Source organism: Ziziphus jujuba, chromosome 1 (assembly GCF_031755915.1).
Source record: "Ziziphus jujuba cultivar Dongzao chromosome 1, ASM3175591v1".
NCBI lineage: Eukaryota > Viridiplantae > Streptophyta > Magnoliopsida > Rosales > Rhamnaceae > Ziziphus > Ziziphus jujuba.
Genome location: NC_083379.1, coordinates 32,548,174 through 32,620,262, shown reverse-complemented (window position 1 = coordinate 32,620,262; position 72,089 = coordinate 32,548,174). Strand labels below are relative to the sequence as shown.

The following is a 72,089-nucleotide window of genomic DNA, read 5'->3' as shown; positions in this document are numbered from 1 at the left end:
AATTGAAACATTGATATATAAAACAAGAACATTAAATGAAGAACAAAGAAAAAAATTAATTGGATCCAGTGAAACTGTTCTTTTAAAAATAGCTCTCGTGGAACCGATTGCTGAATTTATTTGTACGTACAATAGATAGTTTGTTTTTGCTGACATGGTGGGAAAATAATTATTCCAATTTAAAATTTGGAAACCTGTTATAGGTCTCTGCAACTATGCAAGTGGAACATCCGTGCATGTTTGGAAAATTAATGACCAAGTAAAATGCTAATGGAGATCATTAATTATTCATTACTACATGTATTTCTCCTATTTGTAGCATCTCAATTCTCAATTATGATAAAACATTAAACAAGGTATTAGTGTCCTTTGGCAACACATTTTTTTTTTTTTTGTTCCTTTTTTTCTTACATATAAGTTAGTATGATTTATGATTTGTTTTGAATCTCAGTTAATTGCATATCTAAAATACAAAAATAAAAATACATGCCAAATCAAATAAAATTTAAAATTTTGTTTTTTTTTTTTTCAAAATTATAGATATCTGAGATGTTTAACAAATTTTGACAATCATTAATTAATCCTAATAGTTGTCTAAAAAACAATTAACACTATTAAACGTTTAGAATAAATAAATTACATACAGTTAAATAAAAAATTAAAAAAAACCAATTGATCGTCAAACAACACCTATAAATCATTTTCAATTTTTGAGATGATTTGAAAGCTGATCGTGATTTGTACTGAGAGAATATATGGAATCTTACATCATTACAATTTACCTGCAACATTTTCTTATTTATTTTTTTATATTTTGGTAAATATCTACTTAATTTATTGTGTTAACTATTAAACATATGTATCATACATTTCCCTAATAATGCACCGTAGCAAGCTTTCTATAACTATTCTATCCATCACTTCTTTTGAAACAATTGGGGGTGTGGATGACTCAGAATGTCATGATAAGAAAGCAAAAACAAAATAAAAAGCATTGAGGACAAAAACAAAAAAACAAAAATAGGCAGGTTTCCGAAAGTTGTGGTAAGAAATAAAATGATTTCTGTCATTTGCTTTCTTCTTCTTTTTTTTTTTTTTTTTTTTTCTTAGATGAGATAAATTAGAAATAAAAACATGAGTGCCTCTTAAATCATTTTACATCACCTGTAGTTTTGCTTAATTATTGTTAAATTTAATTATTTTTGGTGTAATTATTATTATAAGAGGTTAAAAAAAAAAAAGCACAAAACGCCTGGGCTACAAAAAGGAGGCCCAACATGATGTGGGGTCAATTTTTGGGCCAATAGGATCGCACTCAGATTAAGATTGGTGGCCCATGGAAAATGTACACAAATACATTGCATTGGCAATTGCATGGAATAGAAGATTTGGCTTATGACGTGAAAGATGTGACCTGAAGAAATTGTCAAGAAGTGGTTTTCGGCTTGTGGCCACTGAAATAATATATGCAATGCTTGAAAATTTTCCTTTTCAATGGGGGTAAACTGGTGCTTTTGGAATTTGGATCATGGCTTCCTCACGTGCACTTTTGGAGTTATTATTATTATTATATTTTTGCTACAACAAAATAATTTCTCCTTTTTAATTCTTTAAAAAAATGAATGGTAATTTGTAGCCTAAAAATATATGATATAAATTTCTATTATTAACAATCATATTTCCTTTCAAAAAGAACAATTAAAAAAAAAAAACTATTTGAATATGTAGACATTACCAAAGTCATATGTAATTGAATACAAATAGACATTGCCAAACTCATATGTAATTTATATATATTTTTTAATTTTTTATTTATTTTTACATCTATTTATGCTAGAATCAAACTCATCTGAGACTTAAAATCCATGAACATAAATAGTCATTGCCAAATTCACTCCTATTTGTGCAATAATCTATATCCCCACATGATAACACAAAATAAAATAAATATATAATTTTTTGAAGAAAAAATAAGTAACTAATTACAACTACTTTCTTTTTTATTTGAATCTTAAAAGCGTGAGTAATATCTAATTAAAACCTAAACCATAACAATAAAATACATATATTGTACATTCAATTGTATAGCTTCATAATATTCCCTTTTTAAATTATCATAATTGCATTAATCTAACGATACTATACATTTTTGTTTAGTAACATTAAGCGTTTGACTCTCATTGCATTCCAAAAGTTTTTTTTTTTTTTTTTTCCAAAAAAAGTTTTACGATTTGGTTTATCCTATGTAAATTTGTAATGTAAGGAGAGCCATGACTCATGAAACGCTAAATGGTCTGATATTATAACTACGCGTTTTACCAAAGTTTAATAACGAAGACAACAAACAAAAAAATATTTAGAAAATTAAAAAAGGGTGGAAGTTAATCGGTTTATATATCTTTTTGAAAATGCGAATGAGTTTAAAATAATAAAATAAGAAAAATGTGCATTTAGATGATCAGTTAAATTCCATGGTTTGAGCTAGATTAAAATTAAATTGACTAAATGATGACAATTCAATTGCAAAGGATTATCAAAATTAACTAATTGACTAATTGATGACAATCCAATTGCAAAGGATTATCGTATCTCTGGGGCTTCCATCTTATAAATTTCTTGGGGAGAATTCTGTGCCACATGATATGGTAAAAAAAAAAAAAAAAAAAAAACATGTGGGCAAAATGGGCTTGAAACATATGATCAAACGGTAGAAATTAAGTAGTGAGAAGTAGCAGATCATGAGCTGCCATTGACTTGTAGAGGTGCACACAAAGTGAAAAACCCTCCAATTAATTTATACGACATGCCCACTTGCGCCGTACACAACCAAAAGAAAACAAACTGCATATCAAACAGATAGAACAGGTGAGTGATGATGTAGACCTGCCAATAAAGTGTCTAATGAATTTTTTATATAATTGGCATTAATATGTATATGTATTATTCATACTATACATATATATATATATATATATATATGTGTTACCTTAAGGAGGAAAGGGCTCCATGACATATTACAATGCGTCGTGACCTCCTAACATCTATCACCGTTACTATTTCACCATTATATTAGAATCTACCTATTATCCTTCATAACTATCATTTTTTTATTATTATATGGATACTTTGATATTATTGCATATCATGTGATAATAATATTAAATGTTATCTGAACTACTTATGTTGTATTTTATGGTGAACCTTATCTCATCAATAAAGTTTTGAATTTGACATCTCTTGTCCCACAAAACATAAAAAAATAATGAACTAATACATGTAAGAAAGGATTTTATTAATTTATCTGGTCTCTTTTATGTATGTGTATTGCTTTATCTTGAATATCAATAATTTTCCTAGTAAGAGTTATTATGGTTTTACATCAAATATCGTTTTTTTTTTCTTTTTAGCTTTTATTCAAAAATATATTGATAGGTTGCATAATTTAGTGTTTTTGGAATCCTAGAAGGACCAACTAAAGTGAATCTTTTTATGGATTAATATAAATCTCTAATACATCTTCAATATCTATTTTTAAAATAATTTAAAGACTAATAAAGAAAATAATAATAATTTTCTAGTGTCCTCAATTGAAAATTAATATATTATTGTTAAAAAAAAAAGTCATGAGAAAAAAATAGCTCTATCTCATGCCTGAATTAGAAATTGATAAATTTCTTCTTGTACAAAATCTATACGGTAACTGCCTACATATTGATTGGCAAGAGTTCCGTAGTTATTACATGCATATTCCAACTTTCTAAAAACTTTTTGGTGCATATGAGCACTTTCTGTTGGTATTTTATTATAGAAATTAAGAAAATAAAATGTTATGAAAACCAATATTGGAGACATTTTTGTTTTTTTTAAGTATGTGTATGCAAGGTTTAAAATATCCAAATTTTTTAGAAATTTTCATTTTTTTAAAGGGTCGAAATAAAATTTAGATTTCAGATGGAAACTGATAGAATTTCCATAATTTCCATTGAAATTTCACCAAAATTTTCATAAAAATTTCCGTCAAAAAATCTAACAATTTGGTTAAAAAATCTATAAAAATTTATTGAACTTTTTGAAATTTCCATATAAATTTTTGAAAATTTTCATGGAAAGTTTGTAAATATTTATGAAAATTTTTAAATATTTAATAAAAAATTCAAAAATATTATTGATGTTTAGTAAATTATTTTACTAAATTAACTTTAGTAATATTTTTTTAACTTTTTAATTGTTCATTAAATATTTAATGATATAAACAAAATGAAATGAATTGAATTCAATAACCTTAATAAGTTCTATTCATTGATAAAATATATATATATACTTGCTATATAATTTGCATAAGATGAATTTATTATAATCCTATAATTATAAGTTAATAATTGATTATATAAGAATAAAAAATAATAACATGACAATACAATGTTATGTAGAATTGATATTGATAGCTTTAAATTAATAACATTAAGTAAATAAAAATAAATAGATGATAAAATATATTATACTAAATATTAAGGACAACAGTATTTAATATTAGATCTTTATAATTGACATTTTAATAATTACATGAAAAATTATTAAGGAGATACATTTTTTAATAATTACTTTTTACATTTTTCACCTTAAAATGAGAACGAGAAAATACTAATAATTTTCAATTATATAAGAATTTTATGAGTATTGAGATGATATTTAGGAAATATAATGTAATTGTAATGATTGTTTTATCTTAATTAATAAACAATTTATTAAATATATATTCTCTTTTTTCTTTTTGCATATTTTTATCGATAATAATCTATTTATGATTGTTACCGCTTACTATAAATTAAATTAATTAAGAAAAATATAATATCTATTCAATATTTTACAATTTTTATAATCAATTTGATAATTGATTGTTTAAATAAGTTAATGCTAAAGTTTTAATACAAAATTTTATTTTTTAAAATAAATTTTCATCATTTTTTGTAAATTTTTATTAATATTTGATACGTTCCACTATTTCTATTAAAATTTTCGTATTTTGAATCTGCGATATTTCCACCAATATCAAAATTTTAAACTTTCCATTTACGTACCTCCTAAACGAATATATATTTAACATATGTATGTATGCATATGATGGAATACTCTTTCTTAGATACTTTTACAACCGTAAAATATAATGAAATTCATATATAGAAATACATACATATTAGTTGGTGAAACAAAACCCACAGTGAAAGACACATACATATATGCATATATAATTTGTACACAATGGAAATTAAAGAAGTGTAAAGGACTGCAGGTTTGAAACACGGGTCTGCAGAGTAACAACACCTTAGAAGCTCCAAAATATACTAGTCTCAGTACGCATAAAATCAGCAGTCAATTTTTTAAAATTTCAAGTTTTTATTTTTACATATATAATATTATATTATTTTATTAAATATATAACTCATTGATTGATGCCGTGGTAAAAAAAATAATAATAATATAAAATGACACAAATAATTTAAAGCCAATCCACACATCTTATCAATATATATATATATATATTTTGCCAAAAAAAAAAATATATATATATATATATATATCTATTTTTAAAAAGTTAATATATATCTTTTACCAATGCTACCTTTTTCCCTTTTTAAAATTTATTTCAATTTTTTTTCCCTTTTATTATCTTTTTAGGTTGGAGGAGGAAACATACCCCATTTAAAGTGTTCCCAATTGGCAATTTCAAATGGGCTCACAAGAAACATCTACATTAATTGTTATATGTATGAATATATATGATATGGCTCTAGAATGACCTCAACAGCATATATATTAAAAAATATCTACAAAGCAGCTGGACAATTTACATTATCATGATTGATGATATAAATATATATATATATATATACTCACACACATACATACCTACATATATATAAGTTTTTGATGTAGAGAAGAAAACATAACGATTGGGGGACCATAAACAACCCATACCTTTAAATCCCAATATAATAAAAAGAGATCTTGATCACATGGTGGCATGTGATGGGGATGGGAATGGTTTTTTTTTTTTTTTTTTTTTTTTTTTAAATTTTCAATCAAAAAAATTAAAAATCAAAATTTCTTCTTTTTATTATCTGTCCCTTTTAAACTAATTAATAATATTTCATTACCTTTAAATAATTCTCATAAAAAGAAAAATAAATAAATAATTTTTATTTAAAAAAAAAAAAAGAAGAAGTTTCCCATCTGACGTAGTGTATGTACCCCACAGCGCACTGAGTAGAGAGGGAGAGGGAAAGTAAGGCGTTTTTGTGGGTAAAATGCAGGAGATGAGTGAACCCTACTCACCCCCACCCTCTCTCCCTCTCTATAAAGCTGGTACACAGATTATATATGGTAGAGTGGTCCATCACACTCGCTCTTTGTATGGGCATGCTATACCCCTCTCTCTCTCTCTCTCTCTCTCTCTCTCTCTCTCTCTCTTAAAAAAAAAAAAGTAAAGAAAAAAAAAAAAAAAACTTACTACTACTACTAGTAGTATATCTTCTAATTTGCTGGAAAAGGCACACCAAAGAGAAAGAAATTAAACCAAGGAAGGGAGGAAGGAAGGAAGGAAGTGAGATCTGATGAGAGAAAAAGAGAATGTTTTTGCAAGTCCTGGTCATGCTTTTCCACAGCTTTCTTGAACTTTCTTTCTTTCTGTTTAGTCTCTTTTTTAAGATTGAACACCATTGAAAGCTCAAGAAAGCTGTGGGAGAATATGGCAAATTTGGGATTTTAATTTTTTTATTTTTGTTTTTATTTTTTATTTTTCCTTCAACTACTCTTCAGCTGATGATGATGTTGCACACAGAAAGAAAGAAAGAAAGAAAGAAAGAGAGATCTCAGAAGCTAAATTCCCCCAATCCAAAATGGAGAATCACGGTAATAATTCTCTGAATTCTGTAAGAAATTCAGATCCATTTTCATACCCACTTCTTCTTCTTCTTATTATTATTATTGCTTTTGTTAATTTTTGTAACTTTTAATTATGTGGGCAAATATCTTAATTTTTTTCCCTTCAATTTCCAGCTACATTTCAATGTTAATTATGGAGTATTTAATCTCACAAACTTTTTGTTGCATTTTGTTTTGTATTTGGGAAATCTAGGCTGTGTGATATTGCTGAATACAATGTGGGTATTTTGGCTTTGTATGTGGGTAAGAATACTGGTCGTCTCTGAAGAATATATCAGAAAGGTAAAGCTTATGAAATAGAGAAGATATGGAAATTGAGGAATTTCATGATATAAATATCACATTTTTGTTTAAGATATATATTTTTTTCTTCTTTGTTTAAATCTACTGGTACACGTTTGAACCATGCATGAAGAGGGACCGCACAATAGTAATTTTGAAAGGCATATTTTTCTTCTTGTCTGTACATTTAGGTGAAATTCTGTTTATCTTATTTTATTTTTGAATTTAATTTTATTCTTCATAAATATATTATATATTCTGATTTCATTCAATCAATATGGTGAAAAAAACTAAAGAGTTACTCTGCAGAGAAGATTCCCTGCCTTTCCTTTTTATCATCAATCATGACGGTTCTTCCTGTTAGGGCCTTTCGATTTTGCTTCCACATCTTCTCCTACATTTCTGTGAAAAAGGTTAAACTTTGTCACTATCTGACATCATTTTTTTTTAACCACTCCCCCCCAATTCTTGCATCAGTTTTCCTTATTTATTTATTTATTTATTTTTACTATATTTATGTTTGTCTTTATTAATCCCTCCTTAACCCCACTCCCATACCCCTCTCTCTATCTTTTAATTTAGAAATGAAAATTATATAAGATTTGAATAGTTTATTACGCGACACAAAATTGTATATATTTATAAATTTATATATGCTTAGGTGTGATCTAAGATCTTTATGATATATAAAAAAAAAAAATTAAAATAATGAAGAATCTGAACATTTCCTAATTGAATTTTGCATGAGTACTAGTAGTGCTATAAATGTTTTATCCAAATCCCATTTCTAGATCTTTTCATTGATGCTATGAGAGACAAAAAAATCTTGTTTAATCAACTATTTCAGCTTGGAATGGTTGTTGAGTCAGCAACAAATTTTTATAAAATTTTCAAGTATTTTGAAAAAAACGAAGTTGGTACTCTATTAACCATAATTAATTAATCATTTTCATGATCCCCAAAGAAAATCCATATGACCAGATTCATAATATACAATATTTACAAATTTTAATTTTCTTTTTTGATTCCTTTTAAATATATGATTAATTCTTTTATAGTTTCCTCAAATGATTTTTTTTTCTAATTAATTTTCTATTTAATTCATTGGATATGTATATATGATATGTACCTTTTATATATGTTGCCCAAGTTGCATATATACTGTTTTGTTGGTGCCCCTTGAATTATTACTCTTACAGGTGAAAGGTGACAATTCTGCTACTATGATAATATATGGCAAACAATGAGATCAGATTGGATGCAAGTCTGAGGGCATATATATTGGGCAAAGTCCACAACATCCAAAATAACTTTAAAGTTTAGCTGCCTGTTCACAAGCACTCCATGTTTTTCCAACAACATTGGTTGCTTTTTGTTTTATTTTATTTTTTATTTTTTGAATGCTAGCTAATCCACCTTTTTCTTCTTATAAAGCTGCTTTTATCTTGTAGGGCATAGAATAATTAATATGGCTAATTAGTAGCTGATAGAAACTAGACAATATAATCACCGAAACTATAGCAATGTTCATTTAGACTTTTTAAAGGAAAATAAAGAAAAAAGTGAAAATCATTTTAAGTAAGGATTTTTCACAGAGGGAATACAAGAGGAGTTTAATGAAGAAGAGTAGGGCCTCCATAATCAGTTTAAAATATACCAGACAAAGGGATATGGCTGCTCTGTGCTGCATCTAATAGAAATAATCTTATTTTACCAAAGCGTATACATAGGCCAATACTAGGCCCCTACTTTACTTTACCTAGTTATCAGGGATTGGGGGTTGGGCGGGACTTGTTAAGTTCTTATACTGATGCCTATATATAACCCATTAATATCCTATGAAGTCAGTGACACAGAATGTATAGGGCATGAGGTGCTTCTGAAGCTCCTTTTTTTCAAAAAAAAATAAAAAATAATAATAATAATAATAATAATAATAATAAAACAAAATATGCACACAAAAAACAAAAAAAAAAAAAAAAGGTTCAAGTTTTTTGATGAATAAATAAATTTTATTTTAATTATTTTGGAGATTGGGGGTGTATTCCTATCTTTTGAGACTAAAAGTTAGGGCTTGCTCTTGATTCCAAAAACAAGAAACTTATTTCTGAACTTGCTGACTCAAACAATGGTTAATTTGTCATATTGTTACAGTAAGATAGCTTGCAGCAACCTCTGAGCTGCCAAGCAGTGCAAATTGCCATTGTTTTCTCAGTTTAGGTTATCTTGTCCACTTCTTCTTGTAGAGATCAGACCTCAATTTTCAATATCTCCTTTAGGCCAAAATTCAACTTTATTATGATATCTAAGTTCAATATTTCTGAAATTTAAAAAAACAATAATAGTAATAAAAAAGAAGAAGAAGAAAAGAGAAAATAACATGTATGCAAGTTTTTCATCTGTCTATGCTGTTTAATATCTATTATACAAACAGCTTTATTCATATTGTGAAGGGAAGAAAAAAATAGAAAACAAAAGCGAATTTATATTTACCCACACTATTGTGTACTCTTTAATTCTCTTGTAGGATTGATCATATGCAATCAATATCCTTCTAATTTTCAATTTTGTTATATTAATTGTTGGGCTTAAATTCCACGTCTGCTTGGTATTATTGAACATAAGTTCTTCTAAGATAAGGTTATGGCTTTGGAGCATAAACAATCTTAAGCGGCCACATATATTTACATAGAAAATTACAGAAGTACTAATCACGAAATGAAAGTTATGTGTGTGTGTGTGTGTGTGTGTGAGAGAGAGAGAGAGAGAGAGAGAGAGAGAGAGAGAGAGATCGAATATAACATGGCATTCTTGAGGTGCAAATGTGTATATATATCATTCTTTAGCACCGATGTTTTACACAAAGGGGGGAAAAAAAAAAGAGAGAAACAAGAATAAACAAGACTATATCAATGAAGTTACATAGGATAAATCATTATAAACTAGATATTCCATAGGGAGGTTGAAATATTCTTCGTCACCTCGATTCATAATAAGGAAGCTGTCTTCCAAAATATCGCCATAGTTAAATTACTTTCAAAACTCCGAATTCTAAGGATTCAAGGTAGCAAATTGAGCTTTCTTCCAAATCTTAACATCCAACTAATGCTTACATACGAATATATATATATATATATATATGGATTATTCAAGATAATCCTTTTCAGTTATTTTGAACCATCTATATATACTCAGCACTTTCAAATGGAAAAATAACATATAATGTAATTGTAATTCTCTGAAGCCTTTGTAAGCACATCTATTTCATCATTGATTTGCTTCTTTTCTTAACCTTCACAATATGCACACACACACACACACACACACACACACACACAAAACACATATGATCATCATCATATATATATATATATATATATATACACACATATACACAGAAAGAAGGATGCAACTTCTTTTTCTTCCGGCCGGCATGAATATGTATTACTTTGAAGAATTCAGACATCTTAACAGCCACTTAAAATTTATAAGTTTACATATTTAAATGCCTAATATTTGAGAATAAAAAAAAATAACAATATTAATCCTAATTAACCATAATATTTCTTAACATATTAGAATATCCTCAATATAGGTTGTTCTTTATGTAACTTCTGTCTCCAACATTTACCCAAAAAAAAAAAAAAACCTATGTCTCCAACATCCTCCACCATGCACATGTAAAACTAATCCTTATTCCTCCCGACAGGTTCCAACCCTCTTCCACCAATTCTTTACAGTTTTGTATTTTCACGCCAGCGCATATATTTCAATACCCTAATCATCAAAACATTGGAGTATAAAAAAAATAATTAAAAAGAAAAAAAAAGAGAGACAGAGAGACAGAGAGAGAGGGAGAGAACATAGTTCATGGTTTGAAGCCAGCTAGGCTGCTAAATGAGTTCCAAATAAAAACTGTACCCACATTGGTGCCAATTTCTGGAAAAAGAATTAGTACTTTCTGTGAGATTGAAAAATGTAAAAATAAAAACAAATAAAAAAAACTTAAAAATTAAACTTGTACATTGCAAACCATGGCCAACTGAAAAAGAAATGGCATTGAGAAGCAATAATTCTGCCCCCATGTGTTGTAGGAAACAATACAACAGTCACGTCACTATTGGCATGTATATATATATATATATATACAGAAATATATATAGCTCTAGCTAGCTCAACCATTCAAGCAAAGTAGCATCTTCTAAAACTGAAACATCTTCACCTTTTCATTTTGCTGTATGTTAAAATTGAGGTACAATTATGAATAGTAATTCCATATAGATATATCCTGACAGGAAATTATTAGGATTTGTTTTTAACAAAAAATAATTGAGCATTCTATTCATGAAAATCAGTGATGGTTTCTACTAATATTTGGGTTTATATTGCAATTTCTATTTTAGTAAAAGCACTAATATGGCTTAAAAAAACCCATGTATCCATTTGATTGTATGAAAGTATATGAATCACTTTGATGTGAAAAAATAAATGAAATATCCAACAAAGAAACAATTGTGATATTGATGTTGCTTTGATGTGCATATATATATATATATATATATATATATTCCATTAGCAACAACAATCATGCCTATATGCATAAAGGAAGGCAAATATTAACCCCCCATTTGCCTATTTATGATGTGGGTTATTTTTTTCTATGTGCTTGTGTTTTGCATGCGCACAAATTGTGATTGAAACTAAAGAGGATAGGGAAAATGCAAAGCTGCATCTGTTACTTATCAGAAAATATTCTTCTTCCAGAATATCGAATCATTTTGGAATATATGCAAATTACCACACACCAACTAATATTGTCTCCTCACCAAGCCAAAGAAATTAGAAGAACAAGCTGGCTGCTCATCATGTTTCCTAGAAACAGATCTTAAGCCCTGATTCGGACGTTCTGAAGAAATTTTTAGATGGAAAATTAACCTTTTTAAACCCATATTTTTCATCGAGAAATTAAGATAAAAACCCAGCAAAAAATTAAATCAGACAAACAATCAACACCTTTTCTGACTTTTGATAAGCAGTAAAGCATTAAAAATGAGCTGATAAACGCTTATGTTATTATTCTTTTGATGGAAATGAGATGACTGACTTTAACTGAAATATTTTATCCCACTAGTGTTTTCCTTTAAGTATACAGTATCTATGAAAATCTTGAGCAAATGCTGAAACCTTTACACTAAAAAAAAATTAAACTTTCTTAATGGCAATAATTCAAGAGTATATATACGTATATTTATATAATATAGTTCCACAATAAATATACGATTACATAAAGCAACAAACTAAAAAAGTTAGTATTCCCCAATTAAATCTATATTAAAAAGAACTTGTTAAAGATGTCCAACAAAAAAATAGGTTGGCATTAAAGTTGGTGTCTGATTTGTGGGCTACATTAAAACATGTATTATGTATAAAAAAGAAAAGTAGGTCTATTCATATGATGTGTGTGATGTGCGTAAGTATCATTATTATTAGAACTAAAAGGGTTGGCCTTATTAATTGGATGGATTAGAGTCCCCGTGAGAGTTCCACCTGTAAATCCATCTAAATTCACAGCAGATTCCAGCTTTTGCTGCGCATTTGAATATTCTTTGGTATTGGTGGCCCAGCAGTGACCCGTTTTGAGTTCTTGACGGATCCACTTTGTACAAAGAGAGAAAAGCTAACTGTAACTACTATTCAAAGAGGAAAGACGTACACATACACATACATATTACATATATGTACATACATCCTCAAATCCAATTACATGTAATTTGTGGATTATAGCAGCATATATTAGGCACCTAGTAGATCTAGCAAAATAATTTAGTGATCTAATATAATTTAGAAAACCATCTTAATTAGTTGATCTAGCAAAACAGGTTTGTGATTTAGATGATGAACTTATCCCTGTAACTTAAATAGTTGTACTACACTTGGTTGGAAAATTAAAAACCCTAATTTTGATTCTTCAAATTATATTTTGATTAAGTTTATATACTCCAAATTTTTTAAATGGTTGATCATATAGTTGACAAATCAAGTAGACAGCATATCTTGGATTTTCTTTTGTTTTCTTTTCCGCTAGATCTGTCAGTTTGTTAGACAGAGAAAACAAAATTTTAAGAGGCTATAAAAGGGGCTTCCTTCTAATCTATACAAGAACATGTTTAAGATTAGGTTAAAATTATTCGAGGAACTTCCAATTTTGATCTTTTTTTTTTTTTTCAAGTAATTAAATAATATACACATTTTGATCTCGAATTATTATTGCTTCAGAGCTATACCTATAAGCTAGTTATAAAATACAATGAAGAGCTTGTGGTCCAATACCGATTAGACATGCAGTTAGTAACAGAAAGTAACAGCAAGTTTTATCATAAAATTAATCCTGATGAGTTGTGCTAATACATAGATGCATACACAGATAGAAATATACATTGAAACACCACATATTAAAATAACAACAGCTAAGCAGATGAAAAATACAGATCGTGCATGTATATAATATAGTTACTGATGGTGCAAAGATTTAGTCACTTAAATGGAATCTAAAAGTATGGAATGTATATTAAATGAATTTATTATTAACTGGCAAGGTTTAAGTACAGATAGATCAATAGTACCTAGCACCTTTGTTTAGAAATCACAAATAATTAATTAGCTTTTGATCCACACAACCAAATAAATATTGATTTTGGCCTGCATGGAACCTAGACATGTGGACACTGTAAGACCTTCTAAAACAGTTCAAAAGATAACCAGCAAGAGACAGATAATCTAAACCATTTTTAATGCACACCCATCCATAAGTACAAACTTACATACACATATTGATATTATATACATATATATAACTTTTTTATTCAATGAATCTCTAAATTTGTAAAGTACATGTGGCAGAAAAACTACTTATAAAAGATGTTGACAAAAGGATCACAAGAAAGGGCCTAATTAACTACTACTATTACTTCTATCATTGTTAAAAATGTAATACTTTCCAGAGAGAAAAACAATGTACTCCAAGAAAATTGCTCTTTTGAGTAAAATTTAGGAAAAAAAAATGATTAAAAAAAAAAAACGGCTAAGGACAACAAATTAAAGATCTGATCTAATCTGTTCTTTGTTTTTTTTTTTTTCTGAAAACGAAAATGAAACCCATAAATTTTTAATCTGCCAATATAATTTATCAAAATCATCTTCGCAAATAAAAAACAAAAACGTAGATAGATATTTGTGAGACTTTCATGTAAGTCATATCAGGAATCCTTTCAATAACATTAGGGTTAAATGGAATTATCCATTCTCCATTGCAAATCTGGACCACCCATATTGTCAAAAAAACAAAAAGCATGTTAAGAATTTTCTTCTGGGTGTTTATTTATTTATTTTCTTTACAGCACCATATCCAAACACAAGAGAAATTCTTCTACATAATCAACAAAAAACAAAGAGAAAAAATCCATGGATTAAAAAAAAAAAAAAATTTGATAGTTAAAAGGGAAGAAGACAAACCATGGAGGAGGTAGCCGAAAGTCAATCCGATCTTGAAGTTTCTTTTTTTTTTTTTTTTTTCCTTGACCCTATATGTATCTTCCCACAGCTTTATTGAACCGCAACCAAAGCAGAGATACAGATACATATATATATATGAATATATTCAAAGAAAACCCTTTTTCACATGCAAAGATCTCACATAGATGCAGTTCAAGAAAGCTGTGGAAAAATACAAAGAGGGTCATTCAAAGTGAACCAACCAAAAAAACAAAAAATAAAATAAAAAAAGAGTACAAACTAGATAACATTCTTTGAAACTGAATTGAATTGTCAAAAGGGAGAGAAAAAAAGAAATGAAGCAGAAGAGGATAGGCAGAGGAAGAGGAGGAGGAAGAGAAGGTGTAGGTTTAGGCGAGGAAGAGAGGTGGTATTTATAAGGGAAGCGTGAGTGTTTTCTTTTTATTTTTTATTTTTTACTTTATTTTTAATCTTTTGGTATTTATTTATTTATTTCTGTTTTCATTTTTATTTATTTTTTCTTTTACCACCAATCCCAAGAAGAATATTGGACCTCAGGTTACAGATTACTGAACCCCACTCTTTCCCATTCTATTCAAAAAAATTAACCTCTACTTAAAAAGCTGACTCTGCTTGATCCCAATCCCCATTTATTAAACACAACCCTAAAATAATAATAATAATAATAATAAATTAAATTAAAATATTTAATTAATAGCAACAAACATTTTGTGTCAAAAAGGTTGTAATAAATATACGTGCGGCTTGGATGCAGCCTTCCGGATCTAACGGTACCGGTTACCATAATGGGGGCAAGCCAGTGGGTCCCACTTTTAGATCTGTCGGTTTTACCCAAAGTGATCCCCACGCGCCATAAGGTGAGAAGATTTTCCACCCCTCTATTGAAGTGCAAATTCACAGGTTATTTATTTATTATTTGTTTTTCTCTCTTTTTTAATTGAGTGTTTACACTAATTCAAATTGATTAGAATCCTTTTGGCATCTCACAATTTCAAACTGGTCCCTAATTTGACTTCTTTTTATCAGGAAGAAAACAATTATGAAAACAACAATGATCGGACTAATTTCTTTTGTGTTTTTACTTATAAAAATGTTATTTACCATTTATTGCACCGATTACTAAAGCAAGATCAGCATATCCACATGATAATTTAATTTTTGTTCACATATTTATATTATATTTTCAATTTTAAAAAATCAAGAAAGAATTAATTACAGTCAGTTAACAATTATCATATCATTAATGAATTAAATTGGTGATAATGATTAGAGATGAAAATATTTTATTCATTTTTTTTTAATTTCCATTGCTATTCAATCATTAATAGAACATCATTACATTTAAAAAACAGTGTTCTTTACTTATTCATATTATTTTTATTTCTCTTTATTATTATCATTATTTTTTTAAATGAGATAGCATTATATCACTAGTTAAACAAAAATAAAAAATTAAATATAGGATAAAAAATTTGGAAAAATGGTGATAAATAGCAAGATCTGTTACCATATATTAATTGGATCACACTAATTAAAGTAATTGGATCCCTACTCTTTTACCATATATTACTTAGAAGCATTTTCTGTCACAAGAATCCTCTCCATTGTTAGAGATGGAGGAACTTTAGTTTGTTTAAATATATTCGATATACCTTAAAGGCTCGGCCCAGTGATGTAAGTGCTAAGAGTACACCCTTCCCACATTGTAGTTAAAAAATAAAAAAATAAAAAAATAAAAAAAATTGTTTAAATAGTAATGTTGTATGTATCAAAGTGTTCATTATATTTATTTATCAAATTATTCATTTTAAAATATTATTAATTGATATATTTATATAATTTAAATATAAAAAGGTGAATCTTAAGATAGATAAGTGAATTAAAAAATAATTAAATATTGACATATTATCTGTTATATTATTTGAAAATAAATTTAATGAATATTTTGATAATTTTAATATTATTGTTATTTAAATATGAAAAAATACTATTTGTCACACATGGGATGTACATGTCAAATGACAATTTAAATAGTTATCATTAAATTATTCAGTTTCTGGATTTTAATATAAGGAATAATATAATTAAATATTTTAATTAAAATTTACAACATAAATTAATGATTAATGACAAATAGAAAGATCCTTAAATATATGATCCACTGGTCTTAGACAAATTTAAACAATTAATTTTTTTTATTTGCCTAAAATAAGTCATAATTATAATTAATGATTTGAACGATTTTAGAAAATAAGTGATATAGTTTTGAGTTTCTATATTTATGATTTTTATTTTTTTTAATTGGTGCAATGGATATTAATAAGCAACTACAAATTACAAAAGGACTTTTAAGATATATGGATAAATTTCAAATATCCTCAACACAAGGAGACAATAAAACTATAGATAAAAAAAAAAATGTAGTTATCTAAATTATTAGGTGGACAAAGCATAAATTTTTTATACCATGAAAATATCATGAAAATCTCATATATATGAAGAGATTATGATCTCAACAAGTCAAGAAAAGGTTGTTGATATAGAATAATCATTAGAGATATGAACAAGAAAATAGGGTAGCAATTTGAAGAACTCCCTCCTCAAACATTAACTTTATTGGCAAAAAAATCTTTTGCAATAATGGAGAAGGCATATCCAATTGGAAATTACAGAAATAGGCATAATTAAAGGTAACTGTGATGAAGAGTGAATTAAGGATGAATAATAGCCATATGAAAAAAGCACATCATGAATTCTGAGAACCTGCCTAATGAGAGACAAGAAGGACTAAAATTAAATAGAATTGATGTTAATGTACCGTGGTTTAAGATTTGTCTATATATGCACCCCGAGAAACCAATTCATCCCAAGTGGTCCATTGTTTGCCAAAGTTTACGTTAAAATGTTAACAAGTCCATTAATTATTAGGCCGGAGGAGGGACCAAAATTGGTTATTATTTGCCCTCTCCTCTATTGATGTAATGCTTTTGGCCGGCTTATCTCATTTAATTTTAAAGATTTCAATATTGCAAAAGAAAGAAGAAGAAATAAAAAGAACTTAAAAGAACTTAATTTTGTTTTTTTAATCATATTGCAATAATTTGTAGTCTAAAATGGAGAGAAGCATTTCTCTAATCCACCACTTTATAATATGGACTTTATAATATGAGTATGAGGAATTAATACTAACCAACCTCACTTCACTTTAATTTTGCATTTAAAAGGAAAAAAAATTTGATCTTCCATTTTATCATTGCTAATGATAATGTGTATTGTTATATACTTTAACATATATTCTAAATTAAAAAGAAAAAAATATATATAAAATTTCATGTGACTCAAAACCTCAAATACAGAAGTTTATAAGTGTGGATGTAAAAAACATAACACTAAATGAACCTTATTCATTGAATCACAATTAGTTTCTAATATATTAGAGATGCATATTGAACTCTAATATTCATTTGACTGGGCATTTAGTAAATTACGAAATTCACCTACACAGTTAAAATCATATTAAAAAAAAAAAAGAAGCAATTAGTACTCCATTTAAGAATACTAAGAACTTCAAATAACAATTAAAATATTCTAAAAAAACAAAAAAAGGAATAGAGAAGGGGACGATATTAAGAGATGTTTTATTTATCCATAGTTGAATCTGCAACTTGGAGGTACTGGACTGGATACAGTGCTAGTAATTAATTCTCTATTGTCTTTTTGTTTTTTCCTTGAAGTAATTAATTCTCTGTTGTCAATCTTTAAAGTGTGAGCAATGAGATGACACCTCAAACTATCCAAAATAATAGTAATAATAATAAGATCGTACACCACTAACATATACATTGGTGTGAGGGAATATTCGTAGGGAAAGCGGCCTCAAAAATCAATATGTTCTAAAAGATATTCCAATAGCAAAACTATCATTTCTCTATAATGATTCAGAATTCAATCTTTTATCCCAACAGTATTACAAAAGAAAAAAAAAAAAAGATCTTTAATAAAAAGAAGAAGTAAATTTCATGTCCCAAAAAAATAAATAAATAAATAAATAAAAAGTAAATTTGGTTTATGAACTCACATTGAAACTAATAGGGGAAACTCTATCAAAAGTTGTGTGAGTACGTCATTTTCTTTTGGGAATGAAGATCTCTTTGGGTTATTATGGTAAACACTTGTATATGCCTAATGAACATAGGAAGTTAATGGCTTTGTCTTTGCTGCTATGCTGTTCAAAGAAAGATAATCATCTTATTATATCTTTATTTAACTATTATTATTATTATTATTATTATTATTTTGTCTCTATTCTTGTTTATTATTAGTGATATAATGTTATATCATTTAAAAAGTATTAATAAAAGACAAAATAAACTACGTTAAAAAAAAAAAAACAGTTTTTTAAATATGTCTTTTGGGGTTATTATGGTACTTGTAAATGCATAATGAACATAGAAAGTTAATGGTCCGAGAAGGATAATCATCTTATTATATCTTTATTTAATTATTATTATTATTATTATTATTTTATCTCAATTCTTGTTTACCAGTGATATAATATCGTATCGTTTAAAAAGTATTCATAAAAGACAAAATAAACTACATTAAGGGGGAAAAAAAAAAAGTGACAGTCTTTTAAATAAAATGATATATAGTGAGATATGAATGAGGATCGAAGAATATCTAGAAAGGACTATTTTAAGTACTATAAATGGATCTTGATCATTACAATAATTCTTAATTTAAAATGGAGAGAAAGATGTGCTTCAAACCCATGAACTCATGGGTGTAAATATAAGGATCATACCAATTAAAATAATTTCAGTTGACAATTTTGTTTTTGTAAATGAAGCGAAATTTTATCACTTGTTAAAAAAAAAATAAATAAATAAAAAAAGGAGTAGAATGCTTCATTATCATGTGTTAAAGCTTGTTTGTTCCATCCCTTCTCCTCTCATTTAGAAAAGCTAAAAAAATTCTCAATAACAAAATAATAGAGTCCGTACAACATATATATATATATATATATGAGTTCGTTTATGGTACGAATGATCCGTATGCAGACCATAAGTATTGACGATAGTTTTTTGAAAAACCATCATCAATACTATCACACACAGAGAATATTGACGACAATTTCTTCAAAAAACCATAATCAATATTGAGATCCGCATGCGGATTGTTTGTACCATAAAATATTTCTATATATATATATATTTAAAATATTTTCACATAAGGGTTGTTCATATGAAAGATGTTCTTTATCAACCCTAAGATTTTTTCAAAGATTCAAATTCAATAATACATTTGGGATTTTATATGAGTCTTGACAGTGAGAGGGTTTACTATATGCCTTCATCGAGTTTTAGTATTTTAATAGAATCATATAAACCTCTAAATATATTTTTAAATCTCAATGCTAAAGTAATTTAAAGACTAATAATAATAAGGATACTAATAGAAAATCAATCAAAATACTCTAAAAAGAGACTAAGGTCACATTTAGTATATAGAATGGTTATTCTTGATAAAATAGGTATACCTATTCATAAGAATTAAAAAGGAAAAAATGAATACATATTTATATTAATATATTTGCTTATTATCTTGAATTAGGTTTAATGATTAGTCTTTACAAAGTTTTTTTTTTTTTAGTTTAGGAAAATATCAAATTTAGTAAAAATTAATTAAATATATATTTTTAGTTTAAGAAATCAATCTCATTTTGAATATATTTTAAATATGTTAAAAATATTTATAATTTCAAATAAAGGAAAAACAATTATGAGCTTTTTGAAATAAATCACTATTATGAATAAGTATTTATATGAAATAGATATTTTTTAAATTTAAAATATACCAAACATACTAATAGTAATTCTATATAATAACTATTTTATGCTTATATTTATTCTATATACCAAAACATGCTCTAAAAGTGTATATTTATATATATACACCAAGTAAAATGTTGTTTTTTAATATATCTTAAAATTAAATTACACTTAGGGTTTATTGCATTTTTATGCTCTTGACTTTAACAGTTTTGCAATCTAAACTCTTAATTTTTAAAAATTGTGATTTAGCATCGATTGTAAATTTGTTGCAATTTGAGCAATGCTTGACTAATAAAGCTTAGTGTTTATCTCACATAAAGATCACATGATTGATATAAATTGCAACTAATTTCAATGTAAAGTGTACTAAACTACAAAAATTAAAACTAGATTGCACTAAAATGTAAAGTGGCAAGCCTAAATTATAAAACAGCAAATGTGGGTTGCTGTCTAAATTGCATTAAAATTGAATTGTCTAAAGCTATACAACGTAAATGTACATTAAATTTTAAAATTGTTCTTCAATTGTAATATCCAGAAAATTATTTATGGTTATTAATTAATTTTATAAATTTGTTTGAGTTTTTTTTCAAAACATGATTTTTTAAAAAATTGTTTTGAAATAAACTTCACAATATTTGATAGAGCATTTAAAAATAAAGATCATGACAATGTTTTATATATATATATATATATATATATATATTAGTTTGATAGAATATCTTACAATCTTATTGAATAAATTTTTTTAATAATTATTTAATTTTTAATATAATAAAAAAATTCATAAAAAAACCATTAAAAATGATCGAACTTGTACAAAGCGAGAAGAATATAACAATTTCTAGTTTTGCCTTGATTATTATGTATTTTTTTTTTTTTTTTGTTTGTTTTGTTTTGTTTTGTATTTTACCACTCCAATTTGAAGAAATTGTCCTTATTGATCTACAAGGAATGTGGCCCACGAGGACCCGGCGGCAAGGGGTTTTTGGACATATCCATCAACAAGGCCAGGTAGGTGCGCACATTAAGACACTACACACACCCTCTCTCTTGCTTTCCCTCTCTATTGGGTTGTGACTTGTGAAGGTGTTTAAAATTAGCTGGCATTCACTAATTTTAACCCGGTCTTTTTTATTTATTTATTAACGTATTGGTGCTTTATTCTTTGATTTGATTTGATAAATAGTACTCTAATGCTCAACCACTTTCTGATTGATTAGCAAAAAATCACTTTCTTTTTAATCTTTCGGTGGGTGTGTATGTGTTTAGAGGTTGCAAAAGGCATCCGGGTCCATACAATTATGGTGCTACTTCAAGTTTTGCCAAATTTTACGTTTCTTAATTTATGTTCTCTTTGTCCACCTCCCACTCCTCAAAATAAATTAAAATCAAATAATATAAACTAAGTATTGTTTGCCACTTCCTGCATCCTCTAAAAAAATAATAATTTATGCCATTAGATTTTTTAAATCTGGATGAAGAATTCAAATTCAAAACAATTATATTAGAACATTATAGTTTTATCGGTTATTATCCCTAAAAAAATTAATATGAATTGAGTCTTACTTTGATAAAATGAATTTTGAAAATGTTTATGTTATGGGTGTATAAATGTCGGCCAAAATCCAGATAAGAGAAAGAGAAAGAGTTTAGCTTCCCCACATGGATAGATTTTGTTTTTGCCTTCTATTATGTTCCTCATAGCCAAATAAAATATATGAGAGTAAAATAATGGGTTTACAGCCTAATAATGAGTGAATTATTAAAAAAAATAAAAAGAAATGAAAAAAGGCAATTAATTAATTAAGTAAAAAAAAAAAAAAAAGTCAGAAGCAGGTTTTGGTTTGGAGGTGTAAAAGGGCAGCGACAATTGCATGGAAATGCATGTACTCTTTTGTCAGTATATCACTGACAGCTTATACCAACACACATGCCCGACACGGTTGGAGTGGGGTTTGTCTATTTGATTTAACCCACGACTTTGTCTGATCCCTCCCAATTTCCAGTACTATACTCCTCGCCCATGTTCCTTCAATTTCCTTTTTTCCTTTTTTCTTTTTGTTTTCTCATGGTTGTTTTAATTTTTTTTTTTTAAAAAAAAATTAGAAGAAATTTTGGTTTTGAAAAAAAAAGAAAAAAGAATTTGCGATGAATTCTGTGTCATATGCACGTGTTGATTTATTAAGGTTGACTCTAAATGTAGGGGCTTTCCTTTAACTGGGATAATAATAGGGGACACCAATGGAAGCATAACTTAATTGTATATTACAATTAATTCTTATTTTAGATAGTGATATTAGTCAAAACAATATTTTAACTTATAACAGTTGAGAATGAGACATTTCACCATAGTAAAGATTTAAATTTTGAATCTGAAAACGTATTTTTAATAGTTATGTTACTTAACTAAGCCTACAGTACAATATTAATTGAATTACAATACCATATTGATCTATTCAATTGAATTTATACACTAGTATCAATTGATTACTATGAAGAATTTTTCAAAACGGGTTAATAAAATCATTAATGAATTATAATTAATTTGATGTTAAATAGTCTATTATTTAAATTGTTTTAAGAATGAATATATATATCAATTCTAAGAGCTACTTTTTACATATCTATTTGCAAGCACTTGAGAGGAGTTTGTTATTATTAGAATGTGTGAATCTAAATTTTTATTTAAATTTAGATATTCTAGGTTGTATTTTCACAATATATATATATATATAGAGAGAGAGAGAGAGAAAGTAATATTTGTTAAAGTTAAATTGCCATCTTTTTTCTAAAGGTTAAGCTAATGGAATGTGGAATTTCCCTTTATATGTAGGCTTGACCTTTGTTAGTCCCTTTTTGATTTTTACCTCAAAGGATTTTTGCTCTAAAACTAAATTAAATTACTACTTCCCTAAGAAGTTTAAGTGATTAGGTGGCGGATTGTTATTTCCATTATTTCTTTTTTATATTTTCTTTTGAAGGTTGAAAACATTTTTCCAATATAAAGTGGAAACGTGCTAATGTGGCGATTGCTAAAAATATTATGTCAACTAATAATTTAAAACTAAAATTCTAATTGGACTAATAACAATATTTGGCAAATGTTACATTTGTAAGTGTCCAATATAAAGTGAAAACTATATGATTGACAGATCAAAAATATATATATATATATATATATATATGTAACAGCTCAGACCATCCGCATGAGATATTGTCCTCTTTGGACCTGGAAAATCCTCTTACAACCCAGTTCTCAATGTTTTAAAAGGCCTCTCAATGGTTAGGGGGAATCCTCTTATAACCCCTCCCCTGCCAGTTCCACTAGCCCGGACCTCCCAGACCCAACCGAGATATTATCCCCTTTGGAAGCTAGGTGGTGAGCCCAATCTTACCCCTCACGGTTTTACGTTCCTTGTTAGGAAGGCCTCTCTGGGCTCCTTTGAGGAAGGTCTCTCAAGGGAAAGGTATCCACACCCACTTATAAGGAGTGTTTCGTTCCCCTTTCCAACCGATGTGGGACTTCATAATCCCCCCCTTGGGGTCCAACGTCCTTGCTGGTACATTGATTAGGATATTGGCTCTGATACCAACTGTAACAGCCCAGACCACCCGCATGAGATATTGTCCTCTTTAGGCTTGGGGAATCCTCTTACAACCCAGTCCTTAAGGTTTTAAAAGGCCTCTCAGTGGTTGGGAGGAATCCTCTTACAACCCCTCCCCTGCTAGTCCCACTGGCTCAGGCCTCCTAGGTCCAACCGATATATTATTCGCTTTGGAAGCTAGATGGTGAGCCCAATCCTACCCCTTACAGTTTTACGTTTCGTGTCAGAAAAGCCTTTCTGAGCTCCTTTGGGGAAGGCCTCTCAAGGGAAAGATATTCACACCCACTTATAAAGAGTGTTTCGTTCCCCTTTGCAACCGATGTGGGACTTCACATATATACACACAACCAAGCTTTTATTAGTTCGACTTAATAGTTTTATCATTAAATCCTCCGTTAAAAGCAATTAGATTGTTTCAACTTTCAGAGTTTAAAATTTTATTTACAGTTCACCAAACTCTTATATCATTTACTTTTCCTAAATAGAGTTTTAGTATATTCTTAAATTTATATTATAGATGTATATATATATATATATATATCATTTTTTATTTTAAATCTTAGTTATTGAAGTAATCCAACGACTTACGATGAAAGATCTAATGATGATAAAACTATCAAATCAACCAAATGTGAGCTTGACTCTATATATATTTTAAATAGCATATATCAAAATCCATCTAGAATTCCCTTTTGGAACCTACGTAACTAGGGAAAACCCCACCAAATATTCTTATTCCTATCGAATATCCAGCAGCATCCCCTCTATGGGTTGGATTTGCCTAAAATTTCCTATATGGAAAATACACTTCAAAATGAACCACTTTATTCCTCCCATTTTATTACATAATTTTTTTTTTCAACAAAAGCACTTTAATAAAGAAATAATACAGGGAGCATTCACAAGAACAAATAAATAAATAATAATCCAACAACAGTAGTAATAAGAGCATACTAAGATTTAATTCAAGAATAGAATTAATATAAACACAAGGGAAACATAAAAGAAATACTACTAAAACGAAAAGAAGGGAAGGATGTTATCCTTGGAACACGACAATGGGAGATGTCAAGTTCGTTCCCAGCGATCAACGCCTATTAATACTTAGGTCTAAGGGAATACATTTAAAACAGAAAAATAATGAGATATTAATCATTTTAATGAGTGGTACCCAATTACGAAATAAAAAGAAATAAATGAATAAATGAATAAATAATTAAAGAAATTAAGTTTTTTCTTTCAAATCCTTACTGTTTCACTCAGTTTGAAAAATTCTCCTTTTTAAAACTATTTTCACAAAATCCGTAATTCTATACTCTCCAAAAATCAAAATAGTAAATAAAAATAAAATTATAAATAACATTAGAAATAATTCTAAAAACAATTATTAATTTAAGACATAATAAAATAAAATAAAATATGATTAAATTTTATATAGACAATTTGATATAAAACAAAATAAAATAAGATAAAATAAAATAGGATTAAATCATTATGAAATAAATTAAGTAATACATATAATATAAAGTGGTAAAAATTTAAAATCCAATAATTTTAATAATTCATAAAATAACAATTTACATAATTTGATACAAGATTTTAAATAAATAAAAAATATAATAAAATATATTTCAAAACATTTTAATTTTTAAAACTTGTACCAGGAATCAACGTGATGCATGACACCATATATCAAGTAGTGTCAGCCAGTACTCGACATCTCATGTACAACTCTGATGGAAAGGTTAAGAGAAATACCTGCTATTAGATACCTTGGCATCCTAAGAAGCCAATGGTAGTAACCTGCCATCCTGCGGCCAAAAGGGTCAATTAATGCTTACTGTGTAGACTACCTACCAATCCTCTTGATCGTAACTTACACAAAATGGCTAATAATTACCTGCATGCTAATTGTCATATACAATACAGAACACCCGTATTGTATGATGTATTTAAAAAAATAAAATTTAGTAATACAATACACATCAATTTTTTATAAAATAATACCGGATTTTTCAATATATTTTTCTAAACCCATAAAATTAATCGTTTTTGTCCAAATCGAAATATTAAATCCATCAAATTTTCATAAAATTAATTCTTTCTAATAAATACAAATTTACACATAATTATGTACATATAAATATATTTTTATGCATAATAAATTTAATATAATTATATTCTTCAAATCTATTAATTCAATTTATGCAAAATTAAACATCAAATCACATAAATTTGTACAATTTTTCTTTAATTTGAAAACATACCACAAAATTTGCAGGAATTTAAATAATTGCATAACATAATTTAATAAGTCTAAAAATAAATTTAGAAAATGGACCACTCACATGAAATACACAGATCACTTAGGATTCTCCACAAAGTCAGTCCTTTGGTTCACACGGGTGCCCCTCGGAGATCGTACCGAATGTGGTCGGGATCTAACAAGGAATCTTGGGTAACTTAATGTCCCCGGATCTTCAATTTAGCAAAAAATGGATGAAATGGACCTTGGATTTGCACTTGGGGAGGTCAAAATAGGATAAAAAGGATGGTGGCTCATCAAAAACTAGCAGGAATCAAGGAAATTGATGAGTCACCATCATCGTTGGAATATTCTTTTGGTGCTGCACGTCCAACGGTCACTAGCATCAAACTTGGTGGGAAAGGCAGTAGATGGGCTTTTCAACGGTATAGGCAATGAGAATAGGAAGTGGTCTGATTGAAAGAAATCGATTGATGAAGCAAATAGCACTGCAATTGAAAATCAATCAGATCCTGATGTATCACCGGTCTGCTTGCCATGGGATTTGGCCGACCGCCTTGTAACACCCAGTCCCAAATCGCACCGGAATCCGTGCACGTTGACCGAGGTTGACCGTTGACCGAGGGGGTCAAAAGTTGACTTTTTGCTCCAATTGGAATTTTGAATTGACCAGGGTACCGTGGCAAAGTGCACGATGCCATGAGTTCGTAGACTGGTAGCACGTTGAAAACGGAGCTACGGTTTGAAAGTTACGGGCAAAACAAGTTGCGGTCCAAACTGTCCAAGGGGTGCCGGAGTTGACTTTTTGTTTATGGGGAAATGAGCTTTGACTCATGCATGGTTGTGAAGTGCTCGTCGATACGAGTTCACAGACTAGCGGCACGCTTAAAACGGACATCCGGTTAAAAAGTTATGGACGTTTGAAGTTTACCGGCTACCGTAATATTTTAATATTTTTGAGTCGATGAACAGTGAACACCACGTGTCAGCTTCTGATTGGTCCACGTGGCATGAACAGTGTCACACAGGGGTTTTTATTTGATAAAATTCTCGGGGAAGAGAGAGAAAGAGAGAGAGGAGAGAGAAAGAGAGAGAGAGAGTCCGCCGGCCGCCGGAATTTTTCAACTTTTTCCGCCGATCTACAGTACACACGCCGGCCAAAAAGTTTTCCCTCCCCATTTCCGGCAAAACCTCCAAGTTTCACGGCGATCGGCCGCTGGACGAGCCCGGATCGGACGTCCGAAGATCGGCGGCGAGTTTTTCTCTCCACCGTCGGCCACCGCAGATCAACCCACTTTCGGCCATTTTCCGGCCACACGCGCTGTACACCCTTGATCCTCTCCTCAAGTCCGGCCGACCCACCAAGTTTCACAGCCATCGGACCACCGACGCGCCGGGATCGGAGCTTTTTCCGTTGAGGGGCCGGAAATCTTCAAACCGTGATTTCTCCGCCGTCCGGCCTCCGTTTTGCTCACCGCCGGTCCCGTTGGATTGATCTCCCCACAATCTACAAGTCTGCAAAAAATCACAGCCAACAGCCACCGCACGCGCTGCCGTTGGCGACGTTTGCCGGTGACCGCGGCGGCTCGCCGGAAAGTACTGTTCCGGCGAGTACCCAAATTTCCGACCAACTCCAGTTCACTGTGTTCGACCTCCTGAACCCGAATCCGACCTCCGTTTCCACCAATTCACGACAGTTTGGGAGAATTGCGGAGCCGAAATCCGAAAAGCTTTCCGGCGAGATTTCGACCCCGTCGGGTCCGATCACCGGAAAGTAAGAACGAATCAGTGATCCTCATCACGCGAGCTTCGATTCGGTATATAACTCGTAAATTTTAGATATCGTTTGGTGTTCGCTCCCCGGGTATCCATTTGGGAATTACCCGAATAAAATATTAATATTTTTTTGGTTGGTACATTGTGGTTGTTTAAGTGCGCGTATGAGTGGTGGAGTTGATCCCGAGGAGGATCTTAGTTGATTTGCTCACTCAAGGTGAGTGACCCACCTTCAAAAATTATTTTGGGCAATTAATTATGTTTATTTGGTATTTAAATTGATATTTAAATTATGCTCATGTGGTGTGGTTTATTTATGGTTTTATTGTGGTTTAATTTATTTATTATGCATGAGCAAAGTGTATTTCGGTGGTATTTGTACGTGGTTTTCAGTATCAATTTTCGGGCATAATTGGGTTAAATATTTTACGAAAATATTTGGTTAAATTTTATAAATTATGCCCGCGGTATTTTTATGGTTGCATCTCATATTTCGAGAAAATTGTGGTTTGTTGTTATCGCTGTTTCGTACCGGGTTGTTAAATAAAAATATGTGGGATGGTATGTTGTGAAAAATTTGGTATATTTCCCACGGTAATTTTGGAAAACGGTACGGTTGGTTAATAATGTTTATTTTTAGACGCACTCATACAGTATTGGTGTTCTGGTGTATGGTGTATGGACACGTGGTAGTGCGCGGTTATTATGTGGTTTAGCGTGCGGTTATTACTTCACCCGTGAATTGCCATTGGACCATGGGCAGGCAAGGTTATTGTTGTGCACAGCCGCCCCCCTCCTTGGCCGGGTTGATGGTTTTAGCAGCGGTACTGTCGGGACGCCGAAGTGACCGTTGCAGGTTTCTCTCTTTAACCCCCCGCCAGTCGGTGCTCGGGACGCTGGGTATCGGAGGGCATCACCGGTATATGGTGTGGTGCGTCGGTGTAAATTGCAAATAATGTTTTAAACCCCAAAGGTGTTCAAAATTATTTATTATAATTTATTGCAGTTTATTTATATATTTGGGGTATGTATTTATTTATTTATGGTTTATCAAATGGTTTAATCCCTTGGTTTTCGGGAGGTATGTACATCGGATTTTGTGAAAAGGTTTTAAAAAGGGAACATTTCAAACGGAGCGATTGGTGAGAGTTTTGAGGGAAATTATTATTTTCCAACAGTTATTATTATTATTTATTTATTAATTGTTGGTATTTGTTCTATTCCTTAATTGCTATTATTATTACGTTATTTATGATAAAGATGTTCGGTAGTTAGGGTCACTCACGGAGATGATTAGCATCTTACACTCTTAAATTCCGTTCCCTTAGGTGCAAGTGGTGGTAGACGTTCTTCCGGAGCGAACCGAGTTTTCCGCTGCTGTTGTGTTTCGAGAAGTACTTCTGTACTCTTTCATTTCAGTGTATTATTTCTTTCAGCCTTGTTGTATTTCTGTTGATTAGCACTTCTTAAAGCTCTGTATACTATTGGGATACTTATGTTTTCATTTATGCACTGGACTGTTGTTGTTTTTAAGAAGTGCTGTAATTTGTGGAACCATTTGTAGTATTGTGGGAGGAATAAGGGGATGAGTATAGAAGTGTGTTTTCAGTGCAGGTAATTTGTGATAAGTAAATCCCTTAAGGGAGGCTCTGCCGGATTTTCCGTTGGAGGGTCCGGTAGGGTTTCCCTGGGATCAGGGCTTGTTTAGGGTTCCGGGGAAGGAATTCTGGGCAGGTCCTGACAGCCTTGTCACGAGGTGTCCAGTGCTTCCACACTGCCAGTGACAAGAGAATGACAAATGACGGTTGATTAGTTTCTCTCTCCCTTTCTCTCCTCTTTCTCTCCCATATGCCTTCCCTTCAGCCTCCAATAAAGGCCTCCCATGGTGTCACAATTTACTCATAGGAAAAGATTGGCTATGAAGCTAACATGTGGCATAGTCTAGGTGGGGGCATTGTGCAACATTTTTCACACACGTCATATTTATATCCAATAAAACTAGTCTTGGGAAAAATTAATCAAACTTTACAAGTCCGTAACTTTTCAATCAAAAATCTAAATTAAGCATATGGCTAGTTTATGAACTCAAATCAACGAGTACTTTACAATAGTAAACAAGTCAAAACCAAGTTCTACAAAAGTGAAAAGGCAAACTCGATGTTACTCAGACAATCTAAACCATAACTTATTTCGTAATTAACCTTTGATCCACAGCTCGGTTTTTGATATGCTACTAGTCCATGAACTTAGGTTGATGTGTATTTTACCATGGTGCCTTAATCACTGCAAAATTCTACTCACAACAAAAAGTCATCTATGAGGTCCACTCGATCAACCATGGTCAACTTGTAAAAATTTAGGTGTACTTCGAGACAAGGTGTTACAGTATATATGAGACCTGAGTTACTTTCCACTAAAGAGTTAATCATTCAACGTGGAGCCTCGTCAAATGGTATTAAAGCTAAAATCTAAAATAAAACCAATATAAATGTGAATTGAATTGATTGGTGGTAGGCCATCGATGATGGATTTTGATGCCATGAAGTTTTCCATGAACAACGATAAGAAATTGTGGAAATTTAAATGAATGTTATTGAAAAATGATACTATTCTAGAGGGTTAAACTTTTTAGAGTATTGGAATTCAAGCCACAACAATACTATTAATTAGATAAAATCTCTTTAAAGAGTGATAAAGTAAACCAACTAATTGTTTTTTTTTACTTTGCTGATAGTTATTTTTTTGGTCCAAAAAGTCTTTTGAATATTATGTTTTTAGATTAGTGGTCAGTTTCTACATTTTCACGAATATGAATAGAGAAGAAAGGATAGACTCATTACATTAGAAAAGCTAGGGCACTTCCAAGGCATCCTAATTCAATTGAATGGTTTGATAGTTTCTCATTCTAAATTTGTAAAATCATAATTTTGATTAAATCACACGTTATAATATAATAGGCCTTCTAATTCTTTGATGTTATATTATCAGGGTAATGATGCATCAACCTGCTAGTTCTTTTTATGAAGCACAAATGCTTGGTGCCAATGAATTTTTTTATTTGATTTAAGATTTAAAAAAAAATGGAGATTATGCCTTCGTGCTATAGGAAATATGAATATTAAGTAATAATAGCATGGCACTTCGAATTCGATATTAAAAAAAAAAATAAAACTCTTTAAAGAGTGATAAAAGTAAACCAACTAATTGTTTTTATTTTCCTTTTTTTTTAGACAATAAACTAATTAATATTTGATAATGTTTATGAATATAAAAGATAAATTTGTGAATAATTCAATATTTAGAAAGAAAAAAAATTGATCAAATTATAATGAAGTATATGTTGCTTCAATCAAAAACTTTCAAGAGCCAAATTATAATTAATCTTAGAACTTTTATGGGAACTAATCATAGAATTAGTTCTTGATCAAGTAAAGTTGTTATCTTTCATTCTGTCACATGAAGCGACGAACTACACAGAGACAAAGTATTTACTAAATTTATCAAAGTAATCCTATATAAATAATACTTAATCTCAAATTAATGTTTATAAAAGTGTTATTTGTAATTGTCACACAGTTACAAGTGATGTTGCTTCTCATTAGTGATAAGTCTTATGCAAAAAATAATAAAATAAAAATGAAAGAATAACCACAATGCAAAATGCCAAATCACCGATAATTATGATGAGCATTGACAAAAATGATTAACATTATTTTTATTAAGAAAACTAACTGAAACAATATATATACAATTATACTGTAAACCAAAAAAGATAATTAATATCATTTGAGGGCATAAACATCCCAACTAGATTGACACCTTTAAACCACCCAAAAACAACATTAACTAGAATTAAATTAAATGAAAAGATCAAATACTAGGTTATAAATACAAGTCCAATGACCAACCCAAACACCAGATAATATCAACAATCCTACCAGTAGGCTCATTAAAAACATGTCAAGTAAAAATTTCAATGGGGTAAACCAGGGTAGGGAAAAAGAGTACCTACATGTAGTCTAAACAAAATCATTGGAACCTATAAGTCTGATCACCAAGCAAATCAAATGCATGAAATAGGGCAAAAAAATCAGCTAAATTGAACCACCAATTAGCATAAGCAATTTTACTATAAAACATATGCAAACGTATGATATCAAATAGTACATGCCCGATTACATGTAAACCATAGCAGACTACATATAATCACCTGAACAAAATTTATATATATTTTATGTGTACACTTTCGTATCTCGAAAAATAATATTGTTTGGATGATCCATGGATCTTTTAGAAAATTATTTCTAAAATATCATAAAAGAAGTAGAAAATATTTGCGGTCTAATTTTGGTAAGAAAATGTTACATGTACCTTTATAATTATTGATCAATTAATTAATTTAAAAGCAATGAGTCCAAGTTGCCAAGCAGATAGAGACAGATGCAACATTGGATTTAATGGAGTTGGTTGATTAAATTTCGTAACTATTTTCATTGACAGTTTAATCCTCAAAAACAGTCGCTTCAAAAATTGTGTTGGCTATGACATTGTCTATAGCTAAAAGAAGTAAAATTTTCCCTTAAAAGACAAACAACCGACTCGATCGGTACTGCTCTATATTGTTTTTTTATAGCATCTTTCTAACTTATTCCTTTTTTTTTTTCTTCTTTTTCTTTTTTTTTGTTAATTAATTAACTTTACATGATATTAGAAACAGTTTTTCTTATTGAACAGAGCTTTTCATTTTTAACCTCAACCAATATTGACGTCATATATGCGTACATATAATATATTATAAGAACTCTTCCATTGAGTTATGAATTCTAAATATATTAATTATTAAGTCTTTGTAATAAAAAGGATCTAGATCTAGACTTAGTTTAAAGTGTTAGGATCCTTCCAAATAGAATAGCCTTAACTAAAAAAAATCACATCGAAAATTCTACAGAAATTCTGAGAGTATCTCCTCTATAAATTGAACTTTCCTAAATTTTCTCAATATAGAAAACACACTCCAAAAATATGCATTTGTCTTATTCCTCCCTCTTACTATAAATTTTAACAAATTTGATGGATTTTGATAATAATAGCTTAAAAATATAAATATAAATAATAACCAATAAATACATTTATATGTCCACAACATTCCTGAGCATACTAAAAGTAATTGGGAATCATGAGATATGAATATTATAAATCAAAAGGAATTAGCAAAAATAATAAAAAAAACATAAAAAAGAGTGTTTCAAGATACTACATAAAATATAAAGGCGGTTACAGAGTCAAGAAACATTGTCCGTTGCTTGAACGATGGACTACTAACTACCAGAATATATATAGGAAATGAGTTTTAAAAAAATATATTATAACTAGATGCTAAGCGTACAAGTGAGTGGTATGATTCTAATAATAAGAAGATGAAAAAAAAAAAAGAAGAAGAAATAATAAACGAAATAATAATAATAATAAGAATAAGAATAAGAATAAGAACAACGACGACAACAACAACAATATAAAAAAATAAAACAAGTTTTAGAAAAATAGTTTTTCTCTCAAAACTTACCAATCCATTTATTTTTAAAAGTTCCCCTCTTTAAAAGCATTTTAACAAAATTCATTATGAGTATCCCCAATTATAAAATACTTTTACAAGAAATAAAACAAGATAAAATAGCATTTAAATAAATATCTCAAAAATGATCATTTTAATAAATAAATAAATCAAATAAAATAACACCAAGATAAAAGTAATTAAAATGCTTCAATTAAAATAGATAAACCAATAATTTAAGATAAAATGTGTAAAATCAAATAATATTTAAATTATTTAAAAATTTATAAATCATAATTTTCCCTAAATTATAAAATTGGTTGGAAGGAAAATCAAAGAAAGTAATATTTTAAGAATCATTTTGAAGTGATCAATTAAATTTATTAAAGTAATTAAAATAATATAATTAAAATAGATAAAAGCTAATAAACAAATAAATAAATAAAATAAGTAAATAAGTAAATAAATGATTAATTAAACAATTAAAGCCATAATTTAAATAAATCCATTAAAAATATTCAATGCATATAAAATATTAGGTGTATACCTGATGCACTATACTCTATATTGAGTAGACGAACATTTGGTGTCCTAAACACCATAGATAATAAAGAGAGAGAAGAGAACCTACAGTCGAACACATTGGCGTTCCACAGGTGCTACGCTGATACTAATAACATGTCATCCTAAGTCTAAAAGGAGAGCTGCGAATGTTCACATCACAAAGTACCTACTCATCCTCTTTCAGCTTAACTCCCATAGCATGGCTAAACATACTTGCATGTTGATCAATGATAACCACAGTATAGAACACTAATACTGTATGATCCATTTAAAAATAAATATATGTAAAGTACTACACTTCTGGATAACAATAGTTTTTGTAAATCCCTGTTATTATACAACATAATCGGAAACATAAAATACAAAATCCAACCTCTAACAGCAAAAATCCTTTAAACCCGTAGAACAGTTTATAATCTAAAATAAACAATTTTAAATATGCTTCAACAATAAATTAAAATTTCATAAATCATAAATAAAACATATTACCCATGAATATACCATTATTGATAAATAAATTCTCAAATCAAAAACCAAGATTTTAAATACTCAATATTTAAATAAAATACTTAATCAAAATAATTATAATTATACTTAACATATAAACTTACAATGGAAATTCATAAAAATACATATACAAATATGCTCACGTATAAACCAAATTTTGTACATATATATATATATATATATATATTATATCTCAAAAGAATGTTTATAATATGACAATTTTATAACCAACATAATATTATATTTATAAAAATTCATGAAAATATGAATACACATCCTATTAGTATAAAACCAATATGCATCTACATATATATACACGTATGTATATACAATCCAACAATTTTACAGATCAACATATAACCCAAAAATTATAATTTAAAAAATATATCACTCATTTAAAAGAAATACGAATTACTCCAATTCCTCCACGAGATTGGTTCCAAGATTTATGCGGATGGCTCTTAGAAATTCGACTGATGGTGGCCAAAATTTCTTCGAAAAATTCAGCCAACTTAAAGCTCTTAAATCTTCAATCTAGCTTGAATTGAGCTAAAAGGACCTTGGATTTGAGCTCAAAGGGGTCAAAAATGGCGGAAAAGAAAAAAAGATGGACCAGAGTCATTGCCCATCCCAACTTGTAACACCCCGATGTGAGAAAACGGTCCGAATTTGAATTTTTTACTAAGTTTGACCGAAGTTGATCAGGTTGACCAAGTGGATCCTACAATTGACTTTTTGCTATGAGAGGAATTTCACTTTGACCAAGGCACCATGGCAAAGTATATATCAACCCGAGTTTCTAGACTAGTAGCACCTCAAAATCAGAGTTGAGATAAAAGAAAGTTATGGTTAAATTAAAGTACGATTCAAGCTGATCGAGCAGAGCCAATGTTGACTTTTTATCCTTATAATTTATGGCTTTAATTTTTATATCATCATATAGTGCTCGTAAATACAAGTCCATATATTAATGGTACACTTAATTTGGAACTACAATTGAAAAGATATGAATTTGTAAAGTTGTGATTATTTTTTTAGAACTGACCTTACTAGGTAGTTTTCATATAAAAAAAAATGTAAAAAGGAATGTTTAAAAAAATATCTATGACAAGTGCCACATTTCACAAATTAATACATGCCATGTGTCACGAATTGACACTTGCCACATGTCATGATATGGCAGGGCTATGTGTCAATTTCTTTTTCTTTTCTCTTTTACCTTCTCTTCTCTCTCTCTCTCTTTCCTCCTCCTTCCCTGATGCCCACCCCTCTCTCTCTCCCCGCTCTTTGGGATGGCAAAGTCTTACATCTGAAATTTGCTCCAATTCCGACCATTCTGATCTTCACCACTACCACTGATCAACAACCCACCACAACGACGCAATGTTCTCCATTCGTCAGAACAGCAGCCCACACACCGTAAATTGCTATTGAAAACCTATGATGGACAAACAATTCGACCGTCTCAGGCCAAAACTTTGGTCCCTTTCCTCAATTCCGAACCTCTTAAACCCATTGGTGACCCCTGTTTTCCTCAATTTGAGCTCGTTTAGGTAGTATAAAGAAGGCAACTTGGCAACAGCTTTTCGAAAAAATTCTGATCACCAGCAACAAGATATGCATGTTTGAGCTAAGTATTTTCTATCCTCATCTCTCAAGCTTTTATCTGATATATAATTTGCTAATTTTGGTTAGGAATTTGAAGTTTTGCCATTTTTGAGCAATTTTTTGTATTTATGGTGGAAATTGTGTTAAATTATATATACATATATACATGTATATATATATATATATATATATATATATTTGTGTGTGTTTGTATGTATGAGTGTGTAAATATAAATTAGTAAGAGTGGATTTTTTTTTTAAAATTATGTTTGGTGCTATGGTCCTAATTATTATAAGGTTTGGATTTATATATATATATATATATATGTAAATGTACATATGAACATGAATATAAGTATATATGTATATATATCCACATGTTAGGAAAATTATATTTAGATGCATTTAATTAGTTATTTATCTACTTTGTCATTTTATTTATTTATTTCTTGACTTGAATTTTTATGTAGTTTTCCATAACCTTATGGATATATATATATATACATAAGTATACTTTTGATATATATATATATATATACACATGCGTTTAGATATATATACATAAAATGTATTTACATAGACTATAAAAGTTTAAGAAGTCTAACATGTCTATTATGGAATGTTTTGAGGACATTAAGGCTTGACTGTGTCTGAGATGTCTAACCCTCCAATGGAGCAGGGGTTAAATGTTATAAGTGCCACACCCAACGAAGACTTGTGAAAGATCCTACCCAGGGATTAAAAGGAACTATTTTAAGTACTGTGAGTGGCTCATTTTCTTAAATGCTTGTGGGGCTATGTTAGAATTCATACATATTGTTATCATCATCATCATCATCATCATCATTATCTATTTATGAAGTTCCCGAAGTACTAAATGTTAGGAATATTCTACGGTGCGAACCGCACCAAAAGCTGATGCTTTTTTTAAAAAAAAAAAGCATCGTTTTGCTATGTATGTGTACACACTGTACATTGCAAAACCGATGCTTTTTTGGAAAAAAAAAAAAACATTGGTTTTTTATGCAATCCACCCCGTAGAACTACTCCTAAATGTTATACTTATATAAATATATGTGTGTGTGTGTGTGTGTGTGTGTGCGCGCGCGTGTGTATGTAAATTAATACATGTGGTTGAATACATCTACATAATTAGGTATATTTGGTAGAGGATTACATATTTGTTCATATAATAATAATTTATACATCATGATTGATTGTGGAGCCACTTCTACCAAGCTAGGAAGTGATATGTGGTAAGGGTCACGCATCCAAACTTGATTCAGTAGAGTACAAACTTGACTTAAAGGTAAAACGCGAAAAAATGATAATGTCTATTTATTTATATATATCATATAATGAAGTACCACATGGGTGGATAAATAGGAATCGAAATCTGCCGAATCACTCATGTTATGATCTTCTACATCCTAGGTCTTCCCATTCCTTCATCTGGCTTATGTAGAGATTATTCGGAACTATTATATGTCCAAGGTCCAATATTGAAATAATTCAGAGGTTTTCCTTGACTTTGTCCGTGTCAACAAATAATTCGAAATGCCTCGACTTTTTTAGAACAGGTCCGAGTCAAATAGCAATGATTCGAAGCACTTCTTTTTACACTATTTCAGAAACCCAAGGACTTAATAGTATGGACAGCATTGGATAAAAAAGAGAAAAAAAAGGGGGGGGGGGGGTGAAACATCCATTTTTCTAATTTTTAAAAATAAAATACAAATAATAGGTTCAAATCATTTTTTTATTGACATGAGTGTTTTATATCGAAAAAAAAAATTCCAACTCTTTGAAACCATTTCTGGATTAACATATTATGTATTAACATAGTAGTAGAAAGAGTACCCCCAATTGAAAGGAGGTAATTACTATGTTACATCACAAAAATAAGGCTTGCAAAAAGCCCTTCTTTTTTTTTTTTTAGTGTTTTTTATATTTTTTATTATTTATTATATATAAGATATATATACAATAGTTTATATAATAGATACAGAATGATAATGATATAGAATCAAATTCCATTTAGACCATTTAGATAAAATAAAAGTATTTATATTATATAATTAGATTATATAAAATGTATATAAAATTGAGTGTGCCATGATGTTGTTAGGATCTCATATAGACCTTTATGACCCTGGCCAGTAAATGGGCCTTTATGAGCCTCTAAAATATCTTTTATGCCATGACTAATGACCCAGTTGGTCCTATACATGTGACCTGCTATTAGGAAAAGAATTGCAATAGCTAAATGATGGTGTGCTATATCAGTCAGCCATAGACCCCCGGTTACTAGATCTAATCCTCCACGAAAGGTAAGAACAAGAAAAATCTTGAATTACTTTTCAAAAAAAAAAAAAATAGATTTTTTTGGAGTAATAAAACTATTCCAATTATAATACTCGTGAAGAAAAAGCCGTAATAAATGCAAAGAAGGGGCATCTTTCACCCAATAGCAAAATGTTTGAATCAAGATTTCCAGATGAATGGGATAGGGTATTCATACATTTGATACATAATTTAGATAAAGAAAAGAAAAGGGTTTCGTTTCCACTTTCAAATTCTATAAAAACCCCAAAAAATCTACTCCTTACTCAAGTTCCAAAAGAAGGTCAAGCAACATTTCATTAATTCATTTTATTTATTTGTTTTAATATATTTTCTGAATTGAATTCTTTATTTAATTATGGCATAATAAAATAAATGAAATGTGAAATTCTTGAGTAGTCTACTTCCCTTTGAATGATGAATCCCCTTAATTTTAATTAAAGTAAAGGAGGGCCTTAGAATTCATAAGGTATTCACTTGTCTATGTATCGTTCCGTTCAATCTTTTAGGTCCCTACTTCACCTCGACAGTTATTTCATGATATCCTTAAAGCCTATATGTGATGGATAGACCCTTTCGAACTGCTGCTGAATCCATGGGTAGGCAAGAGACAACCTGGCAAACTGAAACATCTTAGTAGCCAGAGGAAAAGAAAGCAAAAGTGATTCCCGTAGTAGCGGCGGGCGAAATGGGAGCAGCCTAATGTTCATATATATATATATATATATATATATATATATACTTTATCATTATTATTATTATCATCATCATCATCATCATCAATACATATATTATTATTATATGATATTATATTTCGTTATGTTTAAAAAAAAAAAAAATGAATTGAGTTCTTAATGTACTTACCCAATGTATTTATGGTATTGTAAATTGGTTAGAGGAAAGGATGGTATTTAGTTATTTAAGTTGGTTTTGAAGTTAAGAAGTATTATTTATATGAATTTTTTATTTATTTATGTATTTATAATATAATATTTATTTACAGTTTTTAAAATGGGAGTATGAAAAAAAGATGTTTCATAACGGTATGTTCAATCATTATTATGTGGTTTTTAAATGCAACATATAGTATCGACATTCTCGTTATATACGTTACCGATATTAGCGCACAGATTATATATAGTAATCCCTTTTGTGTTGTGGTGAGTGAGGGTAGACAGATATTTTACAGTAATAGTACTAGCCACCCACCCCATAGCTTAACGATAACAGATTATATTTAACCATTCTATAGGCGCTAAGGTGAGCGACAATCAAGCAGGTGTTTTTATATTGACAACATTAGTCATACTCCCCTTAGCCATAGGATAGCATGTTATTTAGCACCGGGACTTTTGAGACTCCAAAGGGACCATTGCAAGTTCTTTTCTCCTTTTCTTTTGTCAAGTAGTGTTTAGGACATCATACATCACTTTGCAGTATTGGTATATCATATGGTACATCTGGTGTCTTTTCAATATATATATATATATATATATATATTTATGTTATGTTATATGTCAGCTGTACCACAACATACCAAGGCAACGACTTGATTTGGCTCATGAACGGCTTAATATCGTATTTTTGCTGCCTATAAGACAAGTAGATTGGATGGCCATTATAGACAACCACCCCTGACCATATTGATAGTAGTGTACCTTAGACAAATGATATCATAGAACCATGTATTGATGTATCATAAGGTATATCAGGTGTATATCCATTATGAATATGAAGTTTATGTAATGTACTTATCATTTTAAGTTCTATTTTATCTAATTATTGTTATTATTAGTATTATTGTTATTGTTGTTGTCAACTACACGATTATTATATTTATTGATGACTTAATGAATTTGGGTGTACATGTGTGATATTGTACAGTAGTGGGAAGGTTCGTACAACACCGATAATAGAAATCTGAATTAGCCTTCGAACAGGTATTTCAGCCTTTGGATAAGAATTATAGCTTTTAAGCAGTTATATAAACCTATGGGTAGGTTATCCAAATCCTTCAAGAGGATATGTACATATTTATAATTATGTAGAAAATATATATGTATATATATTTACGTTGATTATGAATAGTATGTTATTAGAATTACCGTTAAGACCTCAACTATTCAATATAAAATATTGTTTATATATATGCATTTTAAATCTAATTTATTTCATTAAAAGTTGTCTTACAATTTATCAGTTTTTAATGATACGGCTTGTATCTGTGTATTTCCTATATGTAAAAAGGTATATTGTATGATTTAGGATCTGGGATCCAAGTTGTCTTTATCTATTATTTTTATTATTACTACTACTACTATTATTATTACTACTACTACTACTATTACTATTATTATCTTTCTATTTGCATTTGTATGTTGGGTATGGTCATGAAGTGATATATAAGTATGAGATCATAGTAAGTGGTGATGTGGGTAGCCATAAACTTATAGAAGTATGTATTTCCTATATGGAGTAAAAGCTTTAGAAGAGTCGAGGTTTTCCTAAGGTCAAGTAGTAAGCTCCAAATGAGCATCCCGACACACATAAGGGTAGTTACGGTTTATAAATTAATACTTATATTTTGCATTCCTATGCTACTGTTATCGAAATCCTGCAAAATTTATGAAAAATTATAGTAAAGTGGGAGAAATGAGGCGGATGTATATTTTCAAAGTGAGTTTTCTGTGCAAAAAAAGTTTATGGAAGTCCATTTTATAGGGGAGATGCTGCAAAATTTTGTATAGAAATTTAGATGGGGTTTACCCTAATCAAACCATCCTAGGGTTTCGATAGGTAATCCTGAGAGGATCTTGACACTACGTGCTACCACCTATCTGGCCATGAAATTTGGGTGTTGGCTGGCCTTTAAGTGGACAATGTGATGGTATGGATGGTGAGGCAAAACAGTGGCTAGAAACTAGACCCGACAAAATGCCACACTTTCTATTAACAAGACACAAACCCGCATGATAATTTTGTAGATTTGGATCCATGATATTGGATTGGATTTGTATTTGTGTCATTCAATAAAACCCATTAACCGTTAGACCCGTTAATATGGGTTATTTTTGTAATTTTATATGACATAATAATTTTACCCTACAACTAATTTTATATGAAACTTTAAGTAGTGATATTTTGTTTTAGATTTATTGTTTTGTAATAGTTATGTTGGATTTTGAATATTATTTCGGTTTGTAATTTTTGAATATTTTAAATTGATAATTTTTAGTACATGTGGAATTTTAGTATGTGGATGCCTTTCTTTTTCTTTTTTTCCATTTTTTTTTAGATGTTTAACTTATCATTAAACATGTCCATTTGATCTTTTTTTCTTTTAATAAAAATGCTTCATTATATAATCATTTTGATACTTAATTAAAATTTGACATATATATTTAATGAGTTAACGAATTGGGCAATGAATTATATGAAAATTTTGGGAATGAGTTCGAATCTACATATCTCTACACAAAATTTTAATAGGTCATGTTCAAGTCAAATAAATTTAACACAAATATGGTTCAACAAGACACATTACTAGGTCTATCGTAAACAGGTAAATTTTTTCGAAAAATATGGTTGTCATTACTGTTGGAATTTGGCCCAATCCCGATGTGTTGGTGTTTCAAGTGGAGGCCAATGGTTCTCTCTCTCTCCTCCTCCTCTATCCCTCTCTCCAAGTTCAAATGGCCCAATTATAAAGCACCAAGTGGACACTATTCATTCAGGTGAACCATCCAGACATTGGCACATGGCATGTGTCAGCTGATATTTCAATTCTTCCATTTTGCATGATTTTCAAAAATATCCATTAAAATCAATGCCAAAAAAAAATTAAAACTCTATAGACCCATAACTTTTTAACCGTAGTTCTAAATTAAGAATGCTACTAGTTTAAGAACTTGTATTAACAAACACTACACTAATCAAATTCATAGCTTATACAAATAAAAAGTCAATCTCGATCCTCACTTAATCAATTCGATCATATATTGTTCTAACCATAATTTTTTTTATCCTAATTTCAAATTTGGTATACCGCTAGTTCATGAATTCGTGATTATACATATTTCATAATGGTGCCCTGATCAAAATAAAATTCTAACTATACTAAAAAGTCAATTGTAGGATTGGTTCGGTCTACCCCTGTCAATTTCGATCAAACTTGATAAAACCGCAAAAAGCTTCAATACAATTTGATATAGGGTGTTACATAAAGAGCTAGCTCCAATCTACATATACATGGACGTTAGATTATATACATGAATACACACGCAATAGAAAGTCGTTGTGTTGAGAATATATTTCCACCATAAAATGGCAACGTTTTGATGTGTCAAATTCAACTAATAGTATCACATTCATCAATGAGTGATTAATGAGTTGGGTAAATAGCAACAAGTCAAAGCTATATAAAGAAAGTGTTCTATGAACCACGACATTTACTTATGTTTTTTATATTATTGCAGTTTTTTTTTTATAAATAATTAACGATATTTATTATTTTTACCTAACTACAAGTTCAAAAAAAAATAAAAACACTAAATAGAAAATTATTTTAAAATGTTTATACTCTCTAAAATGACTTTTCTTCTTTATCAAACTTCCATTATAAATGGTTATATTTTATAATAGTCGTGAACAACAATCCAATCCATGCTTAAAAAGTTCTTCTACAAAGAAGAAAAAAACAGAAAACCAAAAAACATAAAAAATAAAAAATAAATAAAAAAGGTAATAAGTCTCAACAAATCTATTTGATCCTTAGGTATATTCAAGGGTACGTAAATAATAAAGAATTATGAATAGTTAAAGATAGGCCATGATTGGATGTACCTATATCATATTAAAAATAATTTAGTCAAATACATTGGTATACAGAACTGCCCTATATATATATACATACAATGCAAATATATGACTGTACTGTTTAGTCATGAGTACTCCCCTGTTTTATTTTTTTTTTTTGCCCTTTTTTTTTTCTTTTTTGGGTTTGTTCGTTCGTTTGAAGCTGACTACTTCATCAATGCTACACAGTAAACATAGTCCTCCCAAGGCCAAGGGTGTAGCCTTTGTCCGAAGCTGTGGGAGTGGGGGTCGGCGACAACAAGATTATGAATCCATGATTTATCACCCGTCATATTGCATATACAACAATATATAGAAATGCAAAATTTTATTAGTTTAATTCAATATTTTTTTAATATAAAATTATTATTATTATTTGGTAAAAATTGGGTCCCAACTAAACTCGAACAAACGCTTCCAATTTTAAAGTATGGTACGTATAAAACTTGGAAAACTTTCTATATTCCTCTCCAAAGATCTTAAATTCATACCTACCTTCGAGAAAACGAAAGTTACTATAAATTAAACCATCATACCTACCTCCAATTTTCTTTCCAGGAAAAAAAAATTTAAATATATATAAAATAATTAAACAACCTGCATACGTCCTAGATATGCCTGTGTTTGAGATAAAATAACCTGGATCATGAACAATGTACACTCTAACTTATAGAGTTTTTTTTTTTTTTTTTTTTTTTGTGAGGGGGGGGGGGGTGCTAAAATAACTTATAGACCTTTTTTTTTTTTTTTCTTTTTTTTTGTCGCTAAATCTATCTCGTACCATATGTTAAAACTAAAAGAAGCTAACAAGATTATCTGCGATGATATATTTATTTATATTTTCCTCCTTCCCTTTTAGGTTGTTGAGTGTTTAAATTAGCTGGCATTCACTAATTTTAACCAATCTCTTTTGATAAACTTATACAAGCTTTATTGTCTGATTTGATTTGATAAATACTCTATTGCTCACCAACCTTTTTTTTTTTTTTTTTTTTTAATATCTTTGGTGGTGGGGATTTTGTTTCTACCGAGTGCAAAATGCATATGGTCCATAGAACTTTGGTGCTACTCGATTTTGATTAAGACACATATTCACTATATGAAAACAACTTTTCCAAAAGTTGATTAATTTATATATGCTCTGTTTCTCCACCAACATCCACTCTGCAAAATAAAATTAAAATAATAAAAAGAGGTAATAATTTTTTACAGAATTATATGAACCGAGAGAAAACATTGAAGAACTTGTTATATACGTTTGGAAAGAAGCAAGAAGCTCAATTAAATAAGCCGAAAACAAGTTATAGCAAGAGCTTCAGCTTAAGCTAGTTATGACAAGAAGGAAATTGATGAATAGAATAGGTGAATTTTGAAAATGTAAATTAAAAGAGGGAAGGGCGGAGAGACAATTGCATGGAAATGCATGTACTCTTTTGTCAGTATATCACTGACAGCTTATACCAACACACATGTCCGACACGATGGGAGTGGGGTTTGTCTAATTTGATTTAACCCACAACTTTGTCTTTTATCTTCTCCCAATTACCACCAATTATATATGTATATGTGCTCTTCCTTGTTTGTTCTTTTCATTTTCTTTTCTTCTTTTCTTCTTTCTTTCAATTTTTCTTTCTTAAAAGTTTTTGTTTTCTTTTCTTTCTTTCATTCTTTCTTTGTAGTTTGTTTCAAGGATTGTGACTTAACTGGGTATTTGTATAGATTGTATATGTATATATGCATGAATTTTGTGACATATATATATATATATATATATGCACGTGTTCATTTAATAAGGTTGACTCTCCGATATATGTATGTGTATATATATATATATATATATATACTTGTAGGGTTCTCTAAATGGGAAAGTTACGGGGACACCAGTAACAAACATGTGTATAGTTTACTAATGTTCAAGGACTAAAAAGTTGATTTTTTTTATTTTTTTATTTTTTGGTTTTAGTTGAAATATGAAACTGTGCTTCTATCGAAAAATAATAGGGGAAGAAAAGATTAAAAGTGTATATATAGTTTGGGATTATGCCAAAAAAAAAAAATGTGTTTTAAACTTAGCATCCTATTTCTAATTCAAAATTTCAGTTTGAAAATAATAAATTTTATTATTTTGGAGAGGACAAAATAATCCAATTCATATTGACTTTCTATCCTAAATATATTATAATCATTATCAAACTCTTTGAATAACTTTTCAAAGAACCTAATTACATTCAAAACTTCTGTTTGAAAATAATAAATTTTGTCATTCGATTACTTTGGATTACTTTGGAAAGGACAAAGTAATCCAACTTATATTGACTTTATATCCTTAATATATTATGATCATTATCAAACTTTTTGAATGACTTTCCAAACAACCTAATTACATCCTACTGTTAGCTCATTGATCTTACATCCTATCTGACTCTATTATGTATCAATTCCACCCACATCCCCCGAACAATGTCCTAGGTGGTTGAGCATTAGGGCCCTGCAACTACATAATATAATATTTTTTTTGGACATAAATCATAATATATTCTAAAAAAGAAGAAGAGAGATTTCATAATTCATATCTTCTATACTCATTAGATTAGCCCATTTTAATGATTAATTGGGATTCCATACATATATATATATAGAGTAAATCTTTTATTGGGCGCTGTTTATACTGTGTTAAAGTTAGTTGAAATTTAAATTGAATTTTTCTAGTTGAATATTTAAAAGTGAGAAAATGTGAGCCTATGGAAATCAAGCTCCCAGGAAACATGGAAACAGGTTTGCAAGTAATTCCCACCAAAAGGTATCATTTTTAGATTTTTCGAAAAACTTATTTTATATATTCAATTAAAGACAAATTTATCCTAAATTTTAAAATACAAATAAAATGAATTATTTGTATGTCCTAAATTTTTCATTAGTAACCAAATGCTAACAAAATAAATTCTAAGAAAAGCAATTTCTAGGGAAACTAATATCCAGAGAATTATAATATCCGAAAATTAATTTCCTTCAAAAGTTTGAAACTTCCCAAACAAACCCTTAGGGAATTTCTAATTTAAACAAATCATAAATGTTTATATAGCAAACGTTAATGATTATATAATGGGATAATTAATATTTAAGTTCAAATTTAAAACCTAGATGGAATGTGATAACCCTTAACACTTATTACATAATCATCTCTCTTACTTATAGGGTGTTTGGTAAAAATGAAAGTATTAAAAGAAACTGATTATTGGGAATCAGTTTCTTAGGATTCAGTTTTCTAAGACTGAGCTTTCTTGAGATTCCTTTTATAGTATTTGGTTAATTATAGAAAAAAAATAAGACTTACAAGTAATTAAATAAATTTATACATTAAAAGTAAAGGATAAAATTATATTTAAAAAAATACGTAAAATCAATTTTTCAGGTAGTTTTAGAATGACACATTTTTAGTATAATCTATTTTCTCTGTCAATTTTCCACATTATGAGATTTATTTTTCATTAAAACCCACAAAGTACTTCTCTTATAAATTATCCAAACAATAGAAAATCTCACTTTCCTAGGAAATTTTAGATTCCTACTAACTTTACTACTACCAAAACACCCCATTAAAGTTAAGAAATTCTTGATTGGAGAATTATTATACATATAGCTAGACTGATATTAAGTTAACCTCATAGTTTTAATGTCATACTTTCCTTTATCAATTTTTGGATTGCTTCAAATGTTAGGACTTATAAATGTATTAATGTTTTGTAGGATTTACATAGAATTCATTTTGCTCATAAAAGAGTTTTAATAATTCATTAGACCCACATTAAACTGCCAATATATTTTTAAACCTAAGCTTTTGAAATAATTTAATAGTCCTAAAAGGAGTTTTTGATTTAAAATATAAGGTTAGCATGATATGAGTTTGAATAATATACATATATTTGTAGTGTTCATCCTATGCGCTAACTTTTTAACCAATATATGTGACAAATAACTTGGTCATGAAATTTTTCATTAACAAGATGATTTTTCAAATATATTGGTCAAAACATTAATAAATGAAACTTTTCCTTGCTTGTATCCAATCAAATTTCCGATCAATATCATGTCCAGTTCCTCTTTTAATGTAGTTTATCAAAAAAAAAAAAAAAGTGTTCCTCTTTTAATGTATTTAAGGATGGTTCATGGACCAATACTAATTTTGACAAATAATTTTGACCATTGATGTGACACAATTCAATAATAGATAAAAGAAAGGAAGTTAAAAATCCTACCTCTATACTTGATTTTAAATTCGTATCAGTCCATACTTTTTATCCATTGTTGGATTCAGTCGTTTCAATGATTTGGATCATTCGTCAAAAATATTGGTGTATCGAACTAGCCTCATTCATATCAATTATCATTTATCAAGCTACATACCTCATCACAATGGGTTAATAGGGTAGAATAGGCAAATTATGAATAAAAATATCAATATACAAAACTTATTTTTATTTTTACTATTTAATACTAAAAAGTTAATATTAAAAAGTAAACTTTTTAACAATAACTAATTAAATTATCATATGATGTATTGATATCAATGGATTTTTCTTAGAAAAATGATACTTTTCTGCATTTTCTTTTTTACCTCAGCTTAATATTGTACTACATCAATATTATGCACCACTACATAGGCTATATAGCCCACTAGATCAAAATTCTATATATATAGAACATTCTTTTTCTACCTTTAAATCGTTTTAAAAATTAAAATTTAAAATTTATTTATAATCATCCCAAGCAGTGAATTAATATTAAAATTCTAGTTGGACAAATAGTAACACATCGGGTGCTCAACATAAGATGAGAATTGCTGTATTCCCAACAAATCAAACCTATGCATACATATATATATATAATATCCAATTCCTTATTAAGCCCATGCAAGTTTATGAATAACAAGCGATGGAATTGCAATAAGTCTTTTTTCCCTTATTGTTTTAATATTTTTGTAATTTACCCTCTATAATATCAAATTAGCACTAACACTCTTAAAGTTTGTAAAATGGTACAATATCAATCCCAATTGTCAGACCTTATTTTTTAACTATGAAAGCGATTGTATATTATACATAATTAAGCAGATTCTCCTTCCTTATAGCAAGATATAATTAGAATTAAAATTTTGTTCTACTGATCATTTAGTAGCTAAAAAGTTAGAGCATGAAAATTTTGAGCAATATTGCACTGCTTATATACTGTAGAGATTGTGGATGTTAACTTGATACTATAAGGAAGTAACTGCAAAATAGGGTTAATTACAATTTGGTATCTTTGACTTGTAGAATTCTGTGATTTAGATCTCTAATTTTCAAAAATAGCAATTTAGGTCTTAATTTTCAAATTTGTTGTAGATTGATCAAATCCACAATTTCAACCAAATAAATTGATAACTAATTTACCCAAAAATTGCAATAAAATTTGCAAGAAAGAAGATAAAGTGTTAATTAATAAAATTAAAGCAAAATTGTTAGCAATTTATTTGGCCAAAATTGAAGTTTTGACTAATTTATAACAAATTTAAAATTGAGAGCTAAATTGCTACTTCTAATTTTTTTTTTTTTTAATTACATATCGGAGCCAATAGGCTCTTAAGGCCTTTTATTAATCAACTTAAATGTTACATTTCCTAAACAATCATCCAAAAGTAAACGCTTAAGTTCCTTAAGAGGAGTATCAAGAACATATAATCCCATATTACATTCATGACTTAACTTTGCAAGATAATCTGCCACTAAGTCACAATCCTAACCACATGTTTAATAGTAAAAATAGGATTCTACTTAACCATAAGCATGCGGCTCTCCGTCAATCTAAAGCAAGGATGACAAGAATCCACTCCATTTTCAACCTAAGGTACAATAAGCACCAAATCAGATTCCATCTGAACCTTACTCTATCCCACCTTCAAAGCAAAATTCATGCTATAAAATAACCCCTAAAGTTCAGCAACAACACTATTAACAAATTTTGAATAAACATCAAAATCTAAGACCCACAAACCTTGACCATTTTGCAACACACCTCCAGCTCTAGCTTGGCCATTACTTTTGCAACTCCTATCTGTATTAAGCTTAGTAAAATTTCTTTAAGCACCTTCCAAGCAGGCCAATAGCTAAAATTTTTAGCCTTAACATTATTCTTTCCATTCACAAAGCATATATCATGGGCATGGCTCTTTATAACCTCACTTAGATAGTGAGGAGCTTTAAAATTTTAATAAAAAAAAATTGTCTTGCATTTACACTTCCATAGAATCCAGCAACCAACATTGAGAAGAGCATTCCATTTGACAGTAGCCTTTCCAACATTAATAACAAAATAACTCTAGCTTTTTAGATTTTTAATGAACCAATTTTACTATTGTATCTAAAAACCTAATCATCTCTATCTAGCTTTCCGAGCAAGATCCATAAACCTTTATCCTCTCTGCAGTCTCTTAGGATACGGATAATATCTTAATCAATAGCCTTAAAAATATTACAATTGCAGTCATAACTTATATGCCTTCTCTATAAGCTTTTGCAAAATCTTATGCAATATGATAATACAACACAAACCAATACAATATTTTACGAATTTGGGTTTATAATATCGTCTTAGATGCATATCAGTATAATCTAATATCAGAACCCTTCAAAAGTTACCTATCAGAAACCCTAAAAATGATCCCGGCTAGGGGAAATCCTACCGAAAGCTAGGGAAATCCTACCGAAACTTTTATAGAAAATCCAACAGCATCTCCTTTATAAATTGAACCCCCGCAAATGTATCCTACATAGAAAATTCACTCCCAAAATATACATTCACCTTATTCCTGCCATTTTACTTCAGATTTTCACAAATTTGCAGAACTTCAATAGCAATAGTATAGGATTAAAGATATAAGAAATAATTAAAAAACCACAAATACCTCATTGAGTGTTGAGACCCTTTCCAGAGTTCATTACCTGGACCCCAAATAATCTCGAATTTTTCTAAGTCTTTACTTAGCATAGGAAATATGTACTTTTATAATTCATAGCCACCCACATCACCCATTTATTACAATCATATGTTTTTATAGCACTTCGTGGATATATCAAACACATAAATGCAGATAGAAATATGATGATCTACCCCTTTATATCTAGAAAATATTCCGATACAAATTGTATAGCTAATAATCAATAAATTGCAAGATAAATTTTAATAACATAAATTACACTTAAAAAATGTGCATAATAGAACAATATTTTAAATTAAACAATTGAGGCCTTAACGGTAACTCCGATAACATCCTCACATCCAGAACCAACGTATATATACATATATATATATATATATTTCCTACATATATATATATATATATTTTCGTGAGAGATTTGGATAACCTACCTGAAGAATACAATATTAGCCCAGAGACTAATACACTTATCTAAAGGTTACAATACCGACTTAAAGGCTACCATACTTATCCAAAACCTATACTTGCTCACAGGCTACGATATATATACGAAAGTTACCATACCTACCTGAAGGCAACAATACCTCCTCATCCATTAAATCATCAATTTGGACAAATACAATAATTATACAGTTGACAACAAAAATGATAGTAGTAATAATAGTAATAATAATAATAATAACAATAATGATAATAATAATCAAAATCTCAATCTAAACAAATAAAAAGTCAACCTCAGGCTTGCCGATCAATCCAGACTGCACCTTGTTATGATCATAATTCTTTAATCTCAGCTCCAATTTTGACGTACTACTAGTTTACAAACTCGGGTTGACAAGTAGTTCACCATAGTGTCTCAATCAAAGCGAAATTCCTCTCGTAGTAAAAAGTCAATTATGGAACCCACGTGGTCAACCTCCATCAATTCTGGTCAAATTTGATCAAAAGTGCAAATTCGAAGCATTTTCTTGGATCAGAGTATTATACTAATAAGACCCAATACGTTAGCCAGTCTATGGATAAAACATGATTACATATGATAAACTCATTAACCCTATTATCAAAGAGTATTTTTATAATAATGCAAATTTTATAATATTAAAAATGTTTAGTTTATTATTTAAACATGTATTGATTTTTTCTTTTCCAATTTATTTTTAAAAAAATCTAAAAACAAAAAAGTCTATTTGCAAGATTTAAAATCTAAAAAAAAAAAAAGTCATTTTATTGTTTGAAACTTAAATCAAATTTGAATTTTCAATTTTGCATATATTATTAACAAGTTAACGTGTCAAATGATGGGTTACATAATAATTTAACGGATGTGTTCGGTTTTACTTATTATCATATGAAAGTTTAACAGGGCATGTTCGTATTGAATTTCACATGAACACGATACGAACGAACACAAATTAACATGACATGTTATAAGGTTTACTTTTTTATCTATTCATATTAGTCAAAAGCTTTCTTGAATCATCATCCAACAAAACATATGCACTATTGGAATCACTTCTTAATTCCTAGTACAATTTCACTCTTAGCCTTTACAATTATCCAACCTACTCTCAATGGTAAAATAAGTTGATTTCACACTGAAAGCCCCATTAGCAATCCTTCCCCATATTAACTTACAATGAATATAATCAATAGTAGCCACTAAAATACCAACTATATCTTTAATCACCTCCTATGACACTAATTGACTTAATTTAGTCACATCTAAGAACTTTCATAAATCAGATCCTTTACTTTAAGCACCTAGTTTATGTTAAAGTTTTCAATAGTAAAATCTTTCAAAACTGTGTCTTTGCACCATTTATCCTCCTAAAAGTTTGTATTCAAAGAGCTCACAGTTCTCTAAACTAATCCCTCTTTCAGAAATTTCAATTTCAACCTCATACCATTCCATTGATAGCATTATCTTGCAAAATTCTCCAAGCCATTTTCATAAGGAGAGTCCTATTCATATTATTAGCTTTCCTAGTGTAACACCCCGTTTCCATTGGCAAATCTATCACTCTCTACTAATATTGTCCCTAATCTAACCACTTTACTCAATATGGGGGTTTTTTATTCAAAATTTTCCAAAAGGTTATCCATTCTAAAATCGCTCTCAGCTAAGGATGCTTAAACTTAGAATTCTTTCGAATCTTGAAGTCAACGCTCTAAAAAGGCCTCAGCATTATAAGAGTGACTATTATTATATTTAAATCATCTCCTAATCTACACCCGGACGATATGAGATTAAACACCATGTAGCCTACCACTATCATCCACACCCGCCCACACTGATCATCACAATTCACCCCTTGGAGTTCAGTGTTTTCGCTTACACACTTCTAGTCGGGTACCCAAATCCTTAGCAATAAGAAAGTTAGATCTCCCTATAGCATTCTTAACTAATCTTGCAATATGCTTAGAAAAAAATATCTTGGATTCAATAAAACTTACTTTCTAACTAAAAGCATATCATAACTTCTCAAGGAACTTTAAGAACAAGTTTAACCTAATCATCATTAGTTTATAAGAAAAGTAATAAATCATCTACAAACATAAAATGAGTAACTTCAGGACCATTTTTAGAAACTTTCACGGACTTCCAGTTTCCACTCACCACATGCTTGAAAATAATATGAGATAATTTTTCAATAGATAGCACAAGAAGATAGGGAGAAAACAAGATCTCCCTATCTTATGCCTCTACTAATAGTAAAAGGTTTAGTAACCTCACCATTCCAAATAATCCGCATATTATTGAATTTCACACATTCAATAATATCTCAATTTATCAAAAATTCCTATTTCATTAAAGACTTCTTCCACACACCTCCAATTAAGCAAATCATAGGCTTTTTCAAGGTGAATCTTTCATATAATCATCTCCTTCTTTGACTTAGAGTTATTAAAATGACTTAGCATTTCCTGAGTTACCACAATGTTGTCTATTATTTATCCTCTCAGAGTGAAATTGACTTGATTTGGACAAATTAACTTATTCATAACTGGTCTAAGTCTTTTGAACAATCACTTTACTAATTACTTTGTAAAGAGTGCTACAAAGACTTATTGGTTTAAAGTTAGCCATACTTTAAAGACAATCCACCTTAAGAATGATTGAAATTTAAGGTCTCATCCAAACCTTTAGGAATTTTTCCGATGGCAACAACATTCTTTACCATGTTGCAAATCTGAGAACCAAAAATATCCCAAAAATGTTGAAAAATAGCTGCTGAAAAACAATTTGAGCCAAGGGCCTTCCCAGCTCCAACATCAAATTAAGCTTTCTTGATTTCCTAGTTTTCCACATTCTTATTCATAGCCATTGCATCCTCTTCAAAAATCACAGGGAATATGTTAGGCATCAAGTTCCTGTTAAAATGCATTTCATTTATATACAAATTAGCAAAGAATTTCACTGCCATATGCTTCAATCCAGATTTATCATAAATCCACTCATCTGTATCATTTTTCAGTATTTTCACCTTATTCCTTCTTCTTCTAATTAGAGTTGCGAGATGGAAAAACTTAGTATTCCTATCTACTCCCTGCAACTAATTAATTCTTAACTTTTGGTCCAAAAACACTCTTCTTGCTCCAAAATTCAATTATATTCTGCCGTAAGATTCTTTTCAAGCTCTAAAAGAAAGAAATTGACTCCTCACAGAACATAGTTTCTTCTTAACTCCACTAATTTTGGCCATCTCTTTTTCTTAATAAAAATATTACCAAAGACATTTCTATTCCAACCCCTCAACTTATCTTGGAGAATAGACATACAAGTAGTCTCCAAACTCGTTAACATTACCAATTTCATTAAAGTTACCGGCTATTAGCCAAGGAAACTTATTTATTTAATAAATTTCATTTCTAAGTAATTCATAATCCCTGCCTAATACTTTAGAGTGGGGAAGCATGCAAAACCGTAAGCAACCACTATCTTTTTCCTTTTTTTAACAAGAACATTAATTGTTACTTTTAAAAGTTAGATGGCTCAATCACAAAATACTATAAGTCAAAAGCATCAAATTACAATTAGAATTATGGAGTAAATTTGTTGGAGAAACCTTGAAAATAAATATATAATCCAGATTTACAAATATATACATATATATATATATATATATAATCCTCACTTGTTGGGATTTAAATTTTTTTTTTTTTTTTTTTGGGTAACTTTAGTTTTGTCGGGATGATTACTTATTTACCTCATTGAAAAATAGAAAAATCCTACCATATAAGCTTAGAGATATTATAATTACCAAATTGGGTCATGTATCATATTGGCCGTCACATTCACAACTAAGCAGACCATGAACCAGAATATAAGCATGGGTAAGAAAGAATCAAACCCAGTTGGATGAGACTGAGGTGTAAGCCTCACAACCAGCATCTCGGATTTCAAATCCTAGGATAAATTATTGGGCCAAAAATATATATATATATATATATATATAATTTTTTTTTCAAAAAAAAAAAAGAGCTAAAATGAAAGCCAACTTCCATGTGGACCCCAACCCGGATAAATAGTCCATTTATATTCGGTGGGCTACATGCCCCAAACGTACGGACCCGAAAGAACAGAACCGAAGTTTAACCTAGCTGACTAGTTACGTTACGTTATGAGACGGTGGGCTTCGTGTGGTTCGGTTATGAAAGTATAATTTGATAAAATTAATAAAAAAGAAAAACAAAGGACTTAAAAAAAAAAAAAAAAAAAAAGACAAAAACAAAGAAGAAATCTTAATAATTGGACCCGAAACTCTCAAAGCGAAGCAAAAGTCCATGCCCAAAAAATAATAGCACGCCCTATTTTTTTTTCAATCTAACCCTCCAAAACCCCAAATCTTATCCCTTTAACAAAACGAGTCCCAAAAGTCCCAACCACTACTATCATCCTTAAGGTCCAATTACTTTCTCGGGTTGGCTTCCAAAGCCCAATCTCTCTCTCCCTCCCTCTCCTCCCTCTTTCTCTCTCCTCTCTCTCTCTCTCTCTTCCCTCCTCTCCGGCCCGACCTCTGCAAAACCCTAGATCTCACCCACTCCAAGAGACACTGAAGCTCCGTCCCGAGCTTCAGCGTTCGCGACCACCGATCTCTTTCCGTCTGGATCTCTTTCCGAATCATCGGTAAAATTTGTTCTTTGTTTTTTTTTTTTTTCCTTCAAAGCTTTGACCGTAGTTTTCTATTTGGTTGTTGAGAGGGCTTGTTTCGTCTCTTTCTCTCTTTTTTTTTTTTTTTTGGTTCTTCTCTGAATTTTTATTTTTATTTTTTCTCGATTTGCGTTCGATTTTTGTTTTTGGGTGTTTAGTTAGGGTTTCATTTTCAAATTCGTAGCTGAATTGTTGCGGTTTGTTTTTTTTTTTTTTTTTTTTTGGGGGTTGGGGGGTGGGTTTTAGTTGGGGATTAAAGAGAGTTGATTTTAGTTTTGTCAATTTTTGTTTTTAAATCTTTTTTTGTTTCCAGATCATCTGCTTCGTCTTCGTGATGAATGGTTTGTTTTATTTTTTTTTTCTTTTTTCTTTTGTCTGATCTGGGCTTCTGTTCATGAATATTTGAAGCCCAAGCTTGATCGAAACCGTAGATCGTTAACCTTGTTGATGTTGTTTTTAGCATTTGGGAATACTTTCAGCCCGTTAGAAGGTATTGTATTCCCATGTTTGATCTTGACCCAGGTGGTTCCATGGTAGGCTCGAGCTCATCTTGATTTCCGGTTGAAGATCCAAGTTGGGATTTTTCATCTGATGGAGTGTATTAAATCTTGGCTTGGTCAAGCCAGTTGGGTTGACTTGTTCATTTTTTTGGTCTAAGGCTATTTGGGCCTGGTGGGCCCAGCCCAGCCCAGTAGTGGGTCCGATATTGGCTTTGATTTGGTATATAACTTTCTTTTTTGGTAATGATGGGATACGTAACTTTGATAAAATGTTGGATGCTGGTTTGGAGAGTCCATACGTATTAAAATGCAAAAGACACTAAGCCTCCCACGCCCGTATCATCCCGAACGATAATTTAAGAACCAAAAACTTGTAAGCCGTTTGTTTTGCCAGTAGCTTCGGTAACAAGCAAATATGGCTAATGAAAACTGAAGTGGACTAATTCGTTCTATCCAGTTTGCAAGCTTTGAAGTCAAATATGTTGTTGAGTCAGCTCTTCATGTCTTTGTTACTGCTTTGCATATCAACGATTTCATGCTGATTATACGATTAACTGCTGAGAAATATGGCACATGCATGCATGAAGTGCACCTGTTCAGCTGTAAGCTTATGGCAATTGCATAAATTGCTGGTTGCAGCCTAAAAATTCTTCAAACCAGCATGCACTTTGATGGCTTTTGTCCCTTAATAATACAATCTTGTTTTGATGTGGATTTGTAAATTATTAATTAATGCTCTTACTACATTTTCTAAATGGATACTTATTCATTAAATATCTGGTTGTATCTAGTGTATAACAAAATTATTAGTTTTGTTTTTGGTTACTTTCAGGATCATGTATAAAAAAATTTCTTATATCATAATAATTAATGGTTCAGGCGTGGATTAGATTGTATTAATAATGCTTTTTTTGTTGTGTTAAGATGGATTGAAGAAGAAGGCATTTCTGGTTCTAGTTTAAGATTTTATTCTATTAAGCAACCTCCCCACTTTCCCCAGTCAACCACAAGAACAAATGATTAATTAAAAGTAATTATAAGAAAAGAAAATACAATCACTCACAAACCAAGAAGGATAACTTTTGTTGCAACTGTCAATTGATATATCTTCCATTCTAACCTTTTGCTTATGCGCATTTAGATGAATTGTAGCTCTTGAAAAAAAATGATGATTGTGATCGTTCCTGTTGTTTGTTTTCTGTTAGCTCTGTACCCCTAGACGTTAATCTGCTAGTAATTTTTGTTCATTTATTTTACATATTTTTTTCATAAGCATTTATTTGCATCATTAGTTTCATGCTTGACATGTATGCTAGGTTTCTTCAATTTAGACCTCTATGTTTGTCATATATTTTAGCATTCGAACTAAATACATTACTGTTTCCAATAAATTTCAATGACTGACCCTGTTTTGAATATCAGGGTAACTCACTTCTGAAGTTGAAGATGGCCACTTCTGTTGAAGACAAGATTGACAGTAGCCCTGTTGAAGACAAGATGGCTACCCCTGATGAAGAGAAGGTAGCAACCCCTGAAGAAGTCAAGATGCTAACCCTTTATGAAGACAAGACACCGAGCTCATATGAAAATAATGAGGTGAACAATATTGAAGGACAGCCTAACAAGCGGAGGAAAAAGAAATCCATAGTCTGGGAGCATTTCACCATTGAAAATGTTAGTGCTGGATGTAGGAGGGCATGCTGTAAGCAATGCAAGCAAACTTTTGCTTACAGTACAGGTTCTAAAGTGGCAGGTACCAGCCACCTCAAACGGCATATTGCCAAGGGGACCTGTCATGACAAGAGCCAATCATCACCATATACGCCTCCCACGAGGATGAGTGGCAATGGTTCTGAAATGCCAAAACGGCGTTATAGAACGCCTAATCTGCCAAACATTATGTTTGATGCAGATCGTTGCCGCCATGAGATTGCAAGGATGATCATTATGCATGACTACCCACTTCACATGGTTGAGCATCCAGGATTTTTGGCTTTTGTCCAGAATCTTCAGCCACGGTTCAACATGGTGAGCTTCAACACTGTCCAAGGGGATTGTGTTGCTACTTACCTAATGGAAAAGCAGAATCTTATAAAGTTTATTGATGGCATACCTGGACGCTTTTGCCTTACCCTAGACATGTGGACTTCAAGTCAAAGTGTAGGTTTTGTGTTTATTACTGGACACTTCATTGATAGTGATTGGAAGCTGCAAAAGCGTCTTCTCAATGTTGTGATGGAACCATATCCTGACTCGGACACTGCTCTTAGCCATGCCGTTGCTGTTTGTCTTCATGATTGGAGTTTGGAGAACAAATTATTTTCAGTCACTTACAATCAGCCACTGAGTGAAACTGCTTTTGAAAATATAAGGCCTTTACTCTCTATCAAGAACCCACTCATCCTCAATGGTCAATTATGTCTTGGGAATTGTGTTGCCCGTACTTTTAGCAGCATTGCAAAAGATGTATTAGGAGCAGGGCAAGATATAGTCAAGAAAATCCGGAAAAGTGTCAAGTATGTGAAAACATCAGAATCCCATGAGGAAAAGTTTCTTGAGCTCAAGCAACAGCTTCAAGTCCCAAGTGATAGGATGCTATTTCTTGATGACCAAACTAAATGGAATACAACATATCAAATGCTGGTGGCTGCTTCTGAATTAAAAGAAGTGTTTTCTTGCTTGGATACATCTGATCCTGATTACAAGGAAGCCCCATCTATGGAAGATTGGAAACAAGTTGAGACTATCTGCACATACTTGAAACTTCTTTTCGATGCAGCCAACATCCTTACCACTACTACTAACCCAACTGCAATTATCTTCTTCCATGAAGTGTGGAAGATTCAGTCAGAGCTGACTCGTGCAGTTACAAGTGAGGATCCTTTCATCAGCTCTCTGGCTAAAACAATGCAAGAAAAAATTATTAAATACTGGAAGGATTGTAGCCTGGCTTTGGCTACTGCAGTAGCTATGGATCCTCGGTTCAAGATGAAGCTTGTTGAGTTCAGTTTCAACAAAATCTTTGGTGATGACGCTCCCACCTATATCAAGATTGTTGACGATGGCATTCATGAGCTCTTTCATGAATATGTAGCACTGCCTCTACCACTGACACCTACTTATGCAGAAGACGGAAATGCAGGAGCCAACAACAAGACTGATGAACAAGGAGGAAATCTCTTGTCAGACAATGGACTAACAGATTTTGATGTCTACATCATGGAAACCACCAGCCAACAAATGAAGTCGGAGTTGGATCAGTATTTGGATGAATCTCTATTGCCTCGTGTCCAAGAGTTTGATGTGTTGGGTTGGTGGAAATTAAACAAACTGAAGTATCCTACGCTTTCGAAGATGGCTCGTGATATATTGTCGATACCAGTATCTACAGTTGCTACTGATGCTGTATTTGACACCTCCATCAAAGAGATGGACAGGTACCGAAGTTCCTTGCGACCTGAGACAGTGGAAGCCCTTATATGTGCCAAGGATTGGTTGCAGTATGGAACCTCTTCTGATGTTTCAAATGCACCTGTGAGAATGGAATATTAATTAGCTTTAGCTTCTAGCTTTTGCAACCTTCTTATTGTGTAATGTTGTATAATGTCAGGTTGCCCAGGCACAGACAGTATATGTTGGTAGCTGCTGTATCATTTACCGTAGCTTTTTATCTGTTTCGTAATTAGGTTTTATCTTTTGTAGCATCCTAAGAGATCTTTCATATGCTTGGACATGATATTAGTTTCTAGTGTTAGATTTTGATTGTTACATGCAGTTTGGGATGTCGAACTTGGCTTGCTGGTGCATATTTTACTGAAAGGAGATGTACAAATATGAAAGTCCTGAATCTGCTGCTTGTCCCCCACTCCAGATTTAACTCTAAACATTCTTTTCCCACCCCCATCTTCGATGGTTGAGAGTGTTTGAGAAGGCGATGTACGTGACAGACAATTAGAAAGTGTACAAGCTTTGTCAAGTAAAATTTTCAGTACACCAGGAAATACTTGGTATTCGCTCAGCTGTTGTAGTAATATTTAATAACCAAATCTCTTAACAGAAAAAATTAACATGCAATAGTAGAGTTGGAGAATAGAAACAAGAAGCCAAGTAACATTAAAATGCATAACCAAAAGATAGAATTATAACAAAAGAGCCTCATAACAACAAGACTTTGTTGCCTTTTATTAATTACACGGTACATGAATGAAAGCAGTAATTGGCATAAAAAATAATAATAAAAAAAAAATTAAAAATAGTAGGAATTTGGCTGGACCTCTGCCTGCAGACACCGTTAAGATTTGTATTGTTTTTTTGGGTGTTGCTATTTACACGATCCATTTTGCTTTTCACATTGCATTTTTGTGTAAAATTACTAAAAATCCTTGACTTTTTCTTTGTTTTTTTTTTTTTTTTTTTTTCCTTTTTGTCAATTTGATTTTTAAGGTTTTATGTTGGTTGGCATTTTCCTGATAGACGAAGTAAAATTCCAATTAAAATTCACATTCCGATTAAATCAAAATTTGGATTCAAGGCTTCATTTATATTGAACAATTCAAACTACATTTGAATTTCCAAAAGAGCATAAATTATTCAAATACTGAAACATCATCTTCTTTAAAAGAGTTTCAAAGATTTGGGTTTCCCCATAACCGCTCAAAAGTTCTCTGCATATTATGGGTCTTCCCTAGGAGAAAATAGTCGTTGATGTTCCCAATATCGACATGGTTGATTCTTATTTATACCCACCTCCACATTCTCTCTATTTCCAATAAAATTGACCAAAGAAAGAAGGAGATTAAAGCTTTACATGAATTTCAGCAATTCCAACCAAGATGGAACGGTGGAGATCAATTTCATTTACCCATCCGGCGAGCTTCAACATAATCAGCAACGCAGATTTGGAAAAGAAGACAAAGTTTGAGAGAGAAAACATTATTCAAATATTGAAAATAAAAATAAAAAATAAAAGGTTTTTAGTAATTTTACACAAGAATGCAGTGTGAGAAGCAAAATGGGTTGTGTAACTAGCAACACTCCTGTTTTTTCCATTTCTGTTTTACGGAACTTGGTTCAAAGAGTTCTCTTTCCCTCTCTTTGAACCCAAAAAAAACTATAGCTTCTCACAAGCCCAGAAGGCCCTTGCTTGCAGTCGCCATATTTACAAAGGTCACGCTTCCTCTTCTTCTGCTCCAAAAATTCAGTCTTTAATCTTATTCTTTACCCTCTACTCTACTCGAAACCCTTTCAAACTCCAGCGGCAAACCACCACCGTCATACATACGCCATACTCACTGTCTATCAAAGCTTTTTCTCCTTTGCTCTGCAAATTGACAACTTCAATTATATTTTCTTGATTTATAGTTTTTGGCCGGAGTGGGAAGAAGGTGTGACTGGACAAAGAAGAAACAGCAACAATTAATTCCCGTTTATGTGGGTTTTTGTTGCATAAATTAATAATAAATAAACTCACCTCACACTGTTCAAAGAGTTTGGCGGTTACTGAGAATTCCAGAAAATCCAAGCTCTTTGGCGGTTACAGAGAATTCCAGGATACCCAATCTCTGTTTCAATTCAAAGCATTCGCTAGCTTAGTGGCCTTTGACAGAGAAACTGTTCAAAGACTTTGAGTTTGATGGATGTCAGTCCGTTCAAGCAGGACATCGATGATCTTATAGATGAGTTCGCTCAGGTACCATAATACTTCAACATATGCCTTATTTTCTTTCTTTTTTCTCTTTTGCGGGTGTCAATGAATATTTAAGTTTCTTATTCTTGTATTGGTGGACTGAGATCTGCAGGTTGAGTCAACAACTTTGGCGGATATGAAAAGAGTATGGCTTTCAAGAAAGATGTCTTACATATACGAGGCTTCTCCTTCTTCCAACTTGGCCTTCTTCATGCAATCTTTATACGCCCACTCAATTGGTTTGCTTCATCTCTAACTAAATAATTGAAAACCCTTTTGAAATTTGATACTTCAATTTGTTATATATGGGATTCCACCCTTGATGGTTTGATGAAATAATGGTAGCCCGTGGAGATTTACTTCTTCACACCCACTCCCCCCCCCCCCCCCCCCCCCCCCCCCCCCTGTTTATGGCTTTTACAATGTTTCGAGAGCAGTTGTTTTTGCTATGCTATAATTATTAGTTCAATGCACCAAGATGACTCTCATGTCTCGTGTGTACCTAGGATACACGATCAGTAAAGCTTCTTTATCATACAGACTGGGTGGGCTCTATTGCCTTTATTGCCTCTATGAGACTCAGCCATTCAAACCTCCTTTCAAAATTTATTTATCTCTTGGTATGGGGTTCCACCTTTTCTATATTGAACTTTTTCTGTAGTAGCTTTATCTTGTTTATGGTTTATTTATAACCTTGGTTCTGTTTTATATATTTTGGTCATCATTATGCATGCATGTGTATGTATTTCTATGACTTGTGTCAAATATGGATAACATTAGTTTCCAAATTCTATTTATTGATTGCTTTTCTGAAATAATATGGTAAATATGTTTCATAGAGGCTGTATAACATAAAAAGAAGATCATTTATAATCCGGAATTTGAAATTTGATCATTTATAATCTGGAATTTTAAACTTCCTCCTTAAACTTCTGCTAGGTCAAATGAGGTAGAATACCATTGAAGGGTCTTTCACTTTACCAATCTTATGCATCGTGTAACCTTATTATATATGTTAAAGCGTAGTAATCTTCATTTAGTTAATCTAAGCTATAGCATTTACATCTGATTGCTGCCTAGTCTAATCACAGATTGCTTGATAAAAATTAAAGTTCTTCTTAGGATTACGCTGGGTGCTTTATAAGTTCCAGCTACAATTTCTAGCGGACTTTTGCCTAGCTGACTGACTTGATTGAGACATGGATATCACAAAAGAATAGACATTGTGTCCAAATATATCTAGTATTAAAGGGTATAGAGCCAGAACAAGCCTCTTATCTGATTTCTCATTTTGGCACGCGTCCTTGAGATATCTTGATATTGTAAAAGTTACAAAGCAAATAGCATGATATAGTGTGTCTAGCGCCATTGTGGTAGTCTTTTTGCTTTCTGTTTCTTTGGTCTTTCCAACTTACTTATGTTCTCACTTTGACAGAGGAGCTGAAGAAACTTAAAAATCTTGTTGTTGATGCAAAAGAAATAAATTTAAAAGTTGTATCTGCTTTGGTGAAGAGAATGCTTGAAAAGAACATGTTCCTATTTGGGTTTGTTGACATAAATGAAGGCTCCATTTCAGAGACAGTAAACCAACTTACAGAATTACAGAATGCCCGCATTCAAGTCGCATACAAAGAGTATGCTTTACAACTTCATGTTCTTTCCTCTGTTTAACTTCTGCATTAAGATGCTAGTGATGATAACTTCTAATCCCTGCATCTTCTTAGTAAGGTTTTCTTCTGACTAACAGGTTATTTGGTAATACTCGGATTGAGGACTTCCTCCACATGGACATGGTAAGCTAACTCCTACATGATGCATCATCAAAAGTTGATGTCTCTCATTAGGTGGACGACTAATACATATAAAACTCATGAACTTCTTTAAACAGACCATCAAAAGTCAATTTGTTTAATTGAGGTTCTAGCTGCAGTAATTTGAAATCAGAAAATGATTTAGGAAGTTCTAGCGGAAAGCACTTTGGAATCAGAAAAGTCCTAATTAAAAACTAGGCAATAGAAACTTTTTATATTTCATGCGTCACGTTATAGAAGTCAGGCATTGATTGGTGTTACTTCAAACTTGGTTGACGGTTGCGTTATCCCAAATATGTTTAACTGCATTTTGATGCCCATCACTTCAGCTCTTCCTTTTTTCCCTCTCACCGTGCATTTTTATTACAGTGAGATCTCCCCTTTCTCTAGCTCACTGCCTCTTTCTTTTGAGCTTGCCTTCTAAAATAACATACTTAATAATAGATAGAACATCATCTCTGTTGCTGAGGCTTTCTCTGTTCTTAATCTTTTACTATCACCTTTTTCTTCTAATTTTTTTAATTTTTTTATTTTATTGTCTTTTTTTTTTTTTTTTTTCTAGATAAGATGTTATGAGTGTGCATAGGAAATATGTATATGTACTGCAGTACTTTTCAATCGGTTTATTTTCTGTACTTACTGCCTAAAAGGTCAAATTTTGATATGTAATATGTATTCTTTCGATGTGCTTAATTGAGTAAATTCCTAATTGTACGCCTGTTTCTATTGCATTTATGGTGTAAGATGTATATCTGATATCTGTCCATTAAAATTAACAGGGCATGGAAGTTGACCTGGATGTGCTAAAGAAAATGTCAACAGAATATGCAGAGGCCAAGAAGCTGGCTATCAGTGGTAATTTTCTAGTCTCATGGTTTAGCAGCTACGAAATGATCAAACATGGTTTATGAAACTTTTTATATGATTTTGAATTGATCACTCTAGTTTTTGTTAAGAAGCTTCATGTTTATCTCTTTGGTAAGATAGTCCTTCATCCAGCCTTCATTTTAATCCTAATCTCAAAAGTATATGATGCAACAATATTATCATTCATACAAGCTTAGTAACCGAATCCTCAAGTTATATTATCATTCATACAAGCTTAGTAACCAAATTCTCAAGTTAATCTTTATTCAAGTTAGTCTTTAACATTGAACTTTTGACAATGCAACTATTGTCTAACCATATAAGATGTGACTATTAGGCATGCATTTTTATATGATTGAGCTATTTCTTAATTTCTTTTATGGAAGAGAAATAGCTGTCTGAAATTATCTATTTTATCAGTACGCATTAAAAAAAATAATAACAAATAATCAATTCCAAATTTAAATCGTTTTCTCAAAGTTTAATTTTAATTTAAGGTTTTGCTTTCTACACTTTCTTCTCCACTTCTTTCCTCTGTAAAATAAGCTATATGTACTTGGTGCCAAACAGCATATGCCCTTATAATTTTCTTTCTGGGCGATGATAATGGATTTTCCTATTCAGTCGTTTGCTTTGTTATTTATATTCTTGAGTAATATGATCTTTCCTCTTTTTTCTTCTTCTTCTTCTTCTTCATTTTCTTTTCAAACTAAAGGGGCCAGCCAGGTTGTGGATGTTGAAAACATAAAACACATAGCAGAGGATAGTATAATGGTTGGAGATGCAGTTGAGAAGATTACTGAGGAATGGAATGTCCAAAAGCAACTGTTCTACGAACAAACAGGATTGAATCGGCAACTTCAAGGTGAATATAACCAACAGAAACAACTACTTCTGCTACAAGACGGGGATGACAGCTATTCTGAGAAGCTTGAACAATTTCTATCTGAAACATCATAGGCTCATCTTCCATATTCTGATTTCCTCTATAGACTAGCAAAGTTCAGGGTCAGGTATTCTGTTGGGTGTAAATGTTATTGATTCTATTCTATTTTCACTTTGCATTTATTAGAAGCCTCTGTATCTAGTTTTGTTTCTATAAAAGACAGTATCCCCTCTTCAGTTCTTTTCTAGATGGACTCTGAAATGAACCAATCATTTCTTTCTTCTTGTGCTTCCCATGAAATTTAAACTATAATATGGTGAAAGAATAATAGTATGATTAGTATGATCAAAACGATTTCGGCTGGAAAAAAAAAAAAATTGTATGATCAAAATGACCGTTCTTAGCTGCTTGCTAAGAATGAAGCTGGTTCTTCAAATTGTGTTGAAATGGGAATATAAAAGTTTCATGTAAGAAAAACAGATACAAACAGCAAAGAAATATCAGTATCACTATTTTCTATTAGCATACAGCAGAAGACAAAACATAATAGACATGGGAAATTGGCAACATAAACAAATTTATTGAAATTTCTTTTCCTCTATGACATTACATTCGCTCATCATGGACGCAAGTGACAACAAAAAGAAAAGTAATTGGACGAAAATTAAATATATTTATATATATATTAAAATATTAAAATTACATCCCATCAAAACTCATTCCCCCCACCTACCAATTATCTAACCTAATAAATATAAAATAAATCTACTACTTATAACTCAACCTCAACTACATGGACATTTTTAGCCTCATCATGCAAACGATCCAGTTTCAAAGTCACCAACCCAGATGAAGAATCGTACTGGAAATCAACCTCATTGGCCTCCACTCTGCACCTCCTTGGTTTAACCGAAGAGTAAGCTCCAAACTTTCCACAACCTTTGACCTCCATATGAACCACGCCTACCAGCTCCAAGCTCCGATTCTCCGCCCTCGCACCATTCCCTTCTCCTTCGAATCCAGTCTCCAACTCCGAGAGCTTAAGACCTTCTTTGATTTCGTATCTCAACCCTTCAATGGCTCCACCGGCATTGTACATGTTGAGCAGTCCAAAGGGAGCGAAACTAAATCCCGGAGCCAAAACCTTGATGGGAGTGACCGTGAATATATCATGCTCGAGAACCTTAAGTGAGACTGGCATGGCGGCATTGTAAGGGAGAGTAACGAGCTCCCCGGAACGGAGACAGTAGAAGGCGCAGTCACCGTTCCAGTCAGAATCAGTGGCAGCCTCAGAAATGAAATGGACGTCACGACCTTTAACGAAGCCGGTTATGGCGTCTGACTTGGTTGCATGGAAGGTGTTCTTTCTCTCGGTGGTGCTCCATGCGGCACCTTGGCAGTTATAGACGCCAAGCACACCAGTGTACTTGTTCATGTTCCATATCTTCAACAAGCTCACTCCATCTCTAGCCGGGTCCGAGAACAAGCAGTCTCTGGTTGGTCTTCCAGGCAAGCGGGCACGGAGAATGGACCCATCAGGCAAAACAAGCTTCTTCAGCAGCTGAAAGTTGTGTTTCCCGGGCGCATCACTGTTCCAAACAAAAAATACAAACCCCAAAAAAAAAAATAAATAAATAAATGTAATGATAATCATCTTTATCTTCTAATGGCATAAATCAAACATTAAATTTTTGGAAGAAATGATAATTCAACAACGCTTTTATATATACCTGACATAAACGGGGCCACCGCTGATCGCTCTTGCGGAGGCATGGTACTCTCCGGCGGGATGGAAGGAGTGGAACATGTCCCAATCAGGCTGCATGAACTCTCCCAAGAACACGCTGTTGTAAGCCACCGCAGCGATATGGATGGTATGCGACATTGGGTCTCTTGGGAAGAAATCATCCGACGCTCTAACCACTGCCGTTTGCTTGGAACAGTAGAGAGCATCCGTGTTGTGGCTCATACAAGCAATGCAACCGTTGTCCGGGAAGTTCCGAGCCACCGATGCGTCCAGAGCTTGGTGGTACTGTCGGGTTAACTCCACCCGACCTCCTAACCCGGCACCCAGAGTCTCCAATATACACTGCACGTCCACCTTTACTCCGTCTATTCCCGCAGACGCCAAGTAGCTGTGCAACTCGTTGTAGAATCTGTACACGTTCTTCGGGTTCACAAGCCCCAGTCCTTGCACAGCCAGTACGTCGGTTCTCCATGTGGGCTCATTCTCCACCACTCCTTTCGACACCATCGGATATTTCATCAACGATCCGTATTCCTCCATCTCTTTGACTCCCGGTCTGACCCCACCCCAGTACCCAGTGATTGCGTGCCACACGTACACGTATTTGAGACCATGCTTCTCTTTGGCTATGTTGACGATGCTTTTGATTCCCGCCGCTGGATCTTCCTTCTTCTGGAACTTGGAGTTCTCTTTGATTCCGGTTAAACGTGGCAGTCTTTGTTGTTGTTGTTGTTCTTGATTTTTTTCGTCATCGTCGTCGTGGGTGTCAACTCCGACGGATTGCCAACCGTCGTCGATGATCACGAACTTAGGAGGAGTTCCGCCGGCGGCGAGAGATTCGAGACCGGCTTCGACTCCTTCTTGGGTTACCTCCTGGTAGAAAGCGTCCCATGTACACCAACCGAAGTAATCAACTATTCCGGGGAGTTTCTTCTCGTGCCGTTGACGGAAAGTCTTCAAATGCAGTTTGACCGACCTGACCGCTTCCGTGATCGTTGTGAAGGGATCGGTGCCGGAGTGGATGAAAACGGAATGAGTAAACGACGACGCTTTGGTGTCCTCGTCGCCGCTTTCCAGACATAGCTCGAGTTCGTCTTGATCGTTGCCTTGTAAGCAAGCACGGAAAGACCCTTCGATCAGAGGGAGGAAAACCGTGTAGACGATCTGATTGTCATCGTCCCCATCGTCGGATTCGAGGTGGGACCCATCTTTGGTCTCGACCAATAGGAATTGGGTTTCCAAAGGAATATCTCTCCCTTTGTCGCCCATTCGCTGGGCCATCCACCACAGTTTGAACCTAAAGCAGGCTAAGAACCGTACGTCGCTTAGAGTTCCTAAACTCACCACGTGCCTGCTGTTGTCTTCTCCGAAAACCGCACCCACAAAAACCCCCTCCACCGGACCGGAAGCCGAACCGGAGGTGGCGATCACATTGTCCGGTACGCCGGTGAGGATTGTCCTCTCTTTCACCACAAGTTTCTTGTCGGCGATCCGAACCGCCGGTTTGATCGTCATCTCTTTCTCCTTTTCCCTCTTCTCCTCTTGTAACTTTCTATACTGAGTTGAAACTTTGCTGCCTCTCTGAAATTCAAAAAAAAAATGCACGAACAGTTTAAATAAAACAAATAAATAAATTAACGAAATAATTAAAAACGTATTCAGAGATCATTATTAGTTTACCTTGGAAGGCAACACGCAAACTGAACGATCCGAACGAAATCTGAAAATTCCAAAATATGAAACCAACAAATCAAGCTTCGTCAGCCAATAAAACTTTCTTTCTTTTTTTCCTTCAAATTTTCTCAGAATCCAAACAGAACAAATTGAAAAAGAAAACAGATTTGAAATTTTGAATAGGGGACAAAAAGAGTGGTACCAGAAGCAGGGCGTTTCTTGATGGTATGATTTGGGAAATTGGTGATAGCGAAAGCTAACAATGATTTGGGTATTTGTAAACCGAGGAAAAGAGGGGCTGTATTTATAGTCTGAAACAGAGAACTGTAACACGAATTTGACACCATTGCTTGCGACCCTAAAATCTTTGAGTTTCTTCTTACTATTGTCTTTCTCGTCCTGTTAGACAAACCCAAAAAAATAAAATAAAAAAGCCCCACCATCTCATCCCTCGAGAGTCGTCATCTACAACTTTATCCAACGGCAATATACCTCCGTCGTCGTTTTTCACGGTTGATGTGACTTCCACGTTAGATCCACGTTGTACCAATCCTTTAATCCTAGCCACTATATGATAAAACTCACCAGAGGGTTCACGGACTTTCTATAATATTACGAAGCAAACGACAACGTGTGTGTTTTTTTGTGAACGAAGTGGGAGTAATTTCAACCTTTAGACGTGCACGTGTAGATTAGGGTTTGGGTGCAGGAATAACACATCGTGCAGTGCGTTTGGCAATTTACCGTCCCTATTCAATTATTTTTGGATTGAGTATTAAATTGGAGCTGAGCTGTGTCCACGTACTGATTTTTTTGACGTCTTCCGGTTGGATCTTACGCGCTCCAAAAGTTTTCTTCCCAAAACACCGCGTGACGTCCTTTACAATGAATCCACGTGGGTCCTTTTGATTGATCTAATCTGACGGTTAATATTTACTTGCATGGATTAAATATCCCATATGTGTGATTATGTGTAATTTACAAGTAATAAATTTATTTATTTTATGAAGCTGCTGACTAATTGATATTTGAAATTTTGAAACCAAATCCAGGTGGCACAAATATCTTTGCGTTTAAGAAAATGATTAGGTTTATTTCAAAAAAAAAAAAAAAACGTGATTAGAGGGGGTCAATCATTGACATGCCACGTCTACGGCCTACTGGTTTGGGATGGCCCACAATTCCATCATTTTCCTAAATTAGAGGGTGTTAGGGGTATGCGCTGGATCTTGAATGATTGGAAATTAATGTGGAAATTATTCGGAGTATGAAATAATAATAATAATGGACGTTTCTTTTATAAAATCTTGGGCAGAGCAATGTTTATCCTGTCAGATATTAAAATTGATTTTTTGATGTTTTTATTTATATTATTTTAAGAATTTAATCATATAAATATGAATCAATTATTGAATGAATGATCCAATGCACATTGATTAGTAAATTTGGAAAAACTTGCAAATTTGGGGATGATGCTTTGAACAGACAATATGATCCATGAATGGTGGGTATGGATAAAATTGATGGTAACATGTACAAGTTTCGATGGTCCATTTGGCAACATGTTGAATGGCTTATTCAATATTGTTTGATACTGCCAATTGTTTGAGATATAATACGAGTTTTGCTCTAAAATATTTGAATACAGACCAAAGTTTTTCAATTGGATTTTAATATATATTTTTTATATTTAATGCTTTTTTTTTTTTAAATTACAAGTTCACACAAATTCTTTTATCTCTATAATTGAATCTATATTAATTCTTTTATATCTATAATTAAATTTATATTTTTATAGTATAGATGAAAATGTTTAAGCAGAAGTTATTATTTTCATCATATTTACTACTATTTTATAATTTAATTTTTTATTACGATAAAAAAATAATTTAATTGATATATTTTATATATATATATATATATATATTCGAGAAAGCAAAGCAATGGGTAAATTCTTCTCCTATATCGGATGGGTAAAGATGACCCCTTCTTCTAGAGAATTTTCTATTAGCACGAGAAATTTCTCTATCATTTAAATAAATAAAGAATATAAATATTTACTACATATACAATTCCCGAAAGTTCAATCATATATATAATAATAGTCAAATTGGTATAATGAGTTAAAAGTGGCTTTCCTTTTCAAAACTTTCAACTCAAATATTGTTATCGCTTGAAATTATCTACTTACCCATCAAGAAATTAAAAAAGGTGTTAGAAAACTTTGGTCATTTTGATGTTTGCATTTTGTTTTGGTCGAATTGTGCCTTCTAAAATGGAGCATTTACTTACGTAACTTAATTAGCATCCCTACAAAACAAAGTTACAGATTATTTTTTTATTATTTTTTTGTCAGCATGCAAATTGGTTTCCAACGTCACTGCAAAGCGTGAAGCATCAATATTACTAAGCATAAACATAGTTTATTTTGGTCTTATATTTGTTTTTGTTTTTGTTTTTGTATGTTAGTTCTTTTGTTTTATTTTATTTTATTGTTTTTAAAATTTGGAAAGATTCACTTCATTGTTAAAGCGTATCAGATACACTATTTTAAAATTTTTTTTCTTCTTTATTTTAAAAAATTATACTCATTTGTCGTAATTTTAATAGATTCATTAAATTCAAATTGAAAAATCATAATAAAGAGTTGAGCTTCGCTTTTCAAAATCCAAATGTAAAAGACCAAACATACTGTTCATATACAATTTTTAACGGATTTATTTATGCACAAATTTAATTAAGTTACTGATTATGATTTTATATTTCAATTTTTTAATATACTACCTTGGTGTAGGAAGAGATAAAAATGCAAAAATAAAGAGTCATTATAAAAGTGTCATTGCATTTGGATAAAAAATCTAACCTTTTATTTTTTAAAATTCTTTAAGATGTTTTTTATTTTGAAAATTATATTTTTTAAAATAAAAAACTTAACCTTTAAACTCAAAACTTCAAAATTGTTGCCAATTAATGGTCATATTGTTTACATGAAGACAAATTGAAAAATTAAAATGTATTTAGTTTCACTTTGTGCATTACTGCTGTTATTCTATCCCATAGGCCATATTGTGTAATTTGGTTGCCTTTAAAGCTAGAGAAAATACCATTTCAAGGAAACTTGGATG

At 31.2% G+C, this 72,089-nt stretch overlaps 3 protein-coding genes and 2 long non-coding RNA genes across 7 annotated transcripts; 3 read left to right on the top strand and 2 right to left on the bottom strand.

The window, feature by feature from the left end:
• Positions 1–6,261: 6,261 nt before the first annotated feature.
• On the top strand, positions 6,262–14,309 carry LOC107428175 (uncharacterized). The gene is made up of 2 exons (XR_001582338.4): positions 6,262–6,909; positions 7,136–14,309. It is a non-coding gene; the product is annotated as an uncharacterized LOC107428175 (long non-coding RNA).
• On the bottom strand, positions 12,577–15,300 carry LOC112489472 (uncharacterized). Its single transcript, XR_007243024.2, has 2 exons — positions 14,737–15,300; positions 12,577–12,880 (listed from the first exon to the last, which is right to left on the bottom strand). It is a non-coding gene; the product is annotated as an uncharacterized LOC112489472 (long non-coding RNA).
• Positions 15,301–55,400: 40,100 nt separating this feature from the next.
• On the top strand, positions 55,401–60,158 carry LOC107428097 (zinc finger BED domain-containing protein DAYSLEEPER). Of its 2 annotated transcripts, none has more exons than XM_048478087.2 (2): positions 55,401–55,769; positions 57,716–60,158. In XM_048478087.2, exon 2 carries the CDS (start codon positions 57,740–57,742, stop codon positions 59,843–59,845), a length of 2,106 nt encoding a protein of 701 aa, XP_048334044.2. In that variant the 5' UTR covers positions 55,401–55,769; positions 57,716–57,739; the 3' UTR covers positions 59,846–60,158. The 2 variants fall into 2 exon arrangements, with proteins under 2 accessions (XP_048334044.2, XP_048334047.2); XM_048478090.2 differs by lacking the exon at positions 55,401–55,769 and adding an exon at positions 56,042–56,513.
• Positions 60,159–60,878: 720 nt separating this feature from the next.
• LOC107428195 (uncharacterized) lies at positions 60,879–66,237 on the top strand. Its single transcript, XM_016038690.4, has 7 exons — positions 60,879–61,982; positions 62,092–62,218; positions 62,486–62,599; positions 63,415–63,613; positions 63,727–63,772; positions 64,570–64,645; positions 65,373–66,237. Exons 1-7 carry the CDS (start codon positions 61,926–61,928, stop codon positions 65,615–65,617), a joined length of 864 nt encoding a protein of 287 aa, XP_015894176.1. The 5' UTR covers positions 60,879–61,925; the 3' UTR covers positions 65,618–66,237.
• Positions 66,104–69,348, bottom strand: LOC107428182 (probable galactinol--sucrose galactosyltransferase 6). Of its 2 annotated transcripts, XM_016038670.4 has the most exons (4): positions 69,167–69,348; positions 68,971–69,010; positions 67,274–68,871; positions 66,104–67,132 (listed from the first exon to the last, which is right to left on the bottom strand). In XM_016038670.4, the coding sequence occupies exons 3-4, from the start codon at positions 68,803–68,805 to the stop codon at positions 66,316–66,318; spliced, it is 2,349 nt and encodes a 782-aa protein (XP_015894156.1). In that variant the 5' UTR covers positions 68,806–68,871; positions 68,971–69,010; positions 69,167–69,348; the 3' UTR covers positions 66,104–66,315. The 2 variants fall into 2 exon arrangements, with proteins under 2 accessions (XP_015894156.1, XP_060673746.1); XM_060817763.1 differs by having other exon boundaries at positions 68,971–69,348.
• Between the last annotated feature and the right edge of the window lie 2,741 nt (positions 69,349–72,089).

What these genes read in the sequence shown, in the direction of transcription:
- LOC107428195 (XM_016038690.4), top strand. Translation starts at nt 61,926, where the DNA reads ATGGATGTCAGTCCGTTCAAGCAGGACATCGATGATCTTATAGATGAG. An exon ending in TTATAGATGAGTTCGCTCAG is followed by an intron (nt 61,983 to 62,091) that starts GTACCATAATAC and finishes TGAGATCTGCAG; the next exon opens with GTTGAGTCAACAACTTTGGC. An exon ending in ATTCAAGTCGCATACAAAGA is followed by an intron (nt 63,614 to 63,726) that starts GTATGCTTTACA and finishes TCTGACTAACAG; the next exon opens with GTTATTTGGTAATACTCGGA.
- LOC107428182 (XM_060817763.1), bottom strand. Translation starts at nt 68,805, where the DNA reads ATGACGATCAAACCGGCGGTTCGGATCGCCGACAAGAAACTTGTGGTG. An exon ending in GGTGGCCCCGTTTATGTCAG is followed by an intron (nt 67,133 to 67,273) that starts GTATATATAAAA and finishes TGTTTGGAACAG; the next exon opens with TGATGCGCCCGGGAAACACA.
- LOC107428097 (XM_048478087.2), top strand. Translation starts at nt 57,740, where the DNA reads ATGGCCACTTCTGTTGAAGACAAGATTGACAGTAGCCCTGTTGAAGAC.